The sequence below is a fragment of the Ischnura elegans genome, chromosome 9 (genome assembly GCF_921293095.1).
Source record: "Ischnura elegans chromosome 9, ioIscEleg1.1, whole genome shotgun sequence".
Lineage (NCBI taxonomy): Eukaryota > Metazoa > Arthropoda > Insecta > Odonata > Coenagrionidae > Ischnura > Ischnura elegans.
The window spans coordinates 105,878,003-105,950,091 of NC_060254.1; the positions used below are offsets into that span (position 1 = coordinate 105,878,003).

The 72,089-nt window shown below is 37.9% G+C and overlaps 2 long non-coding RNA genes across 2 annotated transcripts; both read right to left on the bottom strand.

Annotated features, from left to right (window-relative positions):
• Nucleotides 1-23,543: 23,543 nt before the first annotated feature.
• Nucleotides 23,544-30,767, bottom strand: LOC124165959. The gene is made up of 4 exons (XR_006866366.1): nucleotides 30,723-30,767; nucleotides 27,214-27,380; nucleotides 26,269-26,533; nucleotides 23,544-23,652 (listed from the first exon to the last, which is right to left on the bottom strand). It is a non-coding gene; the product is annotated as an uncharacterized LOC124165959 (long non-coding RNA).
• Nucleotides 30,768-36,306: 5,539 nt separating this feature from the next.
• LOC124166120 lies at nucleotides 36,307-43,791 on the bottom strand. The gene is made up of 3 exons (XR_006866404.1): nucleotides 43,542-43,791; nucleotides 42,409-42,461; nucleotides 36,307-36,388 (listed from the first exon to the last, which is right to left on the bottom strand). It is a non-coding gene; the product is annotated as an uncharacterized LOC124166120 (long non-coding RNA).
• Nucleotides 43,792-72,089: the final 28,298 nt, after the last annotated feature.

A 72,089-nucleotide genomic window follows, 5' to 3' on the forward strand; every position in this document is an offset into this window, starting at 1 on the left:
ACTCCACTTCTGCATTTCTTAGCAATTTTTTAGGTTTACAAACATTCGGAGATGCAGTAGTTATGGGTTTTGCTTTATATCTTAACCATTACCTACCTTTCATCATACATTTGGTGGCTTTTTAATTGTCGCTTTTGATAAGCATTATACTTATTACAGCATTAATATTTAGCGATCCTTCGTGTATTAATCTGTAGCTTACACTCCAAAAGTCTCCCACTCCGGACAGTATTTCGCCGATTCGTAGAATGCGAAGAATGATGGTCGACTTTTGAAGTGAATCAGATGAAGTAGGAACTTTTATTCATACATAATTATTGGTATTCGTTTCAGGGGGGGGGGGGGGAATGGGAGTTGGAGGAGTAGGTTGTTGAGTGCCTTTTCCGAATTATGGTTTGACAAGTACGAATTATTTTAAGGCCGGTGACTCTGTTAAGATTGTTCTTCTCCACTTTTTTTATTTCGATGGCTTCTCTGACGAGTATTTTTTGAAAGCCTTTCACGTTGGCGACAATTTCTGTTCCTTTAAGGTAGATTGCGTGGCCCATCGCTGCGTGTTCGGCTGCCGTGGTCTTAGTTGACTACCCCAGTTGAATTGCTCTCTCGTGTTCCTCCTGGCGTGTTCTAACTGATCTGCCAATTTAGTTCTTCCCACAGGTTTACAAGGGATCCGGTAGACTCCTTCGACTTGTAGTGGAGCTCTGTCCTTGACGAGTTTTAAGAGATTTTTTATCTGCACGTGAGGAGAGAAGATTGTCCTTATCTGATATGTTCTTAGGATATTTCCAAATCTGTCCGTGGTCCCCTGCTGATGTTATTTGCTGAGGAGTTCGATGTTTCTGCGGTGTCTGCCTTGTCCACAACATTCTTTTTCATGACCTTAATCAGTGCTCGTTAGATAATTCTTTCGTCGAATTCATTTCCCCGCAGAAAGGCCTCTAGTTTCCGCCTATCTTCGGCAAAGTTGTTTTGGTCGATTATTGTGTTGGAGCGGTGACTCAGGGCGTTTACCACTCCATTTATTTGTGCTGAGTGATGAGTATATGCCCATGTTCAACTCTCCTCCTTGTACTATTGAGTTTTCAATTGCCTGTAGACACCCACGAGTCCCACTTAACTGATGGATCCGGGTCTGTGAAAAATCGGAATTAATGTCAGCAAATGGAATGCACTGAGGAAGAGTCTTGGAAGTGTTTTCTTTCGGGCTCCGTGGCGAATAATTTCCTCTCTTTAGATTTTCCTTTCTTTAGAAAGTATTTGTACCTACCGTCTATGCATAACTACTACATTATACTTTGAGTTGTAGTTATAGATATATACTATATCTCCTCCTCTAGGATCATCAAAACTATTTCAACTAAGAATACATCGTACGTAAGAACGCATAGTAAGAATAGAATATTTATTGCGTGTTGTCGATACTAAGCGTAAGAATTTTACTCAATCGCGGATTGACGGATATTGGTCGCATGCACACGAAGATACAACTATGGCCACTTTCCTTGCTGATTTCCTCTCACTGAATGAATTTGTTTGTAAACAAATTAAAAGGATGCGTTAAAATACATTTATTCATTATTTTGTAAAAAATTGCTCAGTTAAAAAATCCATTATAAACTTTTTTTGGGTCAACACTATCTACTGCGTTGATGTTACAAGTAGGTATGTATTTTACAAAATGAAAAAAGTATATTTATTACGTATTCGAATCTGATTCTCCACACACTATAAGAACTCTTTAAACGACTCCAACACATCAGGTATACTCTTTGGGGAAGTATCCAAATACCTTTCTGCCATAATAGTCATTCATCGTCGATAATATATAGCTTCCCCTCAAATGATTTTTCTTCCATTGGCCAACAGAGATCAGCATGCACAACTTATAATTAATATTTTTTCCCGCGACAAGATTTCTTCAACTGGAGCTCTCCTCATCTTTTTTCGCAATGCATGGAGTGCAACATATCTCCATATTGTCTCGGATATCGCCTTCTGCCTCAACAGTTGTCCTCAATACAAACCCGCGTCAAAGAGATCGCGTTTCGTAATTTGGCGAAGAACACAGGTTCTAACAGTGTGCAAACGGTTTTACGAGCTAGTTTTTTTTCTCCATTTTTCGCCAATTCACTACCGTCGTTATCGCTTTTGGGATCCACTGCTTTCTATAAGTTCTTGAGATAATTGTTTAATTAATATTTTCCAGTCCTTGTAATCTCTTGCACACTTTTCAGTTTTGGAGTCCTCGCCAAGGAAAAATTTGTTCCAGCACATTACTTCCATGTCACTCTTTCAATCGCACATCCCACGGACATTAAATTCTCCAGATTATCTGCAAAATGATGATTGTTATGAAAATAAATTTATAGCTTCGCTAGTTCTCTTGCCTAGAACCTGTTGGGATTACAAATGTCAATCGTGAGTCGTATGCCTTGTTACCACGGATATTTTTTAATTTTCTATTTGCTTTCTCATTTTTCTGATAACCTTAATTGCGGTAGCCTGATTACACCTGCAGGTAACAAATTAATACGGTGTGACTATGAGAAGGGAGAAGCTATTGAAGTGAACATTTTCAATGGCCTTTTAGGTACCTTTCTATGAATATCAATTCTCTCCAGCGTATTCTTTGACTAACCTAAAACTGTGTTAATCTTTTACTTCACCCACAGATCCCATTATTTCACATGAATGGTAACTTATATATACGCCTAATTTATGATAAATGGGAATTCTCTGATTGATAATATCAATGGCATGGTCATTGGGTCGGGCCAAAGATCTCTCTCTGAGGGAGGAATTTTCAGAGCTCCATCACTAAGAGAGAGATAACACGTAATCACATCACAACAGTGCTGCTGACTGCTGAGAAATTCAATGAAAACAATTCAAGTAAAACTACCTCGCAGCTGATCGGGGAATAGACTGAATGACCCGGACACACGAGAGAGCACACAACCACGTTGTGCTGCCGACTTAGAAGACGAAGTCGTTTCTTGGTTACACATGAAATATTTACCACGCAACAAATCAGAACCTCCTTTTTATTTTCTCTGAATTAATTTAAGATATAAATTAATAGATACCGAGTATTACGATGGTGACTCTCTAGCGCCATAATGATGCATGGTGAGCGTGAAGCAAACTACGGCTTTACAATCTTCCATTTTCTGATATCATGTCGACACCACCTTGTTTTGCCTACGGATTATTTGGATTAAATGGACTACTCGGTGGCCTTTATAATGCATTAGCCCATTGTCCGAAAAGATCGTTACGTCATACGTATCCATAAATACTATTACCTTTAGCAAGCACTCACCCAGTGTAGCCTTACATTTGTTATGGTTGCCATGGAGATTTTACTCGCGGCCTGATTGGTTGTAGAAATTTACCATCTGATGAGTAGTAACAACATCTGATTAATTAGTTTCTTTGTACAGTGGCGGAAAAAATTAACGCAAAGCTCGTTGGCGTCTGAGAGCGTCCAGTTCAGGAACTACTTGTCTTCAAAAAATTTGCCCTGTAAAGCTCTCATACAACCGGAAGTTTTAAAAGCAATATATCCCTTATACCCGGGAAATAATCATACCCGTCGCATTATGACAAGGCGCAAAAGATCCAGCTACGAATTCTTCGCCATATTCTCCGAAGTATGCTTCGCCCTCGATTCACCTAGAATGGAATCTACTCTCGTCGGGACATCATTGGACACAGCCGACAAATTGCGCATTGAGACTGCCTTGGAACCCAATCGTTCCGGTGGTGTAGCGGGTAAAGTATTATGCTTCGAATCAGAGGTTCCACGGATCAAGTCCCAGTGACGGATGACTTGATGCTGCGCACTCACACACGGTAAACATTTTTCTGATCTTAAAACTTCGCACTAGCTATCAATAGGTCCATAGGATGTTGTATGGCTATGGAATTCTTACGCGCTTATTTATTTGTTGAAATTCAACCACCATATTGCATAGCCATTTGGGCAGTTGACGGTGGAGTGAATTTTGACTACCATTTCCGCGTCGTCCAGCACCGCTTCAAGGCCCCTAACCATCAGCTGCATGGATGCAAAAAAAGAGGTGCTATTTCGCACTCGCCAGGCCACACCTTGAATATGCAGCGAGCGTATGGGATCCGGTGAAGAAATACAAAGGAAAGCTGTACGATTCGTAATAAACTCGCTTCGGGCGAACAGAAAGTGTTACACAAATGTTAAACAAATTAGGTTGGGAACCGCTGTAGATTCGAAGGCTGCGCGTTAGACTTGGAATGCTTGAGCAATTGACAATGGATATCTTTCGAAACGAAAACGGAGAACATCATATCAGAACCCCACCACATTTATAGGTCTGACAGAAACGATAAGTTGAGAGAGATATTATGCCGAACGGATAGGTATGGGAATTAGTTTTTCCCCTGTCGACAATATCGGACTTTAATAAATGCTGGGCATTATTTCGTTAGAGCATACCATTTTTATTTATCAACGGCAGGTGACCTAGCACCCCCTGCCACATGCCTATTGAGACGGCTTGCTGGTTAGTATGTAGATGTAGATTTAGCTGATCAAAACTATTTTTGAATAATTTAAATTATGTTATGGAAGAGTTCTATAAAAGGGCAACGCACCGTCTAAATAACGCCCGGATTACGAGTAACGATTAATTGATGATAAAATGCGCTGGAGTAGAAATTTTTACAAATGCGCTCATTAATATATGGTGTGCTTTTGAGCTAATACTTTTCTTTACGCTGACAAGAACGCATGTAATCTTCCTTTTTCATTCCGTTAGAATTTTTCACCTGCCCTCTTGTCGAGAGTCAGAAATATTGAAACTTTTACTTAGCGGTTTCCGAAGTAGATGATATTGGTTCAAAAAATTTCACAATGCAGAGGATAATAATGGTTGCCGAAGAGAAGAGAGTTGAGTGAAATAACGTTATATGTTATGCACTGAGAACAATGATAGGAAAACTATTTAGTTGAAGTGATTCTGTATGATTAAAATTAGCTTTTCAATCATTATTTGTCCGTAGAAAACTGAAATATTAGTTTGTGCTGGTTTTTATGGAAAAAATGAAAAGGGGAACCTTAGTCTAAAGCTGATACAATAATATAAATCTCTATCATTCGAGTAATTTCATTGGGAATCAGGAAGTACTACTCATTGCCCATAAAAATTACTGGAATATTTGTTGAAACATTGCCACATGAAAAAATCGATCAGAGTTCTTTGTATACCGCCAATGAATAAATTCATATTAGTTTTATAGTGTCCGTGAGCGATAAATCTTGCGATGAAAGGAAGTTAGGACCCAAGGAACGCAGTAAATTACATGTTCAACGATAGTTTCATTTGAAATCACGGGCCAAACTCCTCTTCCATTACTATTATGCTTCGTAAAAAATTATGGAAGGTAGCTTACATGCTTGTGATAAGCCAACCCTGACAAACACCTTTTCAGTTTGCTGGCTGGATAGGTGTTTCTTTTTTTACAAGTATACCGGGACTAGCCACGGTGGTACCTTTACGAGAGTCACCCACAATACACAAATAGGGTAGTTTCCTTCATCAAAGAAAACGAAAGGCACTGATTGCGATTCGTTACCCACCATTAGTGTATTCATAATATACAAATTATTTGGTTTTAGCAATACCGGATATGACGAATGGCAATGGTCACTTTTTACCTCATTTGAAAAAAGCCAGAATGGCGCCCATGCGATTCCACTCCACGTGACGTCAGAGGGACCTAGTTTCTACACGAGAGGATAGGATTTTCACGTCGTCTGAGATTAGCAATGCATGCACGAGGCACAGAGCTCAGGGAAACATATGTCGTTAATAACCTATTAAAATTACCTATGGTCGGAAAGTTTACTTCGTTTGATAAGGTATTAATAATCCTTATTTAAGCCAAGCGCTACCTGCCAGCAAGGTGCTCTACGCTACCGCCATGCTCTGCTTTACTTCGACTTCGGAATTTCTTTGCGCATGCGCATGCAAGCATTGCGCATAAAAATGAATAACGAAATTTGTGTGCCGGTACTGTACCGTTATATTATAATACATATACCGTTACAGATTCTCTCAATTTCAATGCAATGGATTTTTCAATGTAAACCAACCTCCTCTCCGTGTATGAATATTCGTTTTACTTCCACTTCGTCGATAAGTAAGCACTAACCTTAAAATGGTGTATACAGCAATGAAAGCGAGTATTTTTATTACGGATTGTATACTCACTTTTAGCTTCAAACCACAAAAGTCTCTTCTTCTCGCTCAGTGGAACCGTGATGAACGATTTTCCGCTAGCTTTAAGCGTTGTAGAACGACATATTGGCCTAAAACACACTTTATATGTAGACTTTTTGCTGGCATCCATGCTACCACGGACATTCAAGTAATTCAGCAGACGCTGTGAGTCACTGGATTTAAGGACTTTGGGGAGGAGGGTGTTCAGTGCAGAGGAGTGCCCTACGTAAGGCATTGCATTATTGTATGAATCATCATATAAGCCTTCGTATTCGATCGTTATTAATTACGACGCGGATCCGAAGGCGGCTAGAGCCATGTGAATTCTTTTGCCAGTCGTAATAAATTGCTAATTATTGCATGAAAACTATTTTGAGTCACATCGTGAAGGTATTATGGCCCAACAGTTAATATTTACCTCATTGTAACTAAACACTAGTGTCGTAATACATGTCGAAATTTGTGTTTTTCCTTTGAAAGATGGGAATATGCCTTACTGCCAAACCTCGTCAGAATACTGTTAAGTTTTTTTAATGAATTTAATACAATTCGACATGATATCCATCCAGCGTAATATTTTGCTATGATTAAAATACAATGAATTTCCTCTAATTAATAGTTCTTCTCATCAAATACACTTTTGTATGTACCATAACCAATCGTTAATCATGCTATAACATTTTTTATATTGAAGTAGACGTGCACCACTTTTGTATATGCATTTAAAAATCTTGGGAGATCCATTACAAAGCGGTTATCTAAGATACTGTGCATTTCGAGTGCAGGTAAAACTTAGTTTTTCTTTGAGAAATATAGTTTTTGCTCGAAGCGTTGAATTATCCTCTCAGATGATGCGTCGTCTGCATCGAAGCGGCGCGGCGCTCTCGTAACAAGGTCACCTACCGCTGACGTCGCACGACGATTACCCATCATTCATACTTACCCGTCGCCTTTTTGCGCGCTTGAAATTTTTCACTTTTCATTTGATCCCAAAAAATATATATCGTCATTAAAAAATCTAAAACCGGGAAATGCATACTCCAGGAGTAAAAATCTTTCGATTAAGGCAATTAAAAAAATTGGAAACCAACCTATTGTGATTAAACCCTTTGAGAAAAAAATCATTCGGGGGGATCCGGGTTCGAATCCCGGCGAATGATTTTTTTCCGTGGATTTTTCGCACAATGCTGGCTGGATATTATGCTGATTTAGCATTTGACATCGGGATACATGTCTCACTCTCGTTGGCGCTAATTTAACTAAACTTTCAATGGGCATTGGAGAAAATGTCACATGAAGCATAAATAAGCAAAGAAGCTGATTGAGTGTAGAAATAGTCTCTCGCGTACAGATTTTCAGCATTTCAATTTTTAGCATTTCATACTTTCAATTTCATATTTTTTTCGCAAATGGAGTTTTCACGCTTATCTTTTACGTGTCCGTACTCGATACTGAAGCCTTTATACAGGTGAAAAATAAGAGAACCGAATATTACTATCATATTATTCTCAAAGTTCCTCTCATTATAAATTGATAGACCCTTCACTTTCCCCTTGACCTGTAGGCACAACAGAGCCATATTTTTCGGACGTTATTATAAAATAATGCTTCGATGATTTACTACTCCGACTTCCTTATTTCCCTAAAGGATTTTATTTCCGTATTTTTTTTCAGCATTCAAGCAAAATATACCGCTTTCGTCTGTCAACTATATATTTACTCTGTATCGAACAAGCCAATTCCTACGAATATTACATCTTTGGGGGTATCCATTAACCCTTTCGACACAGTGGTGTTGTTGCCTTAGCATGACTGTTGGACTGAGCCCCAAGGGTCTCTTCTGTCCCCTCTGTACGGACCATTTTGCAGAACATTGGTTAAGAAGGGTCTCACGGATAATCACACTCCCTCAGCGCCAATCTTTTTCGACTTCTCCGCATTATCTCGGGCTCAAAGTATAGTTGGTCTTCCTCCTTTCCGGGTTGATAGCCCTAGCAGCGGAATTGGTTCCGGGTCAACTCATGATTAGTTTATGTGAATTTTCTACATGGATAATTGTTGTTTGCCCGTATGTTGCAGTCTTCGAATTCAATTCCTCGGTTTCTTTCTGTGCATTGTCAACTTTTGAACGGAGCTCTACCGTCCTAATTAACGGATTTAATGCATCAACAATTTATATGTTGATGGTCCAGATAAGACTTCGCGTAACCTCGACCGGCATAAAAGGGCAACGAAACGGATATTTACGGCATTCCTTGGCCTGCGTCGGAAAATATGTGACGAATTTTTGCGGCTTTCGTCTTCCGTGTCAAAAACCGTCCAGACGACTTACTTTTTTAGTAGTGAAAAGGTTAATTAGATGTGGCGTTTAGGAGGGGCGAGAGGGTCGAGTCGATTCTCACCCAATCTCACGTGCGGGACCAGGGGGTCCTTGCAAGTATCACGTAATTTTTTTCTAAAAAAATGATAAAACATTGCTTTTTAATAAATCTAACGAATGAATGTTAGATTATGGTATTTGCACTAAACATACGTTTTCAATTCTGTCGCGATAATAACGCATGGATATGGGTCATCGTTTTAAGTTATTGATTTTTTATTTTACCACTACGATAACCCGTGAAATATAGAAATAAGGTTCGCTTGACTGCCTCCTTTGTTTCCAGTATCAAGTTCAACGATTTATGTTAAGAAAGAAGGAAATTTTTATGCAAATATTGACTCTGATTATAGATTAAAAATGATCTTCCGAATTAATTTATGCAAAATAAACGTATCCAAAATAAACTAGATAAAGTTAAATCGTGATCTCGGTGGAGCAAAGCAACTTTCGATTTGTACAAATTGGAATTCATAGAATAATGTTCAACTTGTAATTTTATACTATATCGTGTGGTCAATAAAATCAATTTTTTTAGTTATATATTTAAAATTTGCTGCCTGCCTATTTTTTTAAACAAAAAAGTTGATACGGTGTAATATTTCCCAAAATGTTTGTTTGCTATGTATTTCTTTGGTACTGCTTATTCTACGAATTCTCTAGTGTTGCTATTATAATACTTAAAGTTATATATTTCTAAGTCAGTTTACATATTTATACAAATCTTTCACTGCTAAAATAAAGTGGATTTAAGAATTTCACATTAAAGTACAATGATTTCATCTGTTACGAGATATTTTAATATACCTACCCTATTCAATATCACTTTAGAAAGCACCCAAAAAAATAGAATGTTGTTTAAAAGTCACTGAACAAATATGTGAATTTCTATAAAATTTTTTGGGTGTCCTTCTTTTTAAATAAACAGCCTTTGTTTTAGCATCCATTCCCACGATTTATAAAGACAAACGGGTATAATATTTTGAGTCATTCCACCTCAATTTCAAAAAAGCTTGTCCCGTAGGGTGTCAGATTTTGATGAATTCATGGTTGATAGTTTATAGTTGAACCTCTAGGTCATACTTCTATGATATAGACTACCAGTCTATGAGTGCACGTCCATAGACTAGTATTAAAAGTAATCGGAAAGCCGCACGGGAGAAAAAGTAAACGTTCAAATATTTCCAAAAAATATCATTCAGGAGTTGATTTAAATTTAATTTTTGTTATTGTAAGGCAATGATTGAGCCTGCATTCTAAAGATTAAATGCTTGGGCCACTTCCGAGATGGGTTATTTGAAAAAAGTTGATTTGTTGAACAATGTTTTAAATATTTAGATATAACAATAATAGATAAGTGCAATTTAGCAATATTTTACTCAAAGTGACTACCGAAAGGACTTATCAGTAAAATAAGCAATAAATAATGTCTCTACGACAATTTGATAGTTAAATTGTTGGATTTAAATGATTAAGCGCAATTTTTTTAGGAAAATAATCGATAACGTATTAAAACCACACATGAAAAAATAATCTCACGGTATTTAGTGTGTGGTTGATGAAGACCCATACAGGTATCAAAATCTGAGTCTCTTAGGGACAAACGCTTGTTGAATTAAGGTGGATTGCCCCATGTTTAATAATCTAACCCCCGAATTTAACTTAATTTTTTGCTCTCTTCTAGGTGCAACCAATCCCCGGACATGAGGGGAAGAATGAAAGGTGGAGCAGGAAGAATAAAGAAGAGAAGAAGACGATGGCCTCGCGGGACACCCAATGCTAATTCCTTTTATGTTATTCGGAGAGATTTGACTCGAATTTTAATCCTCTTTTTTGCTCTTTCAATTTCAGAATGAATATTGAAGAGTATGAACACCATTCATCGACTTGAGTTGAAGGCTGGTAAGAGTGCAGTTTTCCTCGGGCGCTGTTCATTGCCGTATATTTTCATCAGGTTTACATCAGGTAATCTTGAACGTGAAATGGTAAATAAAGGCCGACCATAACCACATATCGGGAGTTATGAGAGACTCCTGGTGGAAAGTGAATTCACCCTCGATTATCGAAGCACGAGCTCTAGGTATCAACCGTACACGAAAGGTAACGGCTCGAGGGAGCAAGTTTAAAAAGGTTTCGAAACAGCGCTGAAACAAAGGTACCACAAAGTGCACTTTAAAGTTATTTACTACGAATGAGACCGGTCCCAGGAGACTAAGAATGCATTCTTAGGCAGGAAATCGACGTGGGTATTTTTGTGTGTATTTTTTTAAGGTATTTGGGTGGGTTTTGTACTAACACCATTTATTGCAGGAGTGAAGAATGAAGACGTAGCTGAGGCCCCGAAGATTGAAGACATCGAAGGGGGCCTCGAAGAATGAAGAGGGAAGATAATGTGTGTGTGTATCGGGAATGAGTGGATATTGATAATCACTCGCCTGAACTGGGTTTACTTTTTTTGTACTTAATTGTAACATGTCTGTAACTCCTTCCCTTCCAGCCATGAAGATTGAAGACATCAAATTGAGCTCGAAGAACGGCAAGAATACTAGAGCGTGTGTTTTTTCATCTATCGTGTGATTTCGTGTGATATTTTTCAGCGTGTGATTATTTATATTTGCGTGTGCTGCGAGTATTTTTCCGTTTCGTCGCGTTAGGGTTTGCGTGTTAGTGTTATTTATTTATTTGTTTGTGCATGCACTAATCTTACCTCTTCACAGATTCAAGCAATCGCTGGACTTCAAGGAAGGAAGAGTGAAGACTGCACGAAGAAGAGGAGATTGAGGACGTAATTATTCACGGAAGAAAGAAGAGAAGCATCGTAAGAAGACGTGTGCGATATTTGCGGCTTAGTTTTGGGCCCTTATGGCCAATGAAAAAAAAATTTGCGTAAGGCTAGGCGGTTATTCCGTGCGTTAGTTTTAGTTATTTTTGCCGTGGTTTTGCATTACGGATTCCATTGCGTCATGCAGGAATGTGGCTGTGGCTAGGTAGGAAATTTATGATTTCCTATCGATGCCATTGTCTCCTTCTTGTTTGATGCTTTGGAGCGGTGCAAATCCTCGGAAGGGTTATTTATTTGTGTATGCACTAACCCGCTCTCTCCCTAGGTCCGCAAGCCATCGCTGGATGTGAAGAGAAGAATGAAGATTCATCGGAAGAATAGAAGACAGAAGAGGATGGCATCGCGGGACCAGAAGAAGACGACATCTTAGCTTTGGGCCCTTTAGGCCAATGAACATAAATTTGCGTAAGGCTAGGCGTTTTTTCCGTGCGTTAGCTTTAGTTTTTTGTGCCGTGGTTTTGCATTACAAATTCCATTGCGTCATGCAGGAATGTGGCTGTGACTAGGTAGTAAATTCATGATTTCCTATCGATGCCATTGTCTCGTTCTTGTGTGATGCTTTGGAGTGGTGCAAATCCTCGGAAGGGTTATTTATTTGTGTATGCACTAACCCGCTCTCTCATTAGGTCCGCAAGCCATCGCTTGACATGCTGAGAAAAGGGGAAAGAAGACACTTGGAAGAAGATGGGATGGTGCACCTCACCGAGACGGCTTCTTGCGGCTCTACATGAGTTGCAGCAGATAAGGAGCGGTATGATCTAATAATATTCATTCAAATTTGGTTCATGTTTCCCATATAAATTTTTTAATTAACGAGTTGATTGAGAATGTTCAATATTGCATTCATTAACGGAACTCAATTGTGCTTACGCTTAACTTCTAATTTGCTCATAATGCCTTTAAAATTAACAAATGAACTTAATATCCTACTCAATTTAGTCATTCACTACTCATTGTCAGTTTGAAATTTGTACTTGGTACTTAGTAACTGGAAGTGATATAATTTCATGGATCTATACTAACTTTGAATTGAATTGAAAAGTTATGAAAAAATATTTCCAATAGGCAAAATATTTTTTGTGCCAACTTTTTTCTGGATGACTTATAATAATACATCAACGTATTTTCTTTACAAATGTTTTCGAGTCAAAATATCTCCTCCCTTACCTGTCTCCGCAAAATATTTTCAAATTATAAAGCAGTCCGAATAACTTTTATTTGTAATTAGTATCTAATTATCTGTTTATTCATAACAAACGTTATTTTCCATCATGATTTTTCATTCTGAATCAGAGTTATTTAACTATTTTTTGTCCTGTGAAAGGTTACCCATTTCAAAATCAGTCCTTCATTTTTCCTATTCAAGGGAGATATAGTTCCATTTAATTGGAATCATCTTATTATAATAAGTATTATTAATTAATAGAATATTATTTTAATTTCCTCTGCAATACGGGAAATGATATTTTTCACTCCAAGTTTTTTAAATCTAATTCAAAGGTGAGCCTATTCACACTGTGACGCCCATGCGCCATAAGAAAATATATCGATTGAATCGGCCATGAGGCCGATTATCAAGCGTATTGCTTTGTCTCTTTATGAGTGTTCGTTTTTTTCCATTACAGAGTTCGATGGATCGTATTGTGTGAGTTGACTACTCGAGGCCTCGATGAAAGCACGTGCAAAGAGATCGAAAGAATACAGCTCGTTGCCACAAGCAGACGGTAAGATTTCATTCATTAAATTCCTCTTCCAAGTTTTGAGTTCAGTTCAGAACCAATATTTAGTGATCACATAGGTACACTATGATTTTTACATTCAGGAACCTCGATGATAAAAGTAACGATTGCGTGAGAAAATAAATTAATATTTTCACATTTCCTACGCGAAAATATTTAATTCAACCGCACCCAAAATTAAGATTTCGCGCTTTTTTTGTAACACTCACAAAACTAAAATCCTGCGCTGAATCTCAAGGCATTGATTGGTTGGCGACGACGATAGCGTTTGATTTCATATATTTCGATTTGAAACTTCATTTCTGAGAAATTATATAATTCGAATGAAGGACAGGTATGGGAATTGTCGTCAATCTATCATAAGTATTTATTTTGCTGTTTAATTTTCTCATTGTAATGCGGAGGTCGAGGTTTCCATATTGGCCTTGCTTTTAGTAACTCAGCATCCGTCATGCGCGCTCAAGTAATAACTTCCACGGAGACCCTATATGAGTGAAACATGAGATTCCGGTCATATTTTCTACCTATCTGAATTTTCCGTGAATTATATATTCCGAGTATAAGTGACATATTTTAAAAAAAGTCGCAAAAATAATGTATTGATACTCATTTTTGTTTAATTTTGGGTACTTATTTTCCGTTGACGCTCTTTTCCTTGCTGTTAAATATTTATTAAGCCAATGGTGTCAGGAAATTCAGTATATATTTTTCATATTTTTCGGCTGTTTTGTTTCTGATGTGATTACTTAGACCTCTGGTTCTTTGCATGATCTTGAGGAATAATTTATGTTATTTCTTTCGTATCATTAGACTTAAATATTAAATTACATCCCACAAGAAATTATTATAATACATTCTCCTGGATAGCTGTTTTATCCTCAATATGGATGCCATATTTCTTCGAACTTCTGTTTTCGTCTTTTTAATTAATTTCATCGTGTTGATTTTTATAATTTCATTATTGTTTTCCATTTCATAAAATAGTACATAAATTTTTGCTATCAATTTTTAGTAATACCCATGAAGTACAAGTAAGTCTTAAAAAAGTTATATTAATAACACACTACGCTCACTGTAATGATTTCCGGGAAAATTTTTAATATTGCCCAATATATCTTTAAAATTTTTAAATAATAACAAAAAAATACATTGAAATATCGCCGATTTGATAAGCGTCAAAGAATTTGGAATTACACACTCTTGCATTTTTTTAATTTTAAAAATTTCTACACGCTTAAAAATTAATATTTTCTAAACATCTTTCTCGAAATGATATTTCTGAGCTGAGAGTCAACTTTTTATGTCTCTCCTTTGTTGGATTATGAGAATTTTTTATTATATTACCACAGGTCAAGCTTATGGACAACGACAGCGATTGCTTTTGGAGACTACTGTTCACGTCCATGAAATTGACACCTGAAGGTTACTGTGCCGACAACTAGAGAATTGAGGATTTTATCGTGAAGAAATGAAGAATGAAGATAGGAAGAAAGAAGACAACAAGCTTGAAGATAGTTGTTTTTTTTTGCATTTTTTGTTGCAATTATTGTACAGGGTCATTGTATATTTTTTATTAATGCATGTTTTTTTCCAGCTATAGTTAGGATTTGCGGCAGGAGAGTAGGGATTTTATATTGCGTCCTACCGTCGAGTAGAAATAACACAGATTAGGCAGGTCTTCGTGTATCGTGGCCACGATTCCGTATTTAGGCGTTTAATTAATTCATACGTATAAAGTAGCATTTAGGTAGGCAGGGCTGTATGAATGGATGAATGTGATTTTATGAATGAGTGAATGGAATGTGATTTTATGAGTGAGTGTGTGCTTGTAGTAGTAGTGGTACTAATGGTAGTGTTAGTAGCAATACTGACACTAACTCTCCCTTCCTTTCACTAAAAATCCCTCCCCACCCTCCCTCCCCCTCAAAATCCAAACTGCTCCCTCTACGTGGGGAGGGGGATAAACAGAGGAAAGTCTAATTGTCCAATCAATTGTTGATTTTAATGAATCATTTATGTCATCTCCTGCTTGAATTACAGCATTGGACTTTCCTCTGGCTAAAGCAGTATGGTATCCTAGTGCAATTTCAAATTCTGTATTTGTGCTTTGTATTTAGGAGGTTTGAAGTGATAGAATGTTATCTAATTTTTGGCTCGTGTAACTTTGTTCTGTTTATAATGTTTTCATTTTTTAATTCTTTTGGATGAAATATGCTTCATGGTGTCATTAATGATTTATTTTTCATTCACTTTTTTATTATTTTAGCTGATTTTATCCACCAATTTTTGGTACTGTTTTTTTATATTTTCTCATTACTATGATATGGTGAATAAGTATTACTGTGTTCTTTTAAGGAATTAAAGTAATATAAAAATTTTTTTCTGGATTCATTCATTTTCACTGCTCTTGATAATGTTGTGTTGTGTAATGGTATGTTCTATAAAATCAAATATTAACTTGTATTCCCATTTAAGCATATTCTTTGTAAAATACGTTTTTGTTCCTCCTTTTCGTTGGTACTGGGGATCTTTTGTTAAATGCATGATTCAACTGTCGCTACATGCTAAAATATGGCAACAATTTTTCTATTACCTTTGTGCATATTATTTTTTGTAAGTATAAGTAGAATTAGCTTGAATTAATAAAAATTTGAAGTACTGCGCTTTTTGAATACCTTTTTCTTGTTAGGCTTTTCTTCGATGCTGGTATTTTGTGCCCAGTCAGAGTTTCTAACCTACCATCCATGTTGATGGCTTCCGCTGAGAGTATCAATATTGAAAGATTATGTTTGTCTCATTTACTGGTGAAAAATTTATAATTGTATTTTTACTCCTGGTTTTCATTTTAGTTACACTAACACCACAAAGTAGAAGTTAGAATATTGTTGACCTCACAATGTGGGTCCAAATGTTAAATTTTGCATGGGTTTAGCATGCTAAAAAATTTCGAGATTGAAAAACTTCTGAATACCTAGGTAAAAATGACACAACCACGGTTAAAGGTCTTGAGAAAATTAATACACTACTTTTTAATCAAAGAGGACTACCGTGGCCCTAATGAGGACTCAGGGGTGGTCACCACCGATGTTAAAGGGATGGCATAAGCAGCATGGTTGCTAAGATGTCCAAGTTTCCAAGTGTGCTCAAGTCAACATACCGATATTGTCAACTTGTGATCGCCAGGGTTCATGCGTGCGGCAAATGTTCATGATGTTTATTTTGCTCTACCTGGGCAGCCGAACTGACTTACCATAGCCTTTTTGCTTGGAAAAGTTATTGACGAGGTCTTCAGATCACCCAGTTCACCACCAACGGCTATACGGATGTCATTTGTTATTGACGCATGAGGTGGAGTATCTGGACAAGCAAGGTGTCAACCCTAGTCTTGGACTATTGAATGACTATATGCTATGCAGGTATGGTTTTTATTCAGCGGTTTCACCTTTTTTCACATGTCACCTTTCTTACGCGCTGCAGTGCTTTCACTCCTAATTCGGCATTTGGGATTTTTCATAAAATGAATTGATGAATGAAGGATCTGATTCTTAAATCAATATTCATATATCTGAAAGTCATAATTTAAGGTAAAAAAATCACAAATTTTTGCCTCGAATATTAGAAAGAGGATCTTCTGTTTGTCCTCTGTGTTGCCACCCATCGCGAATTTAAATGGGTTTACTAAAGTCGCCACTCACGTCGCTGACGGACATATATATCCGAGTTTGATGGGGAAATAAAGAGTAATTAGGAGCGTCCACTGAGGTTTACATTCATGATGATGTGATTTATCAAATAGTGCAACTGCAGAGTGATAAACTCTTTGAAATAAAGACACTTAATTTCCATACGTTTTGCTTTGGGGGCTATATATTTTTTGAATTTAACACTATTCCTCTTGTTAATAGTGCTTTATGTTTTTGCTCTATATATGCATGCTGGGGGGGATATGCATACTCTTCGTCTATCTATATATGACCCAAGATAAGAAAATAAGCATAGGATTCGATGCGGATGTTTATTATGTGTCATGTATTCGCATTTTTAATTGAGGTATATTTAACTAAAAACCACCGTTTGACGGACTAAAGATACTTAACTTAAATTCAATCTTCGAAAGCGCTTACTATTCTATTTAAGAATAAACTAAAAATACAGGCGGAGTAATCTGAAGTAATGTGAGGACTGTAAATAAAGCATATGTTTCGATAGAGAGGTTCTTTAATTTGCCTTTCAATTTCTTTTTATCAGAATGTGCCTGACTTTAACTCTTAATTTGATTGAAGAAAAGACAAGGTAGTATTCTCGCATTATAATTCAATACATAGTCATTAATTTCATTAAACTTCAGGTTTAAACTAAAGAAACAGGAGTTTGAGCTGATACCCTCAATGGCCAACGTTCAACTTGGTAAGCCTGGAGATGAATTTTAAGGAATATAAGCGGATGTGAACATTAGGAACAACAGTGTTAAGTGGTTACAAGATAATAAATGAACCAGAATATATACCCACTATATAAAATGTGTAAAATATTTACAAAGTATACAATACTAGCTGATCCAGCCAGTGGCATAGAGAGGGAGGGGGGTTTGGGGGATAACCCCCCCAGCTCTGGGGGGGATAACCCCCCCAGAGCTCAGAGAAATTTTTAAGTTTAATCCATTATACTTGATTGGATTGATATTACCAATAAAATAGCGTAGGGATTAATAAAGTACCCCTCACAAAGCTGTAAAACTCACCATTTTGAACCATTTATCTTAAAAATCTGCAATTTACCATTCTCGCACCTACCACTTATCCTGGAGGGTATTCAATACCCCCACACACCTCAGTATTATTTGCACCTAAACCCTCCCCCTCCTGTCTTAATTCCTGGCTGCTCCCCTGCATCTCGCAACAGGGCAAGCAAAGGTGTTAGAAGATTAAAAGCAACCTGTATGTCTTTTTTGAAGGGTTATTCAAAATGGTTATTTTACGCGGTTTTCAGATGTGAGTGCGGTTTCAAGGAACAAATTCACAAAATAGATAATATACGAGCATCATATATTTTTCAATTTTATAAGCAGTGAAATTTTCATCTTCCATATTATTTTTATTATGAAATTACTATTTTTATTAACTTTTATCCAATTTTTAAGATCCAGAATAGAAACAAAATCCATTTCCCAGCATGCAATTCCTAAATTTTTCCGGGGGAGGATGGGCTCGATTCCACGGGTAAGGGGAGCCCTTGCCGAGGGCCCCCAACCACCTCTGACAGCCCCTACAAGGAGGGACTAGAAGAGGGGGCCTGAGGGTAACCTCCCAGCAGTAGTGTGGGGTCCGAACAAAATTATAATTTATCTAGTGTAAAATTGATATGCCACAGTTGGGGTCTATATCCTATCTACACCCTATCCCTTCTCTGGATCTGCCGCTGACTGTGATCCCCTCTCCCGTTCATCCGCCCTTCCCGGCAAAAACTAATAGCTTTAGGAAGTGAATGTGAAAGTCTTGGAATGGATTACGATAGAATCATCTATTTCGTGGTGGGGAGATTGTTTCGGAGGCTCTCCTTGAAAGTTGCAGCGATGAAAGTGGAAACCATTGGTTGTAGCCAGTGCTGAGGAAGGGTAACAAGGTTCAAGCTGCCCCCTTATGCAGTGGCGCAGCGAGGGGGGGTTTTGTGGGATAAAGCCCCCCCCCCCCAGAGCTCAGACAAATATTTAAGTTAAATCCATTTTACGTAATTAGATCAGGATTACTTATAGAATAGTGTTAGGATTAATCAAATATCCCACAGAAAACTGTAAAAGTCGCCATTTTGAACCATTATTCTTAAAATTTTCTGGAGGAGGGCCCCAGCAAATCCTGCTTACCCTGGTGGGTATGCAATACACCCATAAGTATTATTTGTGCCTAAACCCCCCCAGCCTTAATTCTTAGCTGCGCCCTTATGAACTTCTGAGATATCAAGTGAATCCTTTCAATAAGAAAAATCCGAATATACCCCATCAAATTAGGATTTAAAAAATTAAAAAATAGTTCTCCTACGGTCTTAGAGAATGATTTTTTTCTCTTGAAAGTGTGGCAGATTTTTAAATTATTTGATATTTTGGTAAATTCATTATTATGAAGATTGTCTTATTTCAATAGCCGCTTAAAATTTCTATTAGATGCGGCAACTGTGACGTAACATTTGGGTTTCACATACCCTTGGTCATGAGGTAGTAATCCTGATTTTTCTATGATGTGTGAACATAAAAACTGAAATCGCAGGTTGCCCAAGGCCGTAGCCAGGGGGGATCAAGGGGGATATATCCCCCCCGAAATGAAAACAAAAATTAAACAGATATTACCGACTTTATGCTTGCTTGGTGCTCACACGACAATGTTATTGCGGCGCAGTGGCATGAGGTAGTGAGTAGTGATAGTACTTAGTATAACTACTCACTACTAAATGTCACTAGATAGCATGCACTACGCCAACTAAGGAAGCAACGAAACTTTGGAGTCGTGTTCGAGCTATATTCAGGAATATTGGATAGGCTTAGAGATTTTTCTCGATGTTTCGTGGTGCCGCGTCTACGAAATAAATAAGCACGCCGCCAAGCACGGAGAGGCAGTTCCGTCTTGGAAAGTGATCCAATGCGACTTAAGTCAATAATTATTGTAGGTGCAGTGCGTGTAGTTGCAGTGCAGTGTGTGAAATAATAGTCCTGTGAATTATAACAGAGATGAGTGAGTTATGATTTTTTAAGAGTCCCTACCAAGTGAACAGGGGCGTCGACTTATAAAAAATATCGTCCCATATCCTCCGATATGGGGGGGCCCATATCGGAGGTCTTGCTCCGGGAAGAGATTAAATTCAAAGTGTGTCTCAGCACCGAAACACTATCATGATTCATATCACTTGTTTTCAGTTAACCTGCATACTACCTTATGATTTGTTTTAACTCATTGTTGAATTTATTTTAAAAGGTAACTATCGTCAAGCATGGGGAATAAAAAATTCCAACATATTTTTGTGATTTCACAAAGCATAATATAACTAAATTATTTTCTTGAATTATTGAGGGGGCTCCGCCCCCCAAACGTATCTTTGAGGGGGCTCGGGCCCCCTCAGGCCCCATGGAGTCGGCGCCACTGCAAGTGAAACTTGCGTAGTGTAATATGCCTATCAATTTATTAACATCAAGCTGTTTAATATACGAATCGGTAGGTATTTCAATTTGGCATTGTATTTTTAGGGCACTGTATTAAATAAAACAAGCCGTTTCGGAGATAGAAAAGTTTGGAAAAAGGATCACGAATCTTTAGTGGCACGTACTTTTGAAGGTATGTAGATATTTGTTTGGATTTGATAACTACCGAGCGGGCGCGCCTGATATTTATACACGACCAGACGCGTGGCGTACTTTGTCCACGATAGATGCATTTATATGATAACTCTCGATTATTGTTAGAATTTATCTTTATTTGTAGAAATTCGTTCAGGCTAGTACATTTATAGGTGATATTGGTATAAAGGGCACACAGATGGTAGAGGTGGTACACCCTTGGTCGCGCGGCATACTTTATACGCCACGGGTGTCGGTTTCCTCTTGCCGATCTAAAAACATTTTTCTACAATAATTTGTACTTAAAAAAAATCACGCTGCAGATAGTGAAAATTACATTGTATGAATACACGAGACCATTCAAGAAAAGCGAAGCACGATGTACACGGCCGGTCGTGCGGCGTAATTTGAACGCCACGGGTGTCGGTTCCTCTATTGCCGATCTAAAAATAAATTACCTGCAATACTTCATCGAGCTTTGATGAGTCGCAATATAGACCGTCAAAGTACCTTATAGTAATGAACGAGGCCATTCTAACCCAGAATGTACGTACAATGTTGAATGTATTCAATGATTGGCGTGTTTAACACGCGCTATAGCGCTCTCGCTCGAGAGTTAAAATCATAGCTTCAGTTTCGAAAATATGACGATTACGTAATCAATTTGATTTTTTCAGGTCTGTTCAGCATTTCAAATGGCAAGAAAAAAATTAATAAATATTTATTTTTTTAAATCTCAACCTGATATTGCGCAAATAGCTGAAAATCGGATCTGAATTTAGCTTTGCATCACTGTTGCCAGGTTCAGCTTATTCGAAATGCTATTGGAATCATAAAATCGATTGGAAATTTTATCTAGTCCTAGGAAAAATGATCAAAGTGCCTAAAACAGAATATCGAAAAAAACTTCCCCGAAACGCGATGAAAAGCCTTGCGGCAATGAGCCAGGCCCGTCGGGTTGAAAATCATGATGGGTTGTTAAGATTTAAAGAAATATGTAAAGCAATTGTGCGTACACTATACAACTTATGCAGTGACATGGGTTCTGAAACATCTTTAAAGGCTGATTCTTTTCTAAGATCAGTCATTTCAAGTGATTTTGTTGTGAGCTTATATTGCTTAGGAATGTTGTTCCCTTACACACTGTCGCTATATGCTGAACACTCCAATCTCCATTATGCGATTTGGCAGCAGCTTTACAACATGTCGATTTAAATATTAAGACTATTTAAGATGTTTGTCAAAATGTTGATATAAAATTTGCTGAACTTTTCATGAACGTCGAGAACTTACTCAGAACTATTTACGAGGAAATGAAAATTCCGCGAATAACAGCCCGCCAAGAGCATAGGTTGAACTACAACACAAAAGAGCTTGAGACTTATTTTAGAATTACTATAATGATTCCACTTTTGGATGATTTCATTGATGAGCTTACGTTGAGATTACAAAATCACAAAGACAAAGTATCATTTCTCAATATTTTAATACCATATATCTGTGCGTTGCTGCAGAGTGGATATCGACACCGAGGAGTGAATTAATTTGTTTGCTGCAAAGAAATCTTGAAGGCTAAATTTAATTATTTAATAATATGTTTATATTATCCTTTAAGGGTTTATAATAAATACGTATATAGTTAACCTTATACGCTATTTTATTTATCTTATTTAAATAATTTTATGTTTGTCTACTATTCCATAAAACCCCCACTAAAATATTTCCTGGCAACGGCCTTGAGGTTGCCTGTAATGATTTGGTGTCATAGGCGGATCCAGACGGGGGCACGTACCCCGTTTTGTATTACAAGGTATCCTTGTGCCTTCCCCCCCAAGTTGAATAATTTTAAAAGAAGTAATTTATATTATTTCATCTTAATTTGAAGAGATTCCATCGTGCCTAGCTGTCATGTCTTGTAAAATTTGCTCTATTTATGTTAATATGATTTATCATGTTATGTATCATCATTCTTTACCGTTATAATATCGGCACACATTTATGCCTCTTTGGAAACGTATAAGAGAGAATGTGTCCACCTCTCTCCTCCTCCCTAGGTTCCTCACTCTCTCCCATGGCTCAGCCAAGAGCGAGGAGATGCAGCAGTGAGTTCATTCAGCTGAGGGAGAAGCTTCAGATATGCTCAATGAAAGTTTTTCAAGCTGTCTCTCTCTCTCTCTCTCTCTCATGCAATCACTCTCCTTCTACTGAATGTGAAAAGTGAACACGTAGTGTAGACACGCAGGCAGAACTTTGCTTGGGATAGTTGGTGCTTTTTTGGTAAGGGGTTAGCCTATACTGATATTTCTCGATGACAATTATGTACTTTCAAATCAATGAATGAAATGCAAGTTTGATAAAAATTCCTATGTCATTCCCATCCCCCCTGTCAGCCTGGGATCAATAGATAAAAGGTCTTTGAGCTGTACTTGGGTGTTTTGGGGGCCTTCTTTTGTGCAGAAAAGAAGAATAAAACAATCTGCCTTCAATGCATTGGGGGAGAAAATATTGATATCTTTTTTTTTAGCTATACCATACAACCAATGGAATTGATAAAGAAAATATGACTGATATTGATTAGCATGTAAATGCAAGTCCATCAATGCATTCACATCATTGTCTACTCTGGCAAAACAATAGATGACTAATCTGAAAGATTTTCCTACTCATAAATAAATGTTGATGTAAGCACAAAATATTTTACTGGTAATATGTGCTTTAATTAATAATTTTCTCCAGGATTAAGAGCAAACACATCAATCCTAGAGATATTTGTCAATAAATTCAATGCCAAGTTTAGGGTCTATAGGGATTATTTCGTGCAAAATAACTACGCCTTATGTAACAATGAACAACTATCAATTTATTGCGTCAGCAATACAATTGAGTTGCACTGAGAGAATCGGTGAACCGCGATGGCCGCTGTTTCAGTCCAGTTCCGCGCTACAGCAGGCAGGTCTAACTCGTGTGGGCTCAGGGATACTACTCCCGGAGAATGGTGCCAAATCCCTGTCCCGGGGTACCATTACCCTGCTGGCGCCAAAGGTCCTTCACCTGTCTCCCTCCAGGCGGTGCTGTCTTTCGTGGTAGTGTAAATGATTTGAACGCTACACCTAGCACATAGAAACCACAATTAGACATGGGATTATATTCGGAGAAATACAGTACTAAAATTTTTGAAATTTTTTTCGGACCAAAAAACTAAATACCATTCAATCATGGACACTTTCAAATAATTTCTAGCAATAATACTTCATACCTGCTTCTCCATCTTTCACATTTCAGACCTATGTATTCAATTTATTCAGACAGGAATGATGTACCACTATAAATTGAATCGTATTCTCAGGAGCCATGTGCCAGTAACAATGTCGTGTATGCAATACTTAGGTGTAGGTAGTATGTTGCTATAGGTAGTATGTAATGTTTCTTTTTAAAAGAGAAAATAATTTTGAATTCGATTCTTTCAGCACAGTTAGCAAGAAATTAACACTTTATGTGCGGATGACATATATATATGTCATGAGGACTTTTCCACTCAGGCGGATGACATAAATTTATGTCTTCGGGAGTTCGTTTTTCCACTGGTCACTAGGGTGCTCCGAGCGTGCCTAGCGTTACTTTTTCATCCTCTCATAGACGGAGAAAAATGCAGAAAGCATTTTCATCCGAAATCCTTCACCAAGGTCCTTCACTAAGGGCATAATGGATTGGAAGCCATTGGGCAGGGAGAACTGGAAACTTGGCTGGGCCTTCTTCTCCACAGGGGCGCAATTAGGTATAACACGATTTCTAACGATTGGAGGTCAGAATTAGTGCGAGTACCGATTTTCGGGAGAAAATGTGCCGTGATAGGTTTTTAGGAATGATGCAGGCTCTTCATTTCTCCGCTAACCGTGAAGGCATCCGTAGGACAGTGACTACGATTTGCCCAGAATGTGAAGGTCAACCAGGGCTCTCTCTAAGTCCTTGCTTTTAAATACATCATAAAAATTTGTGAGAATTTTTATTGAAATGTTTCAATGTTGCAATAACTCTGAGGTAACATAGATTTGCTTAGATAAAAAAAGATGTTTCTTCCATAAATATATATTTTTCTTGCCGTTCATTGTGCGTTCTACTTCTGTGACTCATAAAAATTAAATCTACGGCCGTTGAAACAAAAAAATACACGTAAAACCTAATTCCAAGATATTTTCGTCATTAACCAAAGGAATCAACGGTAGAAGAAGTATTATAAATGGAAATATGAAAAGTTCACTCCTTCATACAAGGAAAATTGCATGTAATGTGGGTTGCGTGAATTGTCAATTACTGGTGACGGGTGGCATACATGTATGTCATTAACGTTTTTTACAAATTGCGAGAAATAGAAACAAAAAAAATTGCAAATTCTGTTGTATTACTTCCAAGACCACCGTTATGAAGGAAAATCACCCATCTGTCACTGGAGGTTTCGGCAAAAATATCATCCGCATTGAATGTGTTAAATGTATCATTACAGAAAATATGCACATGTAGTCTGATGTACTACAAGGAAATGAAAAGGCATTAGGTATGAACAGCAAAAATAATGGAAAAAATGGGGATTGAGCTTCTACGGCCTCAATGGATTAAAGAAGAAAAGGAATTTCTCAAATGGCCGTATAATTCTCCCTGCTCGTCCACCTTGCAAGTCGAAAAATTTTGCTGCGTTGGTGTGCGGGAAGGGGGAGAAATTCCCCGCAGGGACCAAACACCAGCCTCTCAACCGGAAGGCCCAAACAACACACACACTCACACAATCACTCACTCAAACATACACAACAAGATCCTTTGTGGGGCTGTAGGGACCTCCGCTAAGGATTCTTGCTCCACAGAAAACCGGGTATCTTCACAGGATGGGCCTGTTAAAGACAGCCAGTGATCCGTGGAAACACATTCACTCGATAAGCAGTCACTCACCTGTGGATGGCTTCAATGTTCCGGGAGAAAAGGTTTGCTCCAAAAGAGCGTCGTCGGGGGAGTTCGGCAAGGGGACGAGGAAAACACACGTATACGTATTTCGGCTACAAAGTAGCCCTCTTCAGCGTGCTGAAGGAAGAACCAAAGTCACTTACAACTCAAATTTGAAAGTTGATCACTGGCTGTCTTTAACAGGCCCATCCTGTGAAGATTCCCGGTTTTCTGTGGAGCAAGAATCCTTAGCGGAGGTCCCTACAGCCCCACAAAGGATCTTGTTGTGTATGTTTGAGTGAGTGATTGTGTGAGTGTGTGTGTTGTTTGGGCCTTCCGGTTGAGAGGCTGGTGTTTGGTCCCTGCGGGGAATTTCTCCCCCTTCCCGCACACCAACGCAGCAAAATTTTTCGACTTGCAAGGTGGACGAGCAGGGAGAATTAAGCAGAAATAATGATTATGATAACCAAGTGAAAAAGAAGTAAAAGGCTTGATATGTTTTATCTCTGTATACAGTAGAGAATGTATTACTTGGGTCAATGAATAAAGATTAGGTATCTGTTTTTGAATAATATTAAGTTCAGAGAATTGACTCTTAATGGACAGTACACATTACTTAATTAATGTTTGGCATGGAAATCATCTCACATTAAGAGGTGACCATGTTTTGGTTGAATATAGTCAAGTCCACCCCTGAATGATAATAAAAGATGATGTGCTTGAATTTTGGATAAAATAACTACTTTACAAAAAATAACATAGAACAACTTGAACTGGATGAAAATTATAAGTACCACTCATATCCAGGGCTGATAAACCACCACAAACAATCTTTTTCTGTGCCAGACTGGAGCCTGGGTCGAAGACTTCTTGCAACTCATCACCATCTCCTTTATTTTCATTGGGAAAAGGTGACAATACCATTCACAGAAGACATTCTTGCTTGATGCACTGATGTATGCACACTGCACAGACAATCATTCATTGATTCAGGCATGAATATGTACTTCCAACTGATTCACAGGCGTAAATGGATCATTCCTCTGAGTTTCTGTCATTCTACGAGAAAATGAAATGGAGAAATAAGATCTCTCTCACTTTCTATGACTAATACAATTTGAACACAAGCGTACCCAGCAAAGGGCTCCCCCCCCCCCCTTCCACTTAGAAACAAGAGTCGCAGAAGTCTTTGAGCAAAATCAGTACTGAATTGAAACAAAAGCATTCAACAAATTTTCTTTAAACCCACGAAAAATGATATATATTAGTTTAAGATGTGTTACTAAAATAAAGCTATTTTTTCAAGGAAATAGTCTCATAAATCCTATTGCTGCTCCCCCCTCAGACCTTGGCTTGCACCCCCTCCCCCTAGAACATGGCTTGTCCCCCCCTAGTAATGATTCTGGGTACGCCCTTGAATTTGAATGTACCTGAACAAATGGAAAAAAAATTAATTGAAGTTTTACAATAGTACTTCTACTAAACAGATTATTTGCAACCAAAAAATGTGTCAAATGGTAATTAACAAAAAGGGATTAACAAATACATATCAAAAAACAAAAGAGAGTCAAAAAGATCTCGCTATGATCTTAGAGTAAAGAAAAGGGAGAGCCTTGAAAGTGAGCAAAGATTATATCATGCGTATTACTCTATACAAATTATTTTCATTATATATAATAAAGTTTAACCTTGGACTTTTATTTTGAAATTTGTCTTTTTTATTTAATTTTCACAATCACCCCTTTGCTTATCCTCATTTCTCAAAAGACTTCTTTGCTTCAATATGTTTACATTCCATGGTCCAACATCCTCATCCACCACACTTTCCAGGGGCAGTCTGGCCGGGTCGGCTGATCGGTGACAGCCAATGGCCCCTTAGCTTATGGGCCCATCACAATGCTCGAGTCTATTGTGAAGCGTACATGAATGGCGTTATAAAAAACTCAGATTACTTAAACATAAGATTTTTTTGCAATTACAAAATTCTAGGTGTTCATTAGTTGCTTTATTTATGAAATAATGACAAAAATTATATAAAAAACAAATTAAGGTGCCAGAAGATAAAAGAGAACGTGACGCTTTTTTGAAAGGGTTATTCAAAAGGTTATTTTAGAGGTTTAGTTTAGATTTGAGTGCAGTTTAAAGGAAATTATACTCTTAATAGATACCCAGACGGCATAGAATCCTCCGTATCTAATTCGTATGTAGATAGTATCCATTGACTACCGCTCCGTCGCTTTTCGTCAATGGATACTATTTGCATACGAATTAGATACGGAGGATTCTGTGCTGTCTGGGTAATAAAACCATAGTAAGGTTTTAATTTTTATTAGCAGTGGAATTTTCACTTTTAGTGCTACTTTCTTTGTTTCCTTGTTGTGTGTATTTATTATTCCTTTTACCAATTTTCTACTGATGCCATAAATATCCGACAGTACGTTTCTTTACCCAGGAGATGAAAGCCAGAAATATGTATTCAATGGAGAATTTCCTACACATTTCCTATACCAGATAATGACACAATTTCTAAATAAATTCCTCATTAATCTACGCAAACCTACTCCTGTCTTTTCTTATCTACCCATCCTTCCTTTGCTCTTAAATATTCTTAATGATTTCTTCAGCAATCCACAGTTTCCTTATCCTATGCCTTTCCATCTTTTTGGAAAAGGGTATTTGAAGGGTTATTATATAGGTTTCTTTTATATTTCAGTGCAGCTTTAAGGAAACAATATTCTTAATAGTAGATGATAGTACCACAATAAAGTTTTAATTTTTACAAGCAGTGGAAATCTCACTTTGCTAGAGCTACTTTCCTTATGAAATTGCTATTTTTCATTAATGTTCATCTTATTTTTAAGAGCCAGAATAGCATGGACATACAATTTCCTAAAATTTTCTGGAGTGGGACCCCTGAATCCTCCAGGAGGAGGGCCCCATAGTGGACCCTAGCCGAGGGCCCCCAGTCACACTAAACTGCCCCTGGCACTTTCTCCCTTTAGGATCAACCTTGCTTGTCTATTCCATGTGTCATACAGTTCATCAATGTATTCTTTCCACTTATTCTGCATCATTCTATTATTTGGACAAATGGCTTCATTCTTAAACCTAATTCGCAGCATAGCCAGTCCTCCTTTAATACCAGATAGTGACACAGACTGGCTTATGATTCCCCTACCTCTTCTTCCCTCTCCAAGCTTCCCCTTTCACCAAATTGCCTCTTCCCCTAAATATACTTCAGCCTCCTTTTTTTCTGTGCCATGCATCATTAATCTACTCAAACCTTCTCCTGTCTTTTCTCATCTACCCATTCATCTTTTGCTCTTAAATTATCTTAATGATTTCTTCAGCAATCCACAGTTTCCCTATCGTATGCCTTTCCATGTACTCCATAAATTTCTCAGTTGCATTTATTATGTATTCCTTTTACCATTTTGCTACTGATGCCATAAATATCCGACAGTACGTTACTTGACCCAGGAGATGAAAGCCAGAAATATTCAATGGAGAATTTCCAACACAGGCGAATGAATGCCGTAAGTATCCAGCCCCTTGATCTCTCCCTTTTGTTAAAGAAAGCACCAAGTCCACCCACGGTTTCAAACCCCAAATCAGGAAACTTTGGTAAGCCAACGTGAATAATAGAGACTTTGAAATGGATAGCTTGAGGCATCACTTGGTGAAATAGCTTCAAGTAGAATCAAAAAACTCTTTATTTCAGTTTATAACACAAAAAAATATTCCTCTTATGTGAGCTTCCATAACTTCGTTTGAAAAAATGGCATAAGAAAAATGTTTTTTTTCACGAACAAAATTCACTAACTCTTGGTTAACTATGTGGTATTCCATTATTTCCTGGATATAGACAGTTACTTATACCACTTATAAGTGGTATAGGTAACTGTCTATATCCAGGAAATGTTTTTTTTTTGACATAGGTATTGCTTTCTTGTTTATGGTAAATTTAAACTCTTCCTAGTGTAACCAGGTGAGCTTGGTCCATTGGACACTTAACGTACGTGATTAGTTACACATCATTGGAAGGTTAATATAAATTCTAAAACATTGCCTTCTAACAAGCATATTTTGGAAAATTTAAATATACATCTAAGCAGGTTGCACTTGGATGCTTTCATGCACATTAGGGTGGTCCTTATTTTAAAAGTTTTCGAATTTATTTTGGGATGCCCCCCCCCCCCAGTTTTATCCCATTTGGTGAGAAAACAAATCATGAAAATTATAGTTTCAATTGGATACCAGGAAAACATGCCGCATCGCACTCAAAGTTTGGAAATTTAGGTATTTTTCAGCTTAGTAAAACCACTTGTCTGTTTCCACACACTTTTATTTAAACCCACCATGGTTTCGACAGCTCGTGCCATTATCAAGGTACATAGCCTTGGATGACAGCCTTTTTATGGTGGTAGAGTTTTTCAGGAGGGGGGAGGGTTATTGGGATGTGTTCATTCCAAGGTTAATGATGACGTCAATGGATGATTGGTGGGAGGTAGGGGTGAGTGGAATGGGAACATATGGTCGTTACATAATTTAAAATTAGCAGGACAATTAACAATTTCAACCTGTTCTAAGAAATCCAGTTTCTGCCTCTAGTCATGTATGTACTTGTAAAATTTTTGCAACAAAATTGCACCACTGGTGTTCGTCATTCAAATGTCTTGCAATTCCTGATGAGTCGTCGTTATTCAAAAAACATCGTCTATGTTCTCTCATTCTCGTTTTAAAACTCCTCCCAGTCTGGCGAATATATTTGGTTTCACAATCGTCACAAATCATTTCATACACTCCACCTTTATCATCATTACAATATTCACCAATAGAGTTAAACAATAATTTACCTAGTGTCAAAGTAGTGTACCTAGTTTGGGTGTTTTTCGGACATTTGGGTGTTTACTCATTAGACACTCGCAGAGTATCACCTCAAATTTCTTTCATTTCTGCCCTTTGGATTCCGAGATATCGCACCGAGAGTGAGCGCCAGGCACCCCAGCCAGACAATTAGGGTGGCACGCGGGTTGCATACTCTCTACATTTGTTGTTCATTCCCACTCATCATGAAATCATAAAGTTCTTTAGATAAACTTTAAACTTGGTCAATATAACCTTGGATGCTCTATTTATCTCTATTAATTGACAAAACAGGCTAAGTAGCAGTGGTTTCTTCTCTATATCTAGAATGTTATGTACATACGTATATGTAGAAATATGATAGCAAAAACGGATCTCATACCATTTTGATGATCTGCTAGAGGCCTGGGGCAGGTGTCATTCCCCAAATGTTGTGGTGGGACACGTTGTCAGCTGTTATGGGTGAAAAACAATTTAAATGATATTCATTAGAAACCACCTTGAAATATATTTTGGATGTTGTATCCTTTTCAATATGTATGTTATTGTCCTTATATTATTTATTATTAGTGCGATAAATTTCATGCAAAATTGACCTTAACTGAAATTAATACGTACTCTTGGCAATTAACGCATGCCTTGAGGGAATCCTTTGTGCATGGAATCATGTCAGTAGTTGTTATCAACTCATCGTTTTTTATTTCAACTTTGCGCAAAAATGAAAATAACGTAAATATAATCATAAAATTCCCAGCCAAAACTATCAGTATGATAATAAGGTAAGCCAAAAAACCTATACTTTGTTATCAACTAATTTTGGGTTATTTTTACTGTGTTCAATTTAGATGTTACTCCAAACAAAACATCATGTATTTCCCTGTTAGTATTTCTCATATTAGTATTTACACCAGTGGTGCAACTATGAGGGAATGGATACCCTAATAAGACTCAGAAGTGGAATAACTAGGAATATGCTTTTAGGGGAATTGGGGGGCTTTGAGAGGGGGGATTAGGTTGGGTAGTGGGGGATAACCCCCAGAAAACGGGAATTTAAGGCAAATTCAAAAATAAAATAAAATGCCTGAAAATGCATTTTACGTCATTTTGGCAATTTAAATTTAACTTTGTGCGGATGCATTTGTTATGTGTGCAAACTAGACAATGGTTTTAAATAATATTTTTATTTCTCTGGTGCTTTGGGACGAATACATCCCCTCATCCCCCTCCCCATACTCAAACCACTAAGACTCAGAGCAATTAAAAAGAAAATATTTAAAACTATTACCCAGCATTGACATGGAATAACTGCAACTACTTAAAGTTAAATCTTTAGTGCCTAAATGATGTAAAATGTATTCCTAGGCATATACGATTTTTAATATTTTCCCAGTTGACAGGGAGGGGGGTTGCCACCCCACGCCATCTCACCCATTCCCCCCCCCCCCCCCCCCCGCCAGAAGCATATTCCTAGTAACACCACTGATTAACACTATTATCCAGCTATACCATGCACAATAATTATTGGTATGCATTCAAATTATGTAGAAATTTTTATTACAAGTATCATTTTATTGTTCAGATTTCAAAGTTAATTTTCATCTCAAAATTGAAAATCATTCATTCCTTGTCCCAAAAGTTCCCCAAATTTCAGACATAGTCAGGTGTTATGGCTGTAAAATCAATTTACATGATATTATTTAGAATCCATCTTAAATTGCACTTTGGATTGTCTACCTTATTATTACGTATATTACCTATTGCTCAATAGGGTGGTTTCCTATTATTTTTTTATTGCCTAAATCGAAAGATTATTACTCCTGGAGTACGTATTTCACGCTTTTAGATTTTTAAATGACGATATCTATTTTTCGCGATCAAATGAAAAGTGAAAAATTTCAAGCGCGCGAAAACGCGACGCGTAAGTAGGAATGAAGGGAAAAAGTCCGTACGACGCATTTCTGGTTCCCCCTCCCGCCTGGTAGGTGACCTTGATCGAGGCTCTGAGCGCTGATAGGACGCAGGATGCTAACGGGTAGCTGAGTACCTTCCTGTCTGGTAGCGCATGGCTTAAAAAAGGTTAATTAATACCTTATCAAGCGAAGAAAACTTTCCGACCTTAGCCAGTTTTAATAGGTGATTATTAAGACATGTTTCCCTGAGCTCTGTGACTCATGCATGCATTGGTAGCCTCTGACGATGCATAACTCCTATCCTCTCGTGTAGAAACTAGGTCCCTGTGATGTCACGTGGAGTGGAATCGCATGGGCGCCAATCTGGCCTTTTTCAAATGAGGATAAAATTTGACCCTTGCCATTCGTCTAAACCGGTATTTCAAAAACCAAATAATTTGTGTATTATGAATACACTACTGGTGGGTAACGAATCGCCATCAATGCCTTTTGTTTTCATTGATGAAGGAAACTACCCTATTATTACGCATTCTATTATTTGAGCCATCATAGCACAAATCAGTTTCTGGAGGAATATTTGTCTACCACAGAAGTGTATGATTTTGAATGTGTATGTGTTTGTTTATGGTTGGTAGTGAGGCTAATATATAAAAAATGTATATCTAGAAAAAAGAATTACAAAAACAGTTCCCATACCATTTTGATGAACTGTTGAAGGCCAGGGGCAGGTGTCATTCCCCGAATGTCGCGTTTAGACGCATAGTCAGCAGTTATGGCTGAAAAACAATTTAAATGATATTCATTAGGAGCCAGCTTACATTGAACTAGGGATGATCTAACCTTATTATCATGTATGTTAATGCTTCTTGCATGTATAATAGTAGGATAAATTGTATATGCCATTGGCCCTTAACCTGGCCTGTGTTGGGCCGCCAAGACACCCTCCTATACCGAAATTGACGAATTCTACTGTCAGAATACCAATATTACCCAGTTCCTTGATGTGAATCATGTCCCATTCAACAGCATAATTAACACCGTCTTGGGTAAAAAAAATAATAATTTAATTTAATATGATACAATCTCGTAAGATTCAATTCAATCTCAAGAGGGTGAGGATATAAATTTCAAAATTAATTATTGTATTCCACATCCTCAGACTCCCCTGCAGTCCTCCCCCTGAATACTCCTGGCACCCTCTGGCCATGGCCGTCCACTGTCGTAAGATGGCGCCCAGCACAGGCCTGCCTTTAACCCTTTCACACCAGACGTCGTGTGTGGCCGACGGGCATTTTCATACGCAGAAGACCTGACGTCAGGTATAGCTATCACAGATTTTTCAATGCAGACGACCGGATATATTGGCTCTGGCCGATGCGAGGGATGGTAAGTAACCACTGAGGTAGCAATTGTTGGATGCATTCAGGCCCAGCCTGAGACCCAGCTTAGCGAGTCTTTAGGGCCACTCCTTAGCAATTATAAGCTGGACCCTTCAACTCATTTATGATCATCCTCTCTGTAGGAATCCGTTGCGAGGTAATCATATTGTCAATAGTTTTTTCAATGATATATTTTGTGCATACTACAATTTTTTTATACTTTGAAATGAATTTTTCATTTTGTTCTGCGTGTAATTAATTTGTAAAGGAAATTTAAGCGTTAAAAATAACAGACATACGGACTTATAGCATTATTAACTTATATGTACATATTTACTAACTTTGTAATTATTAACACAAGAAACCCGTTTTAAATTCCACAATGCTTAAAAAAAACTAGTTATTCTTTTAGAAGCATAAATTATTGAAAATCAAATACAGTGTTTGGTTGAAAAAACACTGGTAACGCAGTAAGTTGACCATGGATTCGTGCTATGATAGGGATAGAGGGTGTGGTCCAGTGGGTGGGGTAAGGGACGGAAGCTAATCGCTGGGCTTTGAGCTGGGTGCCAAAACAGAGGCCGTATATAAATACCCAGGCAACTCACCCCCTAAACAGAGCTCCGTACAGAGAGGTTTGAAATATTCTAATGCTACTTGTAGCACGAAAACGTTTTCCTATTCTAGCCACCAGTACGAAAGGGTTAAATGAAGATGATAGGTATTCTTGGAAATTAACATGTGCATTGAGGAAATGTTTTTTGAATGAAATGACACTAATACATAAAAAATTTATATTCAGAAAAATCAAAACAAAAATAGATCTCATACCATTTTGATGATCATCTGGAGGCTAGGGGCAGCTGTCATTCCCCAAATTTATGGCTGAAAAACAATTTAAATGATATTCATTAGGAACCATCTTAAAATGTTATTTGAATGATCCACCCTTATCATTATGTATGTTGTTGCTCCTGGAATTTGTTATAATAAGTATGATAAATTGCAAGTGCCAAGCAGAAAGTACCTAACCTTGGGTTGGTATCTAAGGACTTTCCGTCGATGGGAAATGGTGAAAGACCCAAGGTTGGTACTGGTGGTTACTTCCGGTATTCCCCATTACGGGAAAGTGATATGTAATGTCAAATTAATGCCTCGTATGGTAGGAACTATCAAATAAATACATAGCCATCCAGTGCTAGCTTGCTCATTTAATCTCTATCACCCTCCTGGGCTAAAAATACAACACCAATGACCCTTAAATAAAGACAATAGGTACCTACTCTTGGAAATTTATGAGTACCTTGAGGAAATATTTTTTCTTGCGAAATCATTTGTGTCGTTGTTTTTCAATTCAATTCCATTAATTGCATCATTTTTTATTTCAAATTTACATAAATTAAAATCAATAGTGATGCAATCAAGAATATCCTTGCAGATATGGTCAGTGTTATTTTAAAGCACATAAAAAATATATGTACTTTATTAAAAACAATATCTGGGTTTTTTACTGCATTGAAATAAAATGTTACTCCAAGCAAAACAGCATGTATGTATTTCCCTGTTAGTGTTTCTCATATTAGCATTGGCGGATTTAGGAGGGGGGGGGGGGGGGGGGGGGAGCACAGGGGCATGTGCACCCTTATACCCTTAAAAAATATACAAGATTTTTAATAATGTCCCATTATCATTGCATTCATTTTGTATTACGAGGTATCCTAATGCCCCCCCAGATCAAAATCCTTTTCTTGTGCCCCCAAGAGAGAAATCCTGGATCTGCCCCTGCATATTTAGTACATATTTACACTATTATCCAACTAGACCATGCACAATTACTTTTGATAGGTTCTCAAGGTATGCAGAAATATTTTTATACGAGTATCTTTTTTTTGTTCAGATTTCAAAATTCATTATCATCTCGAAATTCAAAATCATGCATTACTTGTCCCAAAAGTTTCTTAGTACATACCTTGGCTGAAATGTCTTTTTAATGTTAAATCACAGGTTTGACAAACATACATATATTTAAAGATGAAACATTGAAAAGCCTTGGCTGTTGTTTAAATTATGTTCTCATTAAAAATTTGAGTGCACTAATACATATATTTTCTAACGCTCACAGGGCATGGTTGCAAGTAATTTGTTGCAGTAAAGGAAAAAAAATCATTAACAATCTGCCCTACAATCTATGACATTGTTGTGATACGACATCTGCTATCATCTCAAAAAAGGTAAAAATGGGTGATTGGTCAAATCCACAATTTTAAGTAATTCAAATACAAAAAGAATCTTTCACCAATTTGAATAAAAATCTTGCATCCATATTCACAAAATCAATATTAAAAAATATTAAAAATTGAAAAGTTATTAATAAAGGGTACAGGAAGAGCATGGCCTTATATATACAATGAGTTATTAGAGGAAGAAAGCTGGCCATGGCGGGTAAGCTAAGAAGGGGGGCATGGTGGTCATTAAGTTATTCAGAGTTACAAAACCTCTAACTAGAAACTCTTTCCCGTAAACAAAAGCTATCATAGCATTAATCAGTTTCTGGAGGAATTTGTCTACCATAAAGGTGTATGATTTTGAAAGTGTATGTATTTGTTTTTTTCGTGAAATGAGACCGATTTACAAAAATGTGTACCTAGAAAAATGATAACAAAAACAGATCTCATACCATTTTGACGATCTGCCAGAGGCTGGGGGCAGGGGTCATTCCCCAAATTATGCAGTGGACTCGTTCCAGTCACGTGTTATGGCTGGAAAATCAATTTACATGATATTATTTAGAATTCAGCTGAAATTGAACTATGGATGATCTACCCCCAGTGAGAAATGGGTGGTGGAATCCACGTGGAACCCACGGGGAGATGTAACGTGGATACCACGTGTTTTTGGTCGTGGAATCAACGTGGAACCCATGTGGAAATTTGGTGGAAAAATTAAAACAGCAGTAGGTGCTGTCCTAAAACCTCAACCACTCTATATCTAAACCTTCTATATATGTGTCTATGATTTTTCATGTGCTCTCATGGCTGCCTTTCCACGAATTATATAAAAATAGAATGTGCGATACATTTTCACATAACTAGCGTGGTTTCAGGATGATAAATGAAGCAATGTCACCAGAGAGTTAAGTTCCACAAATTAGAAATTCTGTTTAACATTTTATGCTAATCACCACCAGTGGCGGATACAGAGAAAACTCAAGGGGGGGGCGCAACATATCTTGAGTTGTCTTTACTTTTATCGTGATAAAAGATGATCAAGTCACAGGCAAAGTATTTGAAAATTTTATTTAAAGTGATTATAAACATGTAAAAGACAATGCCATCTTAGGATATAAAAAGTTACAATTGTGGTTTTGTAATGTTCGGCAATACAAGCGGACCCGCAAGGGGGGGGCGCACGCCCCCTGCGCCCCCCATCTGTATCCGCCACTGATCACCACAAATTCACTTGAAATCAACGTGGATTCCACGTGGGTCCAACCACTCAATATCCACCACCACCATATATCCACGAGTCAACGTGGATTCCACATGGGTTCCACGTGGATTCCACCACCCATTTCTCACTGGGCCCTCATTATAACTTATATTATTGCTCCTGGAATTTTTCATAAATAGTATGAAAAATTGCTTATGCCAAATGGCCTATAAATAGAGGTCCGTGGAAGACGTTTTATTTTTTGCTAAAATTCATTTTTAAACCATGTGATTTTTGTGTTATAGAAAATCTTGGCGGTGTTTTATAATGCTACAATTTTTCCACATTTATAGCCATTTATTTTATGGAACACGTTTCATGAATACTAATACATACTTTTATTAAGCATTTTACATAACATTTAACACAATTTCGATTGTACAAAATTTCTGATAAAACTAAATGAAAGAAATGGTTTAAGTATGTAGTATTGGCATATACGATCAGCTAATGGCAAATCCCCACTCCCTAATATATGTCTATACTTGGAGAGCCATTCCAGAATGTTTGGATTGTCAAGTTTCTCTGCACTAAATAAAGGCTTTAAAAATGCTTCAGCAGTAGCAACAACAAGTTCCTCCTTCGCTTTCTTTGACTGAGTGACTGTGTGTTCAAATTCTTTAATTGCAAACTTAGCACAGTAAAATGTGCTCTGTCTTTCACAAAAAATCCTTCCGAGTTGAATTCACTTACCCTGGTATGAGCAGTAGCACTAGCTTTTGGAATTTTAAAATTCGTTTCCATCGTTCGATATTTAAAGCTGGAACCACGATAAATAACAGTCCAACCGCAAAATACAACCTCTCATAATGGTGTTTTCAAACTGAGTGCTGGGTAATTACGGTATTACCGTAGTACTGTATAACTTACAAATTGGCCAAAATATTTCATGTCGTGGGTTCCCTTTCGATACCCCTCACCCGGGTGTAGAGGGAAGGTAGGACATGCAGCTAGATACAACAAAATCGCTTAGTTTTGATTACAGCTGTTGCCAGTCGGCCAGGAAAGGCAGTGAAATAAGTACATGTAACTCAAAATAATTGGATTCATAGAAACGGGAAAAATTATTTCCCATTTATCAATCCTAAAACATGTAGAATGAGGCTTTCTCACCCGAAGAAATAGATGTTAGATTTGGCCAATGTCAAAATGCTTTCTTTTTGCATTGAAGCTCAGTGGAGATCCGAATATCCGACCGCTTATAAGGAGAACCCCTCTCCTCCTGTCCTTTCTGTTCCTACCTTCCCTTCCCCAAATGCTAGCACTTTGTGCCTTCAAATAACTATCCGTGTGTATGGATGTCTTTTAATGAATCGAATCGCTCAGTTGACGGGATGGCACCGTTAACGGTCGCCTTGGTCACCACGACACCCATTTCAATGTGGCCCAGCAGTGCGCCGTTCACGGCGTGAAATACAGGCAGTGCTACAGAAGGGCCGCTTTCTGAAGAAATGACTCTTTGCAATCAATAATTTCCCTGCAGATATTATCAGTGTTATTTTAAAGCACATAAAAACTAAACTATGTTCATACCAATATTTGGAGTTATTTTTTCTGCATTCAAATCAAGTTAAACAAAACAGCATGAATTTCCCTGTTAGTGTTTCTCATATTAGTACATGTTTACATTACGAGAGGGGACCTAACGGTTGAGAGAGGGATCTGCTTTTCCCGTAAAGGGTTCCAAGCAGTGATATTTTCTGAGTCAGTGTGAGAATCCTGGTCGCCTCTGAGTGCATCTGTTTGTCTTTGGGATTTTTTTGGTTAATCAACTTTTTCCGATGTAGCGAAAAGGTGTGATGGCTGACTGGCGGGGTGGACATGCGGCAGTGAAGTTTATTTTATTTATTTTTTTTTTTGCAGGGGAAAACTCCCGCAGAAACTCTAGTGATGCTTAAAACTGCTTTTGGGAATACTAATCTAAGTAAAGCACGTGTCTACGACTGGTTTTTGCATCTCAACAATGGACAGATGTCGATTGATGACCATCCTCATTAAGGGCACCCGTCAACATCAAGAACGGACGGCAATGTTGCAAAAATCCACTCCCTCATTCAAGAAGATCGTTGCCGAACCATAGAAGAACTTTATAGGTATTTTGCAGAGGTTAAGGGAAACTATCCGGAGAAAAAGGGCTGATCTTTGGCACACAGGTGATTGGTTCTTCCACCATGACAATGTAGCCGCCCACACCGCAATGTCCATGAAGTGGTTTTTGACAAAAAAAGGCATCACGCCAATCGTTCACCCCCACTTTTCACCAGATATTGCCACCTGTTACTCTCTCTACTTCCTAGACTGAAAAGGGATATTAACGGAAAAGGTTTTGGGATGGTAGGTGAAGTAAAACAAAAATCGGTGAAAGGCCGAAAGAACATTGATTTAAGTGATTTAAAAAATTGTTTTGAAGTGTCAAAGTAACGATTAGATGAATGAATGTGCTGCAGTCAATGAGGATTACTTGGAAGGTGATAAAAATTTATAGAGAAAATATTGATTATTGAAAAAGTTACTGCGCAATTCCCATTATTTTTGGCTCCCCTCATGTATTATCCAACTAGACCATTCACAATTACTCTTGATGGGAACTCTATGCAGATATTTTTTATTATGAGCACCTTATTTGGGTCAGATTTCAAAACTCACAATCATCTTGAACTTCAAACTATTCATTTCTTATCCCTAAACTATGTCTTAGTATGAGGGCTGGAATGTCTTTTTGAATGTCACATTACGGGTTTTACAAATATAGGTATCTAAAGATGAGGTATTAAAATCTCAGGGAAATATTTAAATAAAGTTCACTTCAAAAACTACAATGCACTAATATGCTAATATACTAGTATGTTTTATAACGCTCACAGGGAATGGTTGCATGTAACTTGCTCTCCTAGATTTTAGTGACAAGATTAAACAGTGGCATTTACCAGGACCTACGTCACCCTGGGCTTCCCAGGCAACTACCCAGGGTGGCGTAGCTAGGGGGCAACCAAACGCCCAAACAGCAAAATTAAATTGTTTTCCAATTTTAAAATTTTTTATTTTTTATTCTATCTCATGGTGCAAATTTATTTTTTATTTTTGCGGAAGAAAAGGTAGACTTTGTGAAAAAAAACTCATAAAGTTTCATGGCTATTATCCATGTATATAATAAAAATATATCACTGCCACTCATATTATGTTGGTTCTTGAAAAATATAAGTCTATTAAACTATTTGGATTAAAATGTTCTTATTACCTCCGAAAATGCTCTCTGGTATTTCTTTTTAACAAAAAATGTACACTGCATTACACACAAAAGAGGTGATGCTACACAATGGCTCAGGGAGGGGTCAGGCTTTGGAGGATAGACCACTTCCGCCCCGAATTCAGAGAAATTTTTTAATTCATTTCATTTTACTTACTTAATTGCATTGATATTAATTATGGAAAAGTGTAAGGATCGATAGAATATCCCTGAGAAAGCTGTAAACCTCACCATTTTGAACCATTTTCATATCTTAAAATTTTCTGGGGGAGGTCCCAGCACCACTGGCTTACAATGGCAGGCATTCCATACCATCCAGATCCCACAGCATTGATTGTCCCCTCTAAAATTCCCCTGTCCTTAATTCCTTGCTGTACCCCTTTCCCCGGACCACTTAATTGGTATATGTAATTGAGGGGTATTCCATACCAAACCCCCCTTAGTAGGGCAACACAACAGCAGTTTGCTCTGTGTTTTCCCTTGAGCGGGCCCTGGTATTGATGTACAAGTCATTTATATTTTGACCGTAATAAAGATAAGAGTGCTATCCACAAGCATTCTTGTTCTTTTCCGAATCCAATCAATTCCGCATTACAATATTTGAGTGCTCCAATTTTGGGGATTTGATGGATTTTAGGGTGTTTGCAGATTATAAAGCATACAAGCCTCAAAGTCTCAAAGTCTGGATCTACAGGCTTTATAGTTGTGTTCGCTAGTTTCCTTGTGTTCACCCATCCCTATTTCCTTTTTTGCCAAACGTCGGGTTGAATCGACGAGCATTATCATACGCAAACGACCTGATGCCGGCTATAGCTGACATGGGGGAAGGAAGGTGACTGGTGAGATAGCTGTGGTCGTATGCATTCTGGCCCTGCCAGAGACCCAACTTAGGGAGACCCTAGGGCCACTGCACCGTAATTAAGCCCGACCCTCCCCTTATGGGATCTGCTTTTATCCCACTCCACAATGTTGATTGTAATGCATTTACGTACATGAGTAGGCAAAAATTGTCTTGTGAACGCATAACTCAGCTAAAAGGTTTGCGCCGAGTGCATTTAAATGGGTTTATTATAGTATCCTTTGTGTTATGTTTTCACTTAGGGCGTGTCAAGAGGTGTGCCTACGCGGCAGGATGACCAGCCACAGAAATTGCATGATGTCGTACATGTGACATAAAACAAGCTAATGCAAAAACAACAAGAAAAAGGACAGGTGGGATACAACAAGAAGAGGAACTAAGGCGTTTTGGTAGGATGAGAAGTACTTGTGTACTAACTTGGGTAGCAATCTGTGCAGCCATGGTCAGGGGCGGATCCAGGATTTCTTTCTGGGAGGGGCACAAGCAAGGCCGTATCCAGGATTTTGTTCAGGGGGGGGCACAAGGATACCTTGTTATACAAAACGAACGAAATTATAATAGGACCGTATTAAAAATCTATCATATTTTTAAGGGTCTGGGGGGGGGCATGTGCCCCCGTGCCCCCCCCCCCTGGATCCGCCTATGGCCATGGTAATGCGCATAGCAGACAGACAAATAGACATCCACTTCTAAATATATGTAGAAGATGGTTAGCTAGATTTATAAAATCCCTTCTTACCTTTTATAGGAGGAATAGGGCAGGGTCGCAGCTAAGGACAAAGGCTGGGGGGTGGGTTTAGGCGCAACTATAATACTTTGGGGTGTGGGGGTATTGCATAACCGCCTTAAGATTAATGGTGTAAAATGGCGACCATTACGGTTTTCTGAGGGATATGTGATTAATCCTAATACTATTCCATAAGTAATACAAATCCATTAAGTAAAATGGATTAAACTTAAAAATTTCTCTGAGCTCTGGAGGGGTTTTATTCCCCACGCTGCGCCACTGGAATAGGGGATGCTCAATTGAGTATTGAGTTTAATTCTCAATTGAATTGCGGTGGAATGATTAGAATGGTAGAAAGTATTTCAATCTTGTTACAATCTAAGAGTGAGGGATCAATACTTATTCTAGGAATTAAGGTACAGCAATTCCAATGGAAAACCTTGAAAATGTCATATACCTCTGGGTGGTTGGCCGCCGACATGCCAGGGAGTTGTCCTTGATGTTATGGCCCTGAAATAGTGAAGGCATATAATTGTAGATAAACCTCATTTATTGATGAAAATTAGAACTGTGTGACATCTTAAGATAACAGAAAAAATGTTATTCTAGACCTAACGTTGTGTGTTTTTAATGTAATAACCACTATTATCCAAGATTATTACAAGTTTTTCCAAGAGAACTTTACATTTTTTAGAATAAGGGTGTTCATAGGGGAGAATTCTTGTATTCAGAAATGTACTATGGGAGACATAAGTGATAATTACATAGGGGTCAGTGTTTGCCAATATCAATACCACCATGGGAATAGATTATCCCACAGCAAGGTACTATTGTTTTCAATAATTTGTTGAAAACCACACATCCAATTTTCCTATCAGGGCCAGACCAGTAAAACTTGGATAGCTGGCATACAAGGCTAATTGCACCCAAGGTCAAGGATGTGACGGAACTAGCAAAATTGGAGTCAAAGTATATGCGATGTGAGCAAAGTCTGGAAACGAGCACGTAGTCTCGTAGCTGATACTATTGCTATCATCATTGATTCATAACTAATTATATTCAAATGTGAGTTTGCACAGACTACTCTGAGTGCTTGAAGGAGCTTTGCAGCAGCCTGAAACTATGTACAGTGTCGTTAACCTCAGCTTCAATATCAGTGTGGCAATAGAAATGTAATTTAATTAATTATGAATTAATTTGATTAAAATCCTGTTACTTCTCCTTGTTTAAAAGTGATAAGTGCCATGGAAATTGAATTTTCAATGGAAATAAAGTACATCCAAATGAATGTTACTTCCAGAATCAGTTAATGAGCAATCTTCCCAGTCATAGAAAAAGGGAAGCAGTCCAATGATCCGTGATTCTCCTATCCTATTAGGCAAGTTCAGAGGCAGAATATCACTCATGTTTGAATGGTGGCAGGAATGGATCCAGATTGCAGGGGGAGGCACTCCTTTACATTGAGAGGAATCAAAACATCTGGGAGTCTACCATTTCAATCCTGTTGGCATTTGCACGAGGTGGAAATCTCTCTAATTTATGTCCACACCAAGACTTCTAGGCATACAATCATAGGATACATTCACTTACCTCTTGAGGTGGGACTTTGGGCCTCGCCGCGGGTCACAGATGGTCTTGATGGCGGTAAAACCTCCCGTCCCCATCGGGATGGTTCCGCGACGCTCTCTGTCCCAGGGCCTGGCGGACAAGATCTTCAATCCGTCTCTCTATAACCCCCACCATCCAGTCAATTTCGTTTGTAATAGACGCTATATCCAGAATTATGTTGTTATACTGTTGCATGAATTCTTCAACTGAGGGACGGTGGAGGTGGGGCCCTGGAAAGTCTTCCACCCCCCTGGCAGGGCCCTGTCGTTCAACATTGAGGTCTTCCCATGGGTCTTCTACTAGGCCTTCTTCTCCCGGAGGAGGAGAGGCGGTTGGTGAAGGGCGGCCCTCCTCCGGGGGCAATGGGGACGTGGCTATCGGCATCTCTGCAGTTTCATCTGACGTCGCTGTTTGCGGCAATGCCACGTCAGCCCCTGAAGTCTCCAACTCCTCCGGGATAGGGCCCTCGGCAGCCAATTCCTCCACCTCTTTGCGTCCTAGGCATCTGCCTATTATAGAGAGGAATCCTTCTTGATCACAAATAAATTTGGGCCCATTTCATTCCCACCCCAGAGATTTTGCTATCGAAATGGATTAGTTAATGACACTTGTAGACTATGCAGGATAGAGAAAGATCGTTTAATTTGATTGTATAATTAGAAGAATTGGAGAAGAAGCATTCACCTGGGTTCCTCATGGGGAATCTAAGTGAACAGTTGTGCATTAGGGACCCTAAGTGTCTTATATGTGTAACACCTAGTGAGGTTATCAAGGCTCTATTGCACCCTTGCAATGCCAAGGACCCATCTACTTCACTTGGGAATCAATCCAGTTACGACTCCGTACTAACTTACAAAAATTCCATAGCTCTAAAATACTACTACTAGAGTACTACTTCAGTGTTTTCCTAAAGAGGGGCTAATATGGCTTATTGTCAGTGTGAGTTTAAAAAACTATTTGTATCCGTTATTCTAGCAAGTCGTTCATTAATATGCCTTCACATAGAAATTATTGGGAAGAAGTTTGCAAAGGAATGTGTTTATCTAGATATCTCATCGACCGGAGAAAAAATTCCCAGCAAACGCCACAAAAAATCATTATATGCATCGATTACATGTTCGATTCATGATAAATATGATCTTCATGTCCGGTTTTTGACTTTGAAGGAGTAATACAATGCAACGGAATTGTTGGAGACTTACCGGAAAGGAAATCGATTAAATAATGCATGACTACGATAAATTTCCGCCAGGAAAATTGAGGCTGGGAAATAACACCTTCATACGGGGCTCTAGCAATCTCTTCCTTGAGTAAATTTACCCGAAAACCAAGGAAAATGCGAGTTTCCTGGACATAAAATTATTTTTGAGAGAACCAGGAGGGCAAGTCGGTAACTTGGGGCGCCTCGTTTGGGAGAGAGAGTTGTCGCCCAAAATTGTCTCCCCACCCAAGTCCGTAACTCGGTAGAGAGAACTGTTTCTCCCGTTCGGATGGGAGAAAACTCGCTCCGATGGGTAGTATGAAAAATTTCTAAGGCGAATCTGATATTGGAGCTTGATTTATCGAAAAATTAACCGTGTGCAATTTAAAAATGTTTTTAATTTTATGTCAAACTCATCCATGCAAATATTTTCTAAATTAAATGCATAATAACCTCATTATGACTTACTAAAGTCGGGACTACTTTTTTGACCGCGCGCAGTGATTCCTCGCTTGCAAGCGGCTGCTAGGCTAAATCCAAGTGCCGGTATATTTTGCTTGTCACCATGTAAAATTTTCATTTCGTATCAATTACAACCTCACCAAAGTTGAAAATTAAGAGTATATTTCTAATGTGAATACAGCTTTTGCTCGCTGCTTGCAGATTTGTGCAAACATCTTTTGTGCCAAAATTGTGTTATTGTCAATGTGACAACTCCCGTAAATCTTCTGCTGATAATCACAGTGCCAGTGGTTGCAATGTACAAAAATATCGGCTAAGAGTTGTAATTATCAGTGCTCCATCGTGATTGAATTGTAAGCAGTGTTATTACCATATCGATTAATGTCTGACAGCAATGTAAACATTGTCAGTGGCGTGTTCACCTCCGTTGTTCATCGTACGATACGTATAGGTACATTGACATTTCACGATCAAGCTATCAAGATCAAAGCTGTGTGTGAAGTTTCTTTTTCTAGTATATTAACGAATAATAGTCAGAAAAGTCACCTGTGCCTCTTTCGTGGGCTAATTTCTGGCTTTAAATCAGTGAATTAATAGTTGTTTTTATCATAACGAGCTTAGTGATTGTAAGTTGTTCGTGATGAATAAAAGAGTGGAAGTGATTTCCAGTTTTTTTATATTTTATTTGCCTATGTCTCACTTTATATTTACGGTGTGTGCTAGTACTTAGTTTGTGGATATTCATTTATTATTGAAGTACATTTATAGCTTCTGTATGTGTTGACAGCGGAACCGATTCGCGATCTCATGTTGTGTGCACACGGTTATGCTGAGCAGTCGTATTCGTGAAACCAATGAAATGGTGAAACTCTATTACATTGTCGTGGAATAAGTTCTTTTAACAATAAGGGCATGTCTTGTGTTTCATTAACTATCTGTTGCTTTTCATAGGTAACTGTTTAGAAGTTATTTTCCATTATTTAAAGTGCTTTTCTTGCGCTCTCTGAATTAGCATTAGCTTTCTAAACCCCGCTACTTACACGAAAAGAATTCAGAGCTACAGATAATTGTTATTTCATAGGATTGCGGTGTTTTTGTCTGCTATTGAGGGTGATGGATTTTCAGCAGGAAGAGAATCGGACCATCGAAGGACGGATAGGACAACCTTCTCCGCTAATGCGGCCGGAAATCTTCCTCCCTCGCCTCAAACGGTTTATTAATATCCCGCAAAATTTCTCACTGGTGTTAATTGCCCCACTTCTCTTAAATGCACCTCATATACGAGCAATAATATTCTATGGTTTGAAAGAAAACGCGCCATATTGAGAAAATACAACAAAACACTGTCGAGATACGCACTTTCTCCATGGGAGAAAGAGATACGTCGGGCTCTTGAGGGGGACGTAACTGAAGCGCCCGTCTGGGGCGCCAAAGGCGCTTGAGGGGGCTTACGGACTTGGGTCGAGAGACTACCCATACAGCACAGGGAGAAATTTACTCGTGTATATTGAGTCGAAATTTGGTGTAAGGAATAAGTCGAGATTTCGCCCATTTTTACACGTGTAAATGCTGTGTAAATTTGGTCCAACTCCCTTGACCCTTATATACAAAAAATATGAAGCAAAGTGTGGGAGCAGATGCTAAGATGAGCAGCAATCCGAACATGATTAAAGTTTCAGGACAGATGATTCAATAAAGTCGTCCACCTTAGTACCAGCAAAATTTTCCCAACGAAATCTAGTTAAATCATTTAACGAATCATCTTGCGGCATATATTTTATTATATAGGTGTATATTTTATTACGATTACATATATGCTCCAGTCGAAATACAAACGAGTTAACCATTAATTGCAACTAGAATGATGCTGCTTGTTAATTTAAAATTCTCAGTAATTTTGAATTACTTCCGTCAATGCCTCGCATCACGCGAATTGAACGCTGGGAAAACAATCACGTAACGATATAACTTGTGTGACTCGAACTGGAAGCACGAGACGACAACGACGACATCAACAATTCGCTAATTCTCTTTATCCTGGTGTGCTTGTGCTCAGTGAAACTACTTGCGGTTTTACCAAGGTTTTGTGGTTTTTTAAACTATTTGGCAGTACTTTTAAGATCCATCCATCATATCGTATTCGCTGTTCACACTGATCCATTATGTCATTCACATTATTTTTCACATCATCACCACTATTGTTTTGTCCTGTACTACGTTACGTATTTCCTGATGAATTATTTTATACAGAGGAACCTTTTATTGACACCCCTAACAACACATGGACATCCGACGGATGTCCGTCGGATATCCAAGGCGGACGTTGCGGATGGGCCACGGATATCCGAAGGAAATCCGGCGATATCCGTCGGACATCCGTCGGATATCCATATGTCCCAAAATCCGATATCCATAGGACGTCCGCTGCCGGATATTAATACAATTTTTTGCATATTGTTGCAAGAATATACACCAAAAAGGATCCTGCACATGATAGACAACCCTATCAAGGTGGAAGGAGTCTTCATGTCCCAAATTCGATATTCTTGCAACAATATGCAAAAAATTGTATTAATGTCCGGCAGCGGACGTCCTATGGATATCGGATTTTGGGACTTATGGATATCCGACGGATGTCCGACGGATATCGCCGGATTTCCTTCGGATATCCGTGGCCCATCCGCATGTCCCAAAATCCGATATCCATAGGACGTCCCCTTACGGATATTAATACCATTTTTTGCATATTGTTACAAGAATATACACCAAATAGATTCCTTCATTCGAATGATTAATGCTTTAACTAGTGACTACTGATTAAATAAAAAGAAACAAATTTGCATTAAAAACTATTTAATATTTCTTATTTTGTCATTTGTAAGGCCTTTTTACATGATTTGAGTTATTGCATTCAAGCAAACTGACTTTCAAAATTAATGTTACTTCTTAGGAATTGGATCAATTTAAATTTAGTGAATCCAAGAATTTGAATGGAACAGGTCATACCCTGAAAGTTCAGAAAAATGATTTCCAAGGAAGATCGTAACATCTTATGCTTTGAGATTTCAATGGTTTGAAGAATCACATCAACAATGGCATTGTTTATAGGTAAAATCTATATACCCAAGCTTCCAACTATGACTACTAATAAACCTGAGATGATATAATTTCTGGGTTTGCATTTCCATATCAATGAATAAATTCAACCTTGTAAAGTGACCTTAATGAAAAATTGTAGCAAACAATAGTTAAGAATGATTACCACTTGGTTACAGTTGAATATTGACAAGAACCAGATAAAACAATCGTTTGATTCATCATATAAATTTCAGCTTATAAAATTAACAAAAATGGCACTTCTCTGTGAACAAATACAACATGCATGGCTTTAAAAGACAAAATTATTAAACATACATAAGTTATGGAAACATATATAACATGGAAACAAATTTCATGCTTACATTGGCACAAAATAAACTGTCCATATAGATAAGACCAATGAATTCACTTAATCTCTGAACTCCAAAACACTTCCCTGGTGAAAATGAACTGTTCATGAACCGTTCAAGAAGCATTAAACGAAGTGTTCAGAGCCTGTTCACTAAGTGTTCATGAACTGTTCGGGAACCGTTCACGGACTGTATTTTGGCCCATTGAACCGTGACGAACCGTTTCAATAAACTGTTCAGCAGGTGTTTCCCAGCTGTTCATGAGGTGTTCAGCTGTTCATGGAGTGTTCTGTAACCGTTCAGGAAGCGTTGCACGAAGTGTTCAGAACCTGTTCCCGAAGTGTTCATGAACTATTATTATGAACACAATGATGGCTGTTTTCCTTAATTCATGATGATATGTTAATGATCATCAATTATGTAAAATAGTGAATCATGGATAAATTATTTCATTTAGTAACTGTGGAGGAGATGTGCAGAACTAGAATATCTGTTCATGAAGCATTCAAAAGAATATTGAAACAAGTTAAATAACATGCACAGTAAATATGAACCTAATTGGATGTATTTCAATGACATAGAAAACACATTTCATGGGAATAATAAGGATGTAAAGTTTCTACAATATAAATATTTACTTGATTTGGAGGAAAAATAAGATTAATATGTCCAACTGTGCAGGAGCCGTGCACAAGGCATTCCGTTCATGGGCTGTTCGTGGGTACCAGGTTAGAGCGTGCGAACAATTCCCAAACACTTCATGAACGGCCCAGGAAATTTGTGAACCGTTTGCACAGTACATGCACAGCTTACGAACAGTTCATTTTCACCAGGGTTATGACTAAGTAAATACAGTGCGAAAATATGTGAGCAGAGCAATGCTTTGTAGACTATTTTCACGGAATGCACAATAGTCTAAAATGAGATAAACAACGAAATAATAAACACCTGAGTAAGAGGAATGACAAAGTATTTCTATTCCAACGTTACCTTTGTTAACACACAATGGTTAGGCACACAACTTCACACAAGTTGGGTGCCTATAACATGGTGCATTTTCGAGTAAATTGATGCATTCATACATTTAGACAATGACTCCTACGAGTTAATGTACAGTGTAAACATGCCTTCAGGAAGAATGTGGATCAATAGATACGAATTATCTTCATCAACCTCCTCGTTACCATTTCCGGGGATTACATGGTACATTTGCACCTCCTTGGGCTCTTCATGCTCCTGCAGTAGCTATAGAAGTTTTCTCTTCCGGTCTGGAGAGACTGGAATGTTCTGATCCCGGCATTCACACTGTTGTTTTTATCCTCGAAGGACCTCACGTCATTTACCAGAAGATGTATTTTTCTGCATCCTCTTCTAACTGTAAGGCATTAGCGAATATTTTACAAAAGACGTAAATCAATACGTAAATGATAATGATCGGAGAGAGTTAATTGATGGCTATGTCCTGAACTGCTCATTAATTACTATAATTCTTCGACATATTCTCAATAGTTATTCATTTGTGAGAAAAACCCTTCATATACGAGTTCATTGAGATAGAGAATAATACTTAAATGCCATAAAGAACAGCTAAAAAATGGATTCTACTGCGAGAACTGATATTTAAACTTAATCGGTCTGAATGGATTGTATTTTATCACGCAAAGATCATACAAAATATTAATTACACTGAGAAATAAATTAGTCCTGAAAGGCTAGATACACACAAGTTCGTTGGTTTACTATCGAATAGAGAAAAATTTTCCGTTTACTTACATTTAAATGGTCAGTAAACAGTAGATGGGTCAATGATGCTGACAAACTGTATTCTTCTAATCCCTTTTTGCCAGTCTCCACTGCAAAAAAGGGATCATTTTCCTCTTCCATGGCGTACGTCAACGTAAATTTGCTTGTAAAATAAGATTTTACCGCACAGCTAAATTCACAAAGTCAAAAATACAGTACCTACGAATGTAAACACAACTTTAGTGGCGATGGCTGTGGTCGCTTGTTATAGTCACATGTTATATAAGATGGCCGCCGGTCGTTAAGGCGCAAGTTTCGAAATACGATTTTCCAAGTCCAAGTATATTTGTCGTGGTTGTTTTCCGCTGTTCCCAGCTTTGCAGCTGTCTCCTGGGGGGTACGTTTAGTAATAATGCAGGCAGATTAGTTTATCACGTTTTACAGATTAAAAGAGTTATGGCATAATAATACTTGACAGGGAATTAGGGGATAGGGATATGGGAAGGGTTGAGGGCACATCTGGGGAGGCGGTATTTTGGTTTCAGCGGAGGTTCGTAGTCCCAAAGATTTTTTAACAGTGCATTATTTGTTTTATCAAATGTAAGGGCAAATTTTTATAGAGCAGATTTTAGTTTCGCTAGAATAGAAATACGATTTTTAATCCGTTATTATTAGATAAGTACGTAATATAATGGTTCCAACGAAAAATATAATAATTATCACTGTGGAGGAAATTTGTAAATGCTATAATCACCAATTCCAAACTATAGGTGCTTGTATTCGACAGAAAACCTATATTAATAATGAGCGAAAACCAAAACTTGCAGGAAAAACTTCGAATGCCAATTCGAATAATTTTTGCATTCAGAGTTGCTATTTGTATTCAGTTAGTTTTCATCAATGAATTTGCTGTAACTGCATTGGTATTGTGCAAATCTGAATGCAATAATGGTTACAATTGTATATTATTGTTATTAAAGCTCTGTAACCTATGATCATCCCATTCGGACATTTTTCGGATCATCCGACTTCGGATATCCGTGGGAGATCCGACGGATATCCGGATTGCCGGCAGACCTAGATAGGACATAGCGGACCTGAAACGGATATTCTGCTTGCATTGCTATATGCTTGCATTCGACAGAAAACCCGCATTAAAATGAGCGAAAACCAAAACTTGCAGGAAAAACTTCAAATATTAACTCGAATATTTTTTTGCAGTCAGAGTTGTTATTTGTATTCATTTAGTTTTCATCAATGAATATGGTACAACTGCATTGGTATTGTGCAAATCTGAATGCAATAATGGTAACAATTGTATATTATTGTTATTATAGCTAAGTAACAGAATATCCTATAATCATCCCATTCGGACATTTTTCGGATCATCCGGCTTCGGATATCCGTGGGAGATCCGACGGATATCCTGATTGCCGGCGGACCTAGATAGGACATAGCGGACCTGAAACGGATATCCGTAGGATATCCGGTGTTGTTAGGGACAATAAATGAAATTTTTGAACGAATGCGTTGACTATGTCTTATTACCTGTTTAGTATTAGTAATGTGCCACCGTTTGCGTGATCACTGCCATTTTCCGGTCATCAACAAGAAACCCTAACCCTGGTGGAGAAAGGAATAACTACAACGGTCCCGTTATTGGGTTCCTTGTGCATACACGTGTATTATCCGGTTTGTGGCGGACATAAGACCATATATACACCAGACTTATTCCGCTTTTACTCGGGTAATAACGGTTTTTACACGAGATAAAACACGTGAAATACACGACCTATATGCCAGCTTGAGACCGTTTGTGCTGTATGGGTAGTACTCTCCCAGGCGACAAATAGTCTCCTTTCTCCGGCGGGGCGCCCTAGAGACTTGGGGCGGGCGACAACTCTCGCGCAGGCGCTTCACGAATCTCCTTTCTCCCATTTTCGGGAGAGAACAGAGTTACAGACTTGCCCTCCAGATCCTGGTTGCTAAGCAGCTATCTCTGTGGGATGTATTTGAACAAAAAATGGGAAAAATATATATTCTTAAGGTCGTTTTACACGATATAATAAAGTTTAGAAGTTGTTTTGTTACTTACGTATGGTATTACCCATATTGAAAACTGTTTCCTCAAAAAACTGGCGTTTTTATGCGTATGCACTGTTGCTACGAGTACCTTTTACAAGGATTAAAGGCATATTAACGCACTCCTAGCAACGTACGGCTATCGTCTTCTGAGGGCATTGTTGTGAGGAAAAGCATGCGGCTGTGCATATATATATTATAATTCATTTCATTGCAAATATGTATACTGTTCTAAGAAACAATAAAGTGCCGTATTTTCAAATTAGTAAAAGTATTTTCGCTGAAATTATCTACATGGAGTGGCGGTGGCCGGTAATTTTCATGCGGGTATTTTTTTTTCTGCGTGAATTTTTATTGCCACGGATTAGAATTGATTGTTTCGATCCTTGTTGATTTAGCGGGGTTAATTTATACACATATAAATATCCGTCGTCTAAATATTAGTGCGCTGCCAGTTTTGGCTGTAATAATTTTTGGATTTCCAATTTGTTTGTTCACGCCCTCTATTTACTTCACCCCTTCTATAGTTCAAGGAGGATATTTTACGCGGCAGAAATAAAAAAACTTGGAAAATTTACGCGTGTTATTTAAAAAATTAAATCTGAGCATAGAAATCATGTAAATTCCTCTCGATAAATATGAATATAAGCTATTTATTCTGATTAAATATCAAACTGTTTATAACCGAATAAAATCTTAATTGCAGATTATATCGGCGTATTTAAGTGTCCAATAATATCTACCCTTTTCACACGGATATATTTACGTCGGATTAGTGTTCAATTTTTCAATCAGTGTCGCCGTTTCGTCATTGATATGAGTAATTGTGACCTTCGAATAAATTTCTTCCGTTGTCTCTTGGACGTTGAATAAAAAATTACATCCAATATTGTCCCACAGAAGAATCTCTCTCTTATTCCAATTTTAGATATTAATGCCAATGTGTTGACAAAATCCATCCTGCTACGTTTGGGCAATAGTTAACGTTGTTGGAGCTTCTGAATATTTCTGCTCTTCTAGGTACCAAGGGATTATAGGTATGAAATCATAACTATTAGTCAACAATCCTAAGATTGATTTGACGCAGCTCTCAATTCTTCCTCCTATCCGCTAGCCTCTTCATAGCGCCATACATATTTCTACCCTTTTGCATCCTTTATAACCTGTCCAATGTAACTCATTCGGGACCGTCCCTTGCCATTCTTCCCTCCCACCTGTCCTTCTATGATCGTGTTCATCAGGCCATCATGTCTCATAATGTGTTACAAGGAACTATTCCCGTCTTCTGCTTAAGGCTTTTAGAAGATTTATTTTTTTCTCCAACTTTCTTGGCACACCTTCATTACTTACACGTTCGATCAATTTTATCTTCATCATTCTTCGGTAGCAACACATTTCGAATGCTTCCACTCTTTGACTTCTCTGCTGCTATCAACGTCCAAGCCTCACTTCCTTAGAGAATCATACTCCCTATGTAGCATATGATGTATTGTTTCCTTACATCTATGCTTGCATTATCAGATGTAAGAAGATCCACCTTTTTGTAGTAAGCCATCTTCGGCAGCGTTAATCTACTGACCATTTCTGTCTTGCTTCGTCCATCGTTCGTAGTTCGGCTTCCCAGGTAAGAATACGCTTTCACATCTCATAGTTTTTTATATCTTAGCTTAATGTTTGTCCTAGCCTCCTCTCTTTTTCTGCATGCTAATATTCTTCTCTGTCTCGGCTATGACTGCTATGCCGTCAGCGAATCATAGCATAGTTTTTTTCTCCGTTAATATTGACACTCAAAGCCTTCTCCTTCTAATCACCTAAAATTATAAGGTTTTCTTCACCCCTTACCTGTTTGATTACTGCTATCTTCATAGACGCCTTAAACTTCTTCATCCTATAGTAGTCCGTCGAGGTATGCGTTAACGTGTACCACTACGGAATCTACCGGCTTAGTCTCTAGCTTTACCATAATTTTCCTTTTATTTAGGACGGGACCTTTTTCCCTAAATTTCGATCGTATGCCCCTTATCTCTTACATAATTAATGGAAGGAGGAATATTTCTCGTAGTTTTTCAAAGAAATTAGTAAAGGCCTTATAAATAAATTATCCCCTACGAAATTAAAGCGGGCCAAATGTTGGCAAAGTCGAATTCATTAGTTCGTAATCAGACATAGCTTAGTCCCAAGAAGATACATTGAATGAATCACACACCATTTGTACGTTGAAGATATTGTTATAACATTGAAATCTAGGTCACAATAACTTTTCTTATAATCGTATTGCAAGTGTTTCATTCAATATGGAAAAATTCCGCTCAATCGCGTTTGAATCTTCGGATTTTATTTGTAAGTTGAATTAAGTATATGCTTTTATGTAGAGCGTTTGAAAATCATCAATCATTCTATCAAATTAAGTTGTTAAGCATGGAACGGAAACTAAATATTATCATCTACCGTACAGTGGTTAGAGTAATTTGTGAAAGAGTATATTCCAGCGTCACATTCAAAAGGTTTTGTGCTCTTACTCATACAAAGTACTGCATCCAACAAGTAACTTTGTATGCAGTCACGCGCGCGAGTGCATAGTTAAATACACCAAGTGTGATATTCGGCATGAAAAAATCATTTGGTTAACCTGGGATTCGAACCCGGATATCCCCGATGACCGGTCAAATATGCTACTAATTATACCACAAAGCCACCTTTTTACTTGAATATGAGAATCTCTTTTTCCTTGTGACTAAGATTCGCCTAGAAAAAAAATTACTTGGTAATACGTAACTTGTGTAACATAACTGACCGGCAAACGGGAGGATCTGGGTTCGAATCCCGGTTAAGCGAAATGTTTTTTTCGTGGCAATTAACAGTCTTGGTATATATGTGTCCTCATTCATGTTAAATAATAGTGGTGTATAAGAACTAAAATTCCCTTCGAAATTAAAAAGAAATGGGTAACATGTCAAGTACGAGACCTGACTTCAGTGCAGGGTACATCCCCGGAAGGGTCATACGGTGGCCTGAGTGGTAGAGAAAAATTGATCTTGTAATGCTCCTCAGAAATTTTAACTTCTTCCCAAGGCGGAGATGTTAGTATTGAAGAATTTTTAATGAAATTACATTTTGTTGTCATAAACTTCTAGAAGCATCATTATGCAGAAAACTTTCTACAGTTACACTTAATGAGTCTACCTGATGTTTCCAAGTAGGCTTCCGTGGAGATTGTGATGATATTTAGTGATTTTTTCGGGTATTCTTCCGCGTTTATCCATTTTGTAGGACAATATTTCGCCAACGTTCCAGTTGGCTTCCTCAGGTCCACTGAACTGTCGATGCAGAAAGTTGTTCATCTTATAAACACCCCGTTTGCCGCCTTTTTTGTGGAGGTGTGCCCTGATTGGTCAGGATCTTTGAAGACCCTTTTCCACGCGCTGGCGAGATTGTAGCCGTCTTCACGGTTGAAGTTCTTCGTTGTTTTGGCGATCTCAATTGCCTCCCTGATTATTCTCGGGTAGTAGCGGCCTTCTTTGTACAAAAGAGAGGCGTCGTCAAAGCCAATATTGTGCGTCGGTCCACTCCATTGGTGTTCCGCCGCCGCTGACTGGGTGAAATGTCTATTTTTTACGTGCCTTCTGTGCTCTTCCCTGATAAAAATAAACTCCACCATGGTGGGTTAAGGAAGGGTAGTAGCCTTCATGGTGGGTAATTACCCTTGCACAACCCACGCCCTACCCACTATTAAGGGGAAGGGAAGGATAGAAAAATCCTTCGTCTACCCTTCCTTGGGACTTAGCATTTATAACTGAGGAAAACATATCGACATTGCCTCCTCAGCTACTTCCACCTGCTAAAGAGCTTTGAGTTCTGTACAAGAACGTAAGCAGTCTTTGAATCGTACCCTCCGCCCCCCGAAATATAAAAACACAATCATTTTCCTTCGTAAAAGAAAACAAAATATTGAAAAATAATGAATTTAAAAATATTTCTTTAACTATTGAAGTTTTTTCGATCATGAAAAGTGTTGGAATTAGTTGAAAACCCAATACTTAGTATCCTGTTTTTCAAAAATTTCCCCACCCGGTTTTGGACACCTCCCCCCCCCCCCGGAACGAAATTCCTGGTTACGCCACTGTACACAATAGATTATATAATTGTGTGAAAAAAGCTCAGTTAGAAGTTCTTTCATTCACATTTTTAGGATGTAACCTATTTGTGTGGCTGACAATGGGACATGGGGGGAGTGATGTTCGGTATTTGTATGCCGATCTTATTTTCTGATACGAAATGAGTGTGGTTGATAAATGTCACAGCTTTCTTCCACATAGACTCGGGTGCGAATCTCATCTTAAGATTTTGTAGTATATGATCCGTTGAGAAGCCTTTCCTAAGTACTCTTCGATAGCCAAGGTTGTTAAGGTACTAGTTTTTCATCCTCGTATATGTAGGTTCTGGGTTCAAGACCATGTTCGGTCAATTTTTTTCTGTCTTATAATTTTAGAAATCACTGTTATAATTCATCCCCATTAGTTTAATTTAGTTGCTTAGCGATTTTTTTTTAAATTTTCATGTTATTTTATGGATTTTTAGTTTTTATATTAGTCCTACCCTTCCTGTACCCTTCGTTGAGGATGGCAGAACCCTTCCCTTACACTCCAGGAAGGAGAGGGCCTACCCACGAATGTGCTAAAATACCCTTCGTGTACCGTTGCTGAAAGTTATAGGAAGGGTACACCTATCCTTCCCTTACCCTCATTGGAGGGTAGACCTCCCCACAATGGAGGAGTTTATTTTGTACAGGGTTGGACTCGGCATTTCAGTGCTCGTGATGTTTGGTCGATGTAGGAATCACCGCCGCTGCATTGTGGAGGAGTGGCAGCCCTCCAAAAACACAGCATCATGACCAGATTCGAATATCCTCGTCAAAATGAAAGAACACACCCTAAAGACATCTGTGGAGGAGTATACCAGATTAAATGTAAATGAAACTGTCTTATACTTCTTAAAGTCTTCTTGTCTTATACTTGTAAAAATGATTCGCAGGTTTAATGTATTTCATGTATATATTTTTTGCACACAACAAGCATATTTACGCAAATAGGAGATATGTAACGATTAAATTTGGTAATCTAGACGTCATTGCTGTATTACAGCGACCAAAAATCTTCCCCTGCTTAATGATATTGCAGTGATACAATTTCAAGTTAAAATTCTTTATTTTCGGTGACTCACGCAATAATTAGTAATTTCAATAGTTAGAATATCTTTTATAAGAAAATAACTTCCCGTAGGTTTTCCTTCGGTTGTAATTTATCGAGAAACACATTTTCCGGAAATGCGAGAAAAATTAACCAACGTGATACTTTTCGTATCGTGTTTTGATGACACAGCGGTTACTTTTGAAAATATTTAGACACGAAATGAAGATATGCACGTTATATTACCTACTCGGTGAAATATTTATTCTTGGTTAGCGTCAGCAAGAATTTAAAAGGAAATGGTGTAACCTAGAACCCAACTGATAATGTGCAGTATATTCTCTATATTCATCTTATTTTCAATGCTTGGTTCCAAAAAATTAATATATTATAGTCATAGCCGATACATTATCGAGAGGTACTTACTTTAAAGCAGTTTCTCCTTCTACCGTGTAAATTACATCTTTTGTAGCAGGTTTGGAATGACCAAAATGGTTAAAATAATTTGATAGTCTATTTATTAGCTTCATTACATTTTTAAAGATTTTACATGGATGAAAATACGTGTCGAAAGATATTTAAACTGTCAATAATGTAGCACATTTAAAACGGATTTATATACTCACCATTATTCCTAGTACTTCATTTCCACCATCCCTCAAAAGATATGCTTCCTCTTTTCTCAGAAATTGGTCTTCATATTCTTTTTCCTCTTTGATTTCCTTTCACTTTCCATGCAGAAGAACAGAAAACTTGAAAACTCGCGCTCGCCCCGTTCCAAGCACACCCTCGCAACTCAACACTGGGCTTCGGATGATAGAAAAAAACTGCTGGGGGGTGTTTCAGAGTCTCCCCTTCCGAGCGAATCGGGAGACTTGACGCGGATTCTACGTCACTTGCTAGCGGCCAGGCAATCCGTGCGTTTCAGACTGGCTTCCTATCGACTAAAGGACGGCTTTCCGATAGGATAGAAGTCGAGTGGGCAATAGGTGAAGGAAGCTCATTCCGGTTGGGAATGGTGATATGTTATACTGTTGGTTTTTATTAAGTATTTGGTTCTAATAAAATAATACCACTTTATTTCATGAGTGCTGATGCATGTGGATATTCTGATAGAGTAATATTGGTGTAAGTGACTTTAATTCTCGTGTAAATTAGACAATAAATGCGCAGACTGTATCACTGTCGGTGCAAGTTCATTTGCGTTGTTATTTGGACGAGTAATTTGGCAAAAAGAACGTTAAACAAGTTGGAATGCATGGCGTAATGACTTTCAAAGATGTAGGTAGCATTATGCATTGGAAATGTGTCCGTGGGGTTGAAAGTATAACAATTTGTCTAGTTTGATATGATTGTGTGCATGACCATTGGCATTGCAGTTACATCGGAATTAGGCGTGGTAACGTGCGTAATACAGTTGATTCTATAGAGCACATCCTAAATATTCGTTTTAATATGAGATGTTAGTTCAAGCATAACGGGAACAGCCACGGTAACAACTATACGGAAGCACCCTCACACAATCTTGTCATATATACCTACTCCACAAATTTCGACGTCCTTCCCATGAGAAATAGGGTGGTTTGCTATTGTTTTTTATTCAGATTATTACTCCTGGAGTACGTATTTCACCCTTTTAGATTTTTAAATTACGATACCTATTTTTCGCGATCAAATGAAAATTGAGAAATTTCAAGCGCACGAAAACGCGACGGGTAAGCATGAATGCCGGGAAAACTCCCGTGTGACGTCGTTCTGGTTCCTGCTGCCGCAAGTGAGGCGACCTTGGGGCGAGGCTCTGAGCGCTGATACGACGCAGGATGCTAGCATGTAGCAGAGTACCATGCTAGCTGATGGCGCTTGGCTAAAATAAGGATTATTAATACTTAATCAAACGGGGAAAACTGTCCTACCTTAGCCAGTTTTAATGGGTGATTATTAAGACATGTTTCCCTGATCTCTGTGCCTCATGCATGCATTTGTAACCTCAGATGCTGTAAAACTCCTATCTACTCGTATAGAAACTGTGACGTTACGTGGAGTGGCATCGTATGGGCGCCAATCTGGCCTCTTTCAAATGAGGATAAAATTGACCGTTGCCATTCGTCTAAACCGGTATTTCTAAAACCAAATAATTTGTATATTATGAATACAGTAATGGTGGGTAAGGCATCGCAATCGACGCCTTTCGTTTTCTTTGATGAAGGAAACTACCCAATTATACAAAATGATCATCGACTTACCCCGAAATATTTACCCAGATATATATAGAATTCTTTCGGGCGTGATGCTTAGAGATAAATAGCGACCGCCTATGATAAAATAAAAAAAGGGAGATAAAATTGCATCCGCCAGTCCAGCAGTCCGGAGACGGCTGCTGGCTGCGGGGATCACCGTACTCAACGGATGTTGGAAAGTGAATCTTTTAAACCAGGCGATTGATATAAAATCTATAATTAGACACGAACCCTTCTTTTCGTGAGCTACGTGTTTAAACAAATTTCACAATTAGAAACCTGCACTAACGGTGAATTTCTTTAAGAGCTATTTGACATGCATTCATTTTATGAATTTTAAAATAGGAAAAAGAGAATGTATGTAATTGTTTCTTAAGGTAACACTCTGGGGTCTAGTTGCTGTGATAACCAGAGTTATACATTTATATCAGTCATAACTAATTGCTCCCTGTGTAACCGGGTACAAATGCTAGTGGAGGCGGAGATTTTTCAAATATTGCACCTTGCTTGCCGTAGCACTTTGAGGACGGCGTTTGGAACACATCCCTCTGTTCTTCGGAGGGTATGACAAGCCGCCATAACAATGAATACTTACCACAAATACTGACTTGATAGAACTACCATGGAACTGCTTTTTCTTTACCTCTTCACTCTTTCTGCTGCTCCTCCGTAGTGGCTGATGTTTTCACTTTATTTATTATTAAAATATTGTTATACATTTAATTTTCTAAAATGAAGTAGGTGATTCTGATGGGTTGTTACAAATGCTAATGGCTAAAATTATGGCATCGACAAAAATTATCGTTAGATTATTTTACAGCAAACTTGGGCATTGCCAAAACATTGATCCATGAACCTCATTAATTAAGCTACAATAGATAAATACATAAATATCTCGCTACAGTATCTATTCGTCGTCAAGCCTAGTCAATAAGTTATTATTATTTAATACATTTATTAGTGACCATGTGGCAAACATGGTTAAGTCAAAATCATCTGGAACTCTCTTCTTCCGTGATGCCTTGTGATATGGTATTCGTCCGAAACTTAAGGGAAGCCGATAAAACCCCCAAATAGGCCACCGTGTCCTCATCAGGGCTGGTGAATAGATGGCGTAGAGTGTCCGCAGTGTTGTCTTGCGTCGCGCTCTCGTTGTCCTTTGCATTATTCGTACAGCGGATATCATGGTGATGCTATTTGTGAGGTGCTGTGTTTTAAATAAATCGGAATTAGTCCACTACATTATAACAATCTTTTATGTTCGAAAAAACTCGTCCTTTTCGTTATAGCCTAGACAATAAGGCTCAGGTCATTGAGATAATTTACAATATATGTTTAAATTCAATCATAGAGAACAGTTCCCATAAGTTCCCATTGCCACACCAATTGTTTTATAGCCACATGCGCTTTTTCCAGGAAGTAATTGAACATTTATTATTTATATTATTGATTGAATCATTTATTTTCTTAACTAATAGACTTAGTAATTAGAGAATAAAAGAGAGACAAGATGCCGCTGAAGGAAGGTAGATAGGAGAGAAATACACGGTACATAATGGGCGTAAGATGAAATTTAGAATGATTTAATAAAGTAGGTTTTATGCTATATCAAATTGGAATTTTAAGTATTTCATGTTATCTTATATTGGCTAGGTCGCGTAGAAATTTTCTTTCAGAAACATGTGGCAGATATTAACTTCGACGATGTTGTGAATTTTGGATTAATTTTGTCTCGAGCACCTACCTCACATGTGACTCTAAAATAACTTTATAAAGAAGAAGACCAATGGACATCAAGTCATATTAGAATCACATGATGACCAATGAAAAATATATTCAATCGTGTGAAAAGAAGTTACTCTAAATTTTAAGATTAAGTAGCGCTCAGATAGTATGAGTATCATGGTAGATTACCTGAGATTAGAATTTGATGAAAAGAACGATTTTTCCCTCATCCGTCCGCCCTCCCAATGGCCATCACCCGCTCATTCCAGAAACACCATCTGTTCCCCAACACCATCGCAAGCCGCGCTGTCCTGGACTTGGGCCACAGATGTTCTCTCAGTTGGACATGGGGAGATAGCAGGTCCACTTTGGCGACCACTGACTCGGATGCAGGATCTGGGGAAGGGAGAAGGTAGAAAGCGATCGGTGACTCTGCGCCCGCCAGCCCTTCCGTTCTTTTGGACGCTGAGTGCAATTTCAATCTATTGCATGGATGGAGGAAGGGTACTGCAGGCAGCGGGCAACTCCACACCCTCCTTACCACAAGCTCAGTCATCTGAGAACATAAGTTGTCCGTTTAAGGCTAGTAGCAAGCCTCATTAACAATATAACAGCCATTGATTCTCTCGCGTTGTGAGAACCATGGAGCAACAAGAACGAAATTTGATGAATGGGAATTGAAATTTCTTGTCCTTCATGCTTTTAAAAGAGATATATAAAAAATCAACTGTGGCCAAGGTTTCGACGTATAACATACTTACGACATATGACACCTGAAAGAAAGATACAGCATAAGCAATGGAGGCATTAAAAATCACCAAGCAAACAAATGAAATTCAGGCGATCTTCAAACAATCGAAATATTATGCTTCTTTGTTTTGGGACAAATGAGGCGTGTTACTTTTTGATTTCATTCTGCCGGGTTTCACGATAAATGCAAACGCTTGGTTGATTGCGCGGAGCCATTCAAAATAAAATAAGAGGCGTGCTGAAATCTGTAAGTGTTCTGATACATGACACCGCCCGTCTCCTAAGCGCTTGTGCTACCCAACTGTTCTTTGAGCAATTTCAATTACGATACCCCTCCTTTCCAATGATGAACTTGCGATTGTTGACTTGCATATTTCGCGGAGTGACAATTTTGCTAGAAAAAAGCGTTTAAAAGCGAACGATTAGATTCAGGAAAGCGGTAAAATCATTGAAAGGCATTCGCAGCAACGTCCTATGGAGAACAATCTTCGCCGAGGCCATTGCATCGAAAATGAAGCAAATGTGTACTTATTGTTTAGCAATGAAATGATTTTTGTTCGATCACTTTTTCTTTTAGTCATGACCCATTGGAGATAGAAAAAAACAACCCTCGGTAATGAGAAAGAACATACAAAGAATAATTAAAAAATAAGCAATGCTCAGGTAAAGAATATTAAATCAGGATGATCAAAAAGATGACAGAAAATACTGAACACGAATGAAAATAATCAGTTATATAACATTAGCCATTACATCTAAACTATCTATTCTTGAGGTGGTTGGTTGGTCGGGGGAACAGAATATCTACTAAAAACCTCGTCATCTACCGCCATCGCACCAACCTCCACCCAGGCATAAAATTATGCAATAAATAAAAGCGGTGATGGCATAAGATAAGTAATGCATTGCAGGTCTGGATAGCACAGTTCATCCTATAAAAAGGAAGTCACATTCGGATGGAAGTTAATCCCGTGATACTTTATAGTTGAGTTGAACCTTTAAAGCTCACTATAATAATCGAATTAGAACTTATCATGAAAAACATTTATCACATGTTTCTTGCGTGTATAATGATTAAGAAGTTCTCCTTGGTGTTTATGTTTGGTAATAGGATACATAAAACCGTGAAAGGAAATGTGTAAACTTAAATATTTTAACTTAAGAATTCACTGTGTAACCAAACCAATTAAGCAGGCGATTTAACAGAAATTACTGCATGTTCTAAATCTTCTAATTCAACATAATTCTCTGCGTGCCACTTTTCGGATGTTTGGCAGGGGATGATTAATCACCATCTTGCAGCATGCAAGAGGACCACCGCTCCCAAACCGCATGGTCATTGTAATATTACGCATAATGGCATAATATACGTCCATATCAGGGGATTTGGTTCATTGATTCACGTGTTCACTCGTACTTGTAATTTCATTTGCTTTAACACAGTTAAGTTAACATAAGAGCTCACTCTGCGACTATACGCAGTAAAGCGTACCTCGTGACTTAAGTGCGTGACGTCAGGAGAGGAATGTAGAGGGTCTCTTTTGTGGCGCCCTCACTCCCTTTCCCCCATCCCCTCTCCTTCTCCTTCAATACCTCCCCTCAACAACCAGCTCTCCACCCTACGACGCGCCAACCGAGCGCCTTCGCGATGCACTTGGACTCGAAATCAGGCCGACAATTTTGACTCTGACTTGAGCTATTTGTTCACGGCAACCTCCCCTGATATCCTAAGTGATTCCCCGCCCTCTTTACCTCTCAGGACTGTATGTTAGAAGCAGTGCGTCACTCTGGGTTTTCCCCTAATTCCTCATTCCATCATACCTAGTTAAGTTTGAGCCTCACAGCAGTTCGGATAGGGTAAGGAGGTGTGTCCTCCCTCGCAGAAGGGTACGGGTAAGTCCTATTCTCGTAAATAACCTATTAATCCGATATAAGCTACAAATTTAGTCATAATTGTTCATGATTTTTGATCAAGAAGGAAACATTCTTTGGAACATTATTTGGACACAATTATTGGAGTTTTTGTACCCACATCCTTGGTTTTGACTTCATGTTACTTCCGAGTCTAATGATTAAGAACTGTTCCTTTCATCAGTACCAAATTTTTAGTGCTATAGCTTAAAGCTACTTCGTGTTCTTTTTACAGTTTACAAAAGGTGGAGTGAACAATTCAATTAATTCAGTGATTGACAGTGCAATCCTAAAATCAAGTTGCCAACGATCTCTTCAAGCCTTTTCCTCAACGTTTGGATAATAATAAATCGTTCTTCATCACGATGAAAGCAGTGTGCATGTCTCTTGGAATTATGTGAAGCTACCAGAATGTGTTACTCATCGGCTAAAGAGTGAAGTGAAATTGTCATGTTTCCATCAAATAATTCATTGTCAGTGTTGTGTTCAATGTGAAGTGCTTGTGAATATAAGTATTTTGGGGTGTCGCTGTTTTAAAGCTGAGCTCTGTCGTCGATGGACCTGGAAGCAAGTAGAAGGTAGGGAGTCTTCTTCTCCTCTTGCAGTTTTATTCAACATGGAGGTTAAACAATTTTTGCAGAAAATAATTTTAAACAGAAGTGATATCGCTCCATTTTTTCTGAGGAGAAGGAAAATTCTTTGACCCAATTCGCAGAGTCTCCTGAAAATGAAAAATATTTCAGGAGTTTATTCGTACAGTGTCTTTGAATGTTGGAGCTATCGGTTTTTGTAGTATGGCGGGGTGAATAAAAAAGGATTTTCATATTAGTTCAATAGGTATAAATTTCCTAGTACTGCTCTTTCGCTATCGCGTGATCTGGCCACCAATTTCTACAGGTTCGACTAAGTTGATTTAAGATGCCTTGGGATGAATATTCCTAATGCTCGTATAGAACTTCGTAATGTTCCAAATCTTTAATTTTACACCCCATACTGATACGCCATTTATAGCAGTTTTTAATCTGTAAAGTATCTGAAAATGCAATCAGTGTCGTGTACACTAACAATAAGTTCTCAAAAAGGTTTTTTTTCAGTGAAAACAGGGTCGGATAGAAAAGAACAACTGAATCACCTCTTTGGAAAAGAGAGTTGAAGTGAGAAAGGTGTCTGGTTGGTAGAAGTAGATAAGCTTCTTCTCCACTTCCCACTGCGCTTTAAAAACATGAATGTGCAAACCTACGTGGATCAGTAACCGTATGACTCGCTATAATATAATCCTATTCTTTTGCGTGTTTCATTGTATGTACCTTGATTTGATCCCTTGCGTGCCGACCGTGTAAATCTCAGACAAAACGCAAGCCATACGTGCTAATTCAATATTTCTGCCACTCTTGCTTCGTTCACTTTTTTATCCAAAATAAACCCTTCTCCATATTTTTCCTTCGTCGTGTACTTTACAGAAAAATCGAAACAGTTTGAAAGCTGAAGTAAACCACGATGCATTTCCCCTTGTACTGACATAACTCGTGAGTTGCGAAAGAATATTATTATATATTTACAGAATACTTAGTCGGCTTATCTCATGTTTAAAAGTTATGAGGCGTACGAATATTTATCTCTTCAGCTTTTGTTGACTACGACCATTAACATTAAATAACTGATAAGCCCACGCAAGCAAAAGTCTGAATTACACTTTCAGAATTATTCCCATGCAGAAACGCGTTGATTAGGTGACCAAGCTAATACCAATAACTTGGCTTGTACTGAAGTTGAAATTCATTGATTATTTCCGTACAGATTTTTCTTAAAATTTGCAAGAATGTTAGTGACGCATCATTGTGGCTTCGATGAACTGTTGCGAAATCTCCTTCACTTTAACCTCTCCAAACACAGAACTTCGAATAGGCATGCCTGCTGGCGCCAAGAATTGGGGCCTAAAATCCGTAATAATTCTAGTCGACAATGGTTTTATTTCGGGGAAAATAAAACAAAAATTTGCATTAATTTAAAACATGTTTAAACCTACTCAAGATGCCAGTTTTTATGCCTTTACTGAAGAACAAAATTTGCTATATCAAAGATAATTAATTTGAGTCGTTACAAAATGATTAAATCTAATGATGAAATCATAACGACATGACTTACCTTGAGTAAAATTCGAAGATGAAGACCAAGATCCTTCACGGAAGAAATCAATTTCATCTGTCCTTCATTACTCTATCCTTGAAGTGGTAACTTTTGCTGGTGACTTATATCTTCAGTTGGTTCGTAATGAACCATTTAGCAATCTCTTTGTATAAAGAAGACGGCATCAGGTTACTCCATCGGTTGGCCCAAGTTGAACTTGGCTATCAGGGAAACGAATCTGCGAATGACCAGAAAAATAAATACTACTATGTTATTTTTATAATTCAATCAAGAGCTACTAATTTCATCCGCGTATACATGAAAGTATAATGCCATAATTATTCAGGCTCAGTTAGCGACACTACTTTGAGGCCAAGAAAGGTTTGATAGCTACTAACTAACGCCATTATAAATGAACGAATGTAAAAGCGAGCATGCAAGTTTTCGATACTTTATCGATATCCGTGGCATAGTGGAAGAAGATGATCACATTGCGGACTTAATTGAAAAGCATAGATCATATGGAAGACTGAAGTTCTTCGAAGCAATTGAAAGCTCTGTTTTGAACTGTCCAGATTTAATTGTTTACGCTCGGCTAATTAACAAAATGGAAAATATTTTTGGGTGTATTTGAATGCTTTTTTGCGATTAAACTTAAGGCAGCAATTAGGAGATTATCGACCCATTCGCAGCTGGCTTACAACGGACAAATGGATAGAACATTTCCGTTTCATGGAATCTTTACCACCGAAATAATGCGTAGAGAAGGAGTATTAATCTAAGCAATGCATTGAACCATGATTGAATTGAAACTACTAATGCTCAGTGTGGTTTTCATACTTAAATATTCGATAAATTTGAAACATCTGTGACAAATAATGGATCGTAAAGGAGAGATTTTTATGCGCTATTGAGAACACATAAATACTTATCCCTTATGTACAAATCGCATAGTGGGATTAGCAATGCTCTTATCGCTCGCGAACTCACTAAATATCTCCGCTAATCACTGTCGTATGGAGTAAGTTTACATGGTGAGCTACATTAGTAACATGTTAATGCTTGAGGACAATCATGATTAGAATTACTTTCTCTGTTCACTATCTCATAAAAATTACATGTGCTCACTTACCTCAGTCAAAACCGCTGCATTTCTTCTAAGTATTTCTGTTGATATGTACGTCGTATAATCGCTCTCCATCCTCGTTTAGACATAATGAGACGGTGACTTCAACGAACGAAGGAACGTTTAAAACAGTCCAGGAAATGAATTCAACAAATTGAAAACATTCAGAAGTGTGACTCTGCCGAGAGGACGGTTGGTGCTTTCTTCGTAAATAAGGGGAAGGGGAGGTGCTGCTTTGCGGACGACAGATGAATGCGGACCGTTGATGTACTGTTATTCGTAATGCGGTGACGTGTTTTGCAAACGTTCCTAATGACCTTCACACATGACTAGAAAATTCTGGAACATTGATCACGTGTGTTTCGACCGTTGGCCGCTTGAGAATTTCCGCGCTATTTTTGTATAATAGCTGAATCATACGAACGAATCTTATTGGTCGAACGTTTTATTGATTTTCCGCGCGATAAAGTTTTTAATTATAACAAAAAATATTACCGTATTTATTGATGTACTTCATTGGATAAAATTTCAAAGGACCCACATCGTAGATATTCAGCGCTTTTTTTCGGTTTTTTGTTGATTTAATAAATAAATCGGTTCGAAATCATCGTGACGTCACAGGCACACGTCACGTGGCTGACGTGGTGTCGGAACGTCCTCTCCCTCCTATTCTGGACTTCAGTTCGCGGCAAACTCTCTTGGGATTAAGAGGTGAGTACCTTAATTACTTGTTTGGTGATTCATTTTCATATTATTTTCAATGCACTTTCATTGTACTCTTTAAAGTGTAGGATTCTTCGCAAATGCAATTTGTTCAATTCCATTCAGTTATCGAGATTAGAGTGGCATATATTTTGAGTCACAATATTTATAACGCCAACTACCTCCATATTCCAACTTTTATTACCATGTGCCCGAAGTTAATATTAGTGACGGAGTAGTTTTTTTAAAGAACGCTAGTGATAGGGAAATCTCCTCTCGGATTAAAGCCATCCTGTTTTCATTCTTAATCCTGTGACTTTTGAATTGAAATAATTTTTTTGTGAAAATTGGATGTTGGACGTCATTGGACGAAATTCCATAATACTAGATTTATTGCCATAACGAATATTCGATCATTCAATTCGTTTGACCTTTGACAAAGCATCTACATTCGTTAGGAATATGTGTAAATTATAACAGTTACATTCTGATATGATGTGTCGACATTTGAAATGAGTAAGTAATTTTATCTTTACATTTATCGAGGTTTTTAGAACATCAAATATATCGATTTGATTGCAGTAATTATGATCCGTAATAATCTCTGATAGCTTACTTCTATTACTTCAGCAGTTTAGTTACTATTTTGACGAATGTCAAAATGATGAATTTTATCGCATTGACTGTAGGTATAAGATATTAACATTAGACGTGGAGCAGTGTATTTCATGCCAGCCACGCTGCTTCGTTGTTGATTGTGAGAGAACATTACATTTCAAAATGAAGCTTCTATCCGCGATTTCTTTAGTTGTTAGCCATTAGGATCCCTTATTCATGCTTTTACCATAATTGGTACCTCAATGGCGAGTTATTACACGTAAGTAATTAATGTTTCAACGAGGTATTTTAAAAAGTCCTTGTTATTTGAACCTAGGAAATTGCAGTTAACTTATTTCGTTAATACAAGATCCAGCCTCTCCGGAACCACTCCGCAATAATTTATCATATAATTTTGATGATGAGGAAAAGTAATAGAATATTGGAGGTCTTAATTGGATTTACAGCACTTCACTTGGAATTTTTTTTCCACTTACTTCACCTTTGGAGTCGTTAGTATGATAATTTGTTGTAGCCTTTAATATCAACATAATCTTTAAGTTATGCTCCATGTAAAGTGTATATTTTCGTCGCGTGAATTTTGTCAGCCTTTAACGCGAACTTTTCTTTTCAGGTCCTCCATTGAATAGGGGTGGCGGATCAGTTCCGTGAAACGGTTGGGGTTGAATGGGGCATTTGCGAAGAGGTTTCAAGGAAGAGGAAGACTGAAGAAATATGGTGAGTCAATATCATTCACTTCATATGATAGGCCTCTGAATATTCCAATGCATAAATATTTGACTTCTCTATATCTCTGTTAGTAACTAATTAAGAACTAAATCCTGTGCGGTGCGCAAAAATTAACTTCTTCTGCGATAATTTTTATGATGATATTTCATCATTTCCTATTTCATAATAGTGTTTTGCGCTACGAATTCTCAGCTGTTTACTGGTATAAATATCCGTGACTATGAAGGCGAAGAGGAATTATAGCTGTTTTAATTTTACGTAGTTCAGGTGAATTTTGCGAGGTTCATTTTAGCATTTAAACATGCCACGGTCTCTCAAATGCTCTTTCATATCCTTCATTTTTGGTTTCTTAAATACGAAATCAGACGTCTTACTTTTCCGCTCTTACCAACCACTTGTCATTCGAGGATTGACTTCATTAGGCCATATAGATCAGTTTTTCCAGATATGTTCGATTACAATGGTGTGTATTCTACTTTAAGAATTGACTAGGCTTCTATCCGCTCCTACTCTTCTGAGGAATCCCGCAGTCCTCACTCGAACGATCCATTTCATTTTCATACAGCCGAATACCCATCAGTTTCTTCACTGCTGTCATTGCCCATGATTCATTGCCATATATAGAAGCATACTCGAATTGTAAGTTCTGATAAAATATTTCCAAACTTAATTTTCATCATAAAATTTCCTGCTTTTCTAAGCAAATTGATGCTTTATTTTTTCTGAAAAGTATTTTTGCCCTGGGCTGTTATACTGATTATTTCCCTTTTGTTTCTACAATTGATTATTCTGCCTCCGAAATATTTAAACTGGTGACCTCTTCCAATCTTTCTTTCACTAGTTTTATTCTATTCTTAACTTCCTGCCGTTTGCTACACTCTAGTATTTGATGGTGATTTTCAGATGGCATTGGTCGTTGCTCTGCCCACCTTTACTAGAATGTTTTTCTATTTTACAAATATTTTAAGCGTGTCTCCTCGTGGATATTCATCCATGTAAACTCCCAATTTTTTCTTGGATGTAATCGGTGCCTTTTTAGTTGTAAATTATGAAAATTACGGGAGAAATTACACCGCCTCAGATCACTTGACTTTGCTCCCAATACTTGATTCTTCATAGCTGGGCCCTGTAATGTATCACCCCTACTTGGTGTTTTTAAACGCATTGTGGATCATTTATATGCCATTGTTAATTAACTTCATTCAAAATTATAAGCATGGATTTCCAATCCACACCACTGCTGCGTCAAATTATTCAAGGAAGAAAATGACTAAAGGAATTTGGCGAGAAACTGGTCGACCTCTTCCAATGTTTTTTTCCCTAGTTTAATGCTATTCTTATGCTACACTCTAATGTATAATATTCGATATTCATTTAAATTGATTTCGTACTTAGTTAGTCGCCCTTCTATACACGTCTCATTCAGATATTCAATCCATCTCTTCGTTTTTATTAGTCATCAGTCAAAAGTTCTCCGTTTTTGTCACTTACGGTATTCATCATACGCTCATTAATTTGAAGCGATTCCCATAGCGAGCCTCTATTTTTCCTTGCGCACGATGTTTTCATATTCCTCGACCGCTTTTCTCTGGCCTCCTTGACTTCATGTCAAATATCGTTCTTTATTCTCCTTTGAAATTCCACGGCTTAAGTATTCTTGTACTTCAGTGGTGCCTCAGTTAGATTCGAGACTTTTTGCGTGATCCATTCAGATGATTATCCTTCTCCCAAGAACTTCTTCAGCTGCTTCCAATAGCCCACTGCTCAAGTGTTTCTGACTCTCTTCCTCTGATTTTTCGGTCACATCCGATGCTACTTTGGTCTACTCTGCGTCCTCAAATTACACTTGATACCGAGTTTTCGTAAATTTTTACTTGCCAAATGTTTTTCACCGCTTTCTTCAGTTTTTGATTTTTTTATTATTAAAGATGAGATAGCATTGTCGCTGATGAGAGCCTTAGGGTAACTTTTACCGTCATTTTTCAAGTTCTTTAATTGTTTTATTTTCGCTATCGTATCCTCCGTTAGTCGTTTTTTTTCCTATAATCGCTTCGCCTGGGCTGTTCTACTGGTTATTTCTCTTTTGTTTCTACACCTGGTTATTCTGCTACCAGTGTTTGTTTCCCTGGTTTTATGCCATTCCTGACTCCTTGTGTTTTACTACACTGTAATATTTTATGGTGATAATGTTTCCGACTCTCTTCCTCTGACTTCTCGGTCATATCCGATGCTATTTTGTTCTCCTCTACCTCCAGAAATTACACTTTATATCGATTTTCTTAATTTTCTGCCTACCAAATACTTTTCTCGGCTTTCTTAAGTTTTTATTTTATTATTTTTGGTGACATAACATCTCTATTGAGGCATAGTCTCGGTCGTTTTAAGTCTAAGGGTCACTTTTGCCGTCCATTTTATTGTCGATGAATCGTTTCATCTTCGTAGAATTTAATCAACTTAGAATATATCAAGTCCACCATCACTT